Genomic DNA, 67,220 nt, shown 5'->3' on the forward strand with positions numbered 1-67,220 from the left:
GGAGGGCCCTTGTACAGCGGATTCAGGATAACTAGGTGCCCAGCTGTAGTCTCTTCCACAGGGTGGGCTTCTTCAGCTCATGGAGTCCTCACCTGTGGCTGAGCTCCTGTAGCAGCTTGGATGGAAGGAGCCAGACAACTCCTGCTCTTCCTCCCCTTTGGATGCTAGCGCTGGGCAATGACAGGTCCTGACAATTGCACCATTCGCCCCATAGTGACAGCCGTAACATTATCTCACAGATACAGTAAGCTGAACTTGCAAGGTTATGGCCAGGTGAATTTTTCCTCTCTGCTATCTCTGGGGTTTTGGCAGAGACATGTTTTCAATGTTTTCTATGTCTCGAGCTGCATGGAAAGTATCCTGCAGCCTCTTTCCTGTTGCTTAGGACATCCAGTTAGGGGGAATCTGTCTTGGTTGCTGGGTGGATCCAATAGGCTGACAAGTAGGGGTATTCTTCTGTGGCTCTCTTCTGAGCATATACACTTGCCAAAGATGCTGCACACATTTTAAGATGACAAATGCGACATACGAGGGTGGGATGGGGGGAGAAAAGGAGATTGCCAGAATATAAAATGAGCTATTTTAACACAGAGCTGCTCTATGGAGCATAAGATCACCCTAGACTGGTGTGGTGGCAAGCATGTCCTTGAGCATTTTTTATTTATTTTTTGCTTATGTGACAATCCTGTTTCTGATTTTATATAAGAACCTAGCTACACATTACATCCATCCCATCAAAAGCTGCCTGTAGCCACATGTGAGCCAGGCTCTGACCGCTGACCATTCTGAAACTTCCCCAAGGCAGGCAGAGCAGGCTGGAGGGGACTGCAGAGCAGTGGAATGCCTTCTTCCATCTGTTGTTTATCTCTGCTGATCTTCTCTCTCCTTTCGGGGGACAAATGTCCTTGGTCTTCCTCTCGCAGCCCCTAGGAACAATTAGTTGTTAAAGCAGAGATAAGTTCAGCTGAGATAAATGGAGAAAGGCAAACAGAGCTCCTTCTTCCTTGTCTGTTTGTCTATGATCCTCGTCACTTTTCTCTGCTTATCTCTGCTTATCTATTTCTCTGCTTATCTCACTTTTCTCTGCTTATCTTCAGAATTCTCCACCATCCAAGTTTGGTTCGCATATACTTGTGATATGATGAAAGTAACATGTAGCCAGGCCCTAATTCTGGTCTTTTATTCCTTCCAGACGAGAAGCACCATCTGCACCAGGGACTCCCAACCTTGGATTCCCAGATATTGTTGGACTACAACTCCCATCATCTGCAGCCACAGTGGTCAAAGGCCATTGTAGTTGGGGATGATGGGAGTTGTAGTCCAACCATATTTGGGGACCCAAAGTTGGTAGACCCTGATATAGCATAGAAGTCCATGTGGCCTCTCTAGCTGGTTTCTCCTTTGACACTGAATGGGTAAGCCTCTCTCTCTCATTGTTTTCATTAATGACGCCTTTCTCAATTTTAAGTATTGCAGTAATCTAGCGACTATCTTGAACTTAACATTAACACAACACAGGCAAAAGATCCCTTAGTCCTTTGGAGTTATTCCAGGCTAGAGACCTGCTGTTAGGATTTGAAAATCTTTCCAAATAATAGGCTTCCCCCCACTAGTTTGTAAAGGAGTTGAGCAACAATGTAAAGAATTCTCCCGGTGCCATACAAAATCGGCATAAAGGCATGATTATGTTTAAAAGAGTGTAATGTGTACAATGGCTTCTTTCAATACCCTCTAATTCAGTGGGAGTATTTACACTGATTTTAGTATATTTCAGGTTAGCAACATTTAAGTGCCAATTTTGCAAAATAGACAGTGTTGCAGTGAGGTGAATAAAATGACTTGCCAGCTGCTATCTAAATGAGTTGATGCAAGGAAAAACAGAATAGTTTAGAAACCCTCCCTCCTGGCAAGACCATATCAGGACTCGCCAGGCAGAACAAAGTTGATTCCTATTGCTGTAAGTCAGTGTGCACAATAACCTTGGTTTCATGGCCTGAGAACACTAAACAAAACTGTAAGAGCCCTGGCATTCAGCCAATAGTAACAGCTCGCCTCACAAGGCACTTGGGCAAGTGTGGGAGTGCCCCAGCCCTGAACAGGGGCTGAGAATTGGCCAGGTATTTAAGCAAGCCAGAGGTTGCCAGTTCGAATCCCGGCTGGTATGTTTCCCAGACTATGGGGAACACCTATATCGGGCAGGAGTAATATAGGAAGATGCTGAAAGGCATCATCTCATACTGCATGGCAGGAGGAAATGGTAAACCCCTCCTGTATTCTACCAAAGACAACCACAGGGCTCTGTGGTCACCAGGAGTCGACACCGACTCGACGGCACACGTTACCTTTACTGGACTACTCAGTAATATTATTCCATTATTGGAATGGAAAGCAGAGTGTACATTCTTAAAAGTAATACAATTACAAATTGCTTGTAAACCCTTTTATTGGGCTAACTGGACCTCCCACAATGTCATCACGCTAGATCAGTTGATCTCTTCTGAAGGTGTTTTTATATCTGTTGACATTCTGAGTTTGATCTATCTTTAAATGCTAGGTGGCAGTTTATTCAGCTAAAGCATTTACTATCATGGCTCTTTGGTCCTGATGTGATTGCAGCTTCTGAAACTTCATTTCTATTATTAGACCTGGAATATCTGTTGCCTGCACCTAAGCTGGTAATCTTGCTCTATCAGGAGCTTAAATACATTGATAAGATTGATATCGATTATATCCAAGATCTTTGGAACAATGATTGTGAAATACCCTATCTTATTAAATCAATGGTGGGTTGCTTTGAAGGCAGTGAAATGTGCCTCTTTAGATCTCAGAATACGTCTAATAGAGCAGAAATGTTTATTCTGTGTTTATTGGACACCTCCAAGAATGTTCAACAAGGGATGGCTATGGACTTCTAGATGTTGGAAGTGTAATCTGTACAAGGATGCTCTTATGCTTATGGTTTGGTCCTGTCCAGTTACTGCACCATTTTGGCTGGAAATTCATAAGGTTGTTACTCTGCTAACTTGGCAAAGAAGCACCTTTTAACGTGATGATTCTCTTTTATTTAGCAGGGGGAGAGTAACTGGCCATATCCACCCCCAGCACAGTACCTCCAGTGAATGTTGCTGGTGTCTATCTGATACTGCTTTTTAGATTGTGAGCCCTTTGGGGACAGGGATCCATCTTATTTATTTATTATTTCTCTGTGTAAACCACCCTGAGCCATTTTTGGAAGGGCAGTATAGATATTGAATGCATGAATGAATGAACATGACATTGCAGCTATCATTTCTTGTGAAGGACATTAATATTTTGTCGGGGTACATCCCTAGCATAAGGAATCTAGCATTTTATCAAGAATTGTGAATCCTTCTCACTTGGGGGTGGGGGTGGGGTCACCAGTAGGATTTTAAAACAACACTAGAAGGACAAATTTACTCCAGAACTGCAACTTTGGATAATTGACATGGGTTCCTTGTAGGAGTGTGTATGAACAGTTCATGCCGAACCAGTTCACCTCAAACTGGGGCTAGTTCGGAGGTTCGATCATGGACTGAACCGGGGGTGGTTCAGACTGGGATCGAACCAAACCAGGCCCAGTTCAGTCGAACCAGTTCGGCACAGTAAGGGGTGGCCAGGCGTGAGTGGTGAGAGATAATAAGCTGCTTATCTGGCTGGTGCAGCTACCGGCGGCACTGCTTGCCACCGCTTGCCCTCCCTGGTACAGCCTCAAGTGCGCTCCCCGCTCCTTTACCAAGCCACTGCCAAGCCGGTGGCTTGGTCAAGGAGGTGGGAATGCACTTGGGGCTGTGCTGGGAGGTCAAGTGGTAGTGCCAGCATTCACGCTGGCTGGGTAAGCAGCTTTTAATCTCTCTTGCCGCCCCCACCTGGCCGCCCCTTACCATTAGCAGAGTCCCCCACCCCTGCATCCTCACTGGATTCCCCCTTAAAAGTATATTGAACTGCCCAAACCATTTAGATCTAACGGACCTGACCAGCCCGTCGGTTCAACCAAACTGGTTCCGGGCAACGTGGTTCAGTTTGAATTGGTTCAAATTTGAACGGAACCATGTTTTTTTGGTTCATGCATACCCATAGTTCCTTGTCAGCCTTTTAACTCCCCCCCGCCCCCCAATGGCAAGAAGAGGCATTTTCAGCCTTTGGTCAAATTTTAATTAATTGCTTATGCTTTGAAACATAAAACATAGAAGAAGGTGCTCCTCCCCTTCTTTTTCTCTTGTGTTGATTATATTTTCTTTTTCTTTTTCAGTTATACTCACATATATTATTACTCTCCTTGATCATGTTTTATGCATTGTTGTAATCTCATTGCAATAAATGAAACAACAACAACAGCTTCTTTAAGCAGTAAATAGATTGACTGCTGAGGTACTCTTTTTATAAATACAACCAATGGAGCTGAATCTGATCTTAACGTCAAGTGATATTCTCTCACAGCCATAAGCAAGACACTCACTCAGTGGCTCTGTCTGTGCTATTATTATGTTGTCTATAGGACATTGAAAAATATAATAGAAATGTAGTTAGGAAGCACTCTCCGGGCATTAAGATGAATTTCTATTACATTATTCAATGCCCTACAGAAAACATAGCAACATCACAGATATTGGGGAAGTAAGCAAGACTGGTCCTTCTGGGCATGCTCCATAATGATGACCCACCCACTGGCCACACCCCCAGTAGCTGTGCCTTCATCATTTGTGTGTAAGGAACCCTTTGCACATACCTGTGTTGGGCTCCTCCACAGAACCAGAAACCTTGATCACCCAGTGTTCAAGATCATGTAGGGGAGCCAGATGCACACAGTTATATGTGCAAAGTGTTCCTTTCATATTAACACTGAATGCATAGCTACTGGGGAGTGTGACTAGTGAGAGACTTGACCAGAAGGTGCAGTACCACTTCCCCTTCCATGTGTTTGGTGGAAGTATGGAGGGGAAACTTCTGTATGAGTTGTCTGTCTGTCTGTCTATGCCACATCAATGCTCATTATAAGACTAAGAAGTAATAATAGAATAATTGTAGGGCTTTACTTCATGATGGTAGTTCCCTGTAAAAATATTGATCCTATAACTTGCCCTTTTAATTTAAGTGGGATTACTTTGAGTAATTTTCCTCATCATGTCAGCCAATAATAATAAGCCAAATCTAGTATCTGTGCAGTTCTTTTGTAATTGGCATAATCTATTGAAAATACACAGCTGAGGTTCTGATCACAGAATGCAGTTCTTTCTAGCACAGAGTTACAGTCCACTTTGTTATAACTGATTGATTGTCTTACAGACAATAAAAGAAGACTATAAATGTGTGTATCAATGGTACCTGATCAAAGCTGTTTGAGAAAATTATGGCCAGTGGGAGTTCTATTGCTAACCATCAAACATTCATCTGACTTTCTAAAACACTTTGTGGTCAGTGCAATTTTAGTTCAGCCTAGAAGAAGAACCTCAAAGCAAGGACAAGGGATGCATATAACTTTTCCTGGACCTAGAAATTCTAAATTATCTCATCCTATTCGGAGATTATCACCAGTGCATTCATGATCCATAATTCTTCTGGGGTGTTTTGGGGGTTATGTTTTAATTTCCAGACTTTGTTTAGACTAGTGTTCACATGCAGGCTGCAGCAGTTTTCAGTTTGCATCTTTTTTCTTACAATTTTTCAATGTGCAAGAGCACATATGTGCATGGATTAAAACCTCCCCACAAAAAGGAGTCTTGATATGCTTGCTTGAACACATCCAGATTTTTAAAAATGCTGTGCTTATGCGAGGCAAAGACCTTATAAGGGTCTTGATTCATGATCATTTCCATTTAAGGAGCTGGACAAGGAAAACCTGCCAAACTCATCAAAAATGAATTGCCCACAGTCCTGACATATAATGAATAATGAGTATAACTAATGAGTAGTAACAGAAAGGAAAAGCTCATCTCTGCAGGCCTCCTAAATCAAAAGAGAATGGTTGTACATTGTTTCTACTGCAAACAAACTCCCAAAGGCACCAAAACAAAGCAACATATGTGATCAAAAATCTAAGTAGGGAACAAAAGCACCAGGTTGTCATAGCAACTAGAACATTTCATTGGAAATTTAGAACTAGGAAGTTAAGGCAAAAATGAAAAGATACCCTGATTACAGAATATCTCCATGGAGCTATAGAACATCTCCCTCCTTGCTTTTCCCCTGGTCTAAGTGGGGGAAAGCATTCCATCCCACCCCCGCTCCTAATTGCAACTGCCTCCATAGTCCATCCAAATAAACTGAGACTAGATTGGACCACAAGCAGCTTTTGATCTGGTTAATTTTGCTTCTCAGACAGTATGATATCAGGGCATTGCTAAGAGGGAGAGACAGGCTTCTATGTGAGCCCATGTGCATGCACCACACCTCTCTTTAAAAATCTATATTAACACTGATGTCGATATTTAGATAAGCACATCCTTTCATGTATTTGAAATAGTAACAATAACAGTAATAGCTGTAAACAAAATATGACTGTAACTGTTTTTGCCAGGGGAAAGTGGGTTCCTCTTCATAGGCATGATCCAGTAGGCACCCACAACATGTGTCTTTGGGTGTAGTGCTGCTGATGCTGCTGGAGGCTAGTTCCAATTTCCAAAGTTCTGCTTGAAATGTTGCAGAGTAATTACTTAACTTGTATAAGTGATAATAAATGAGAAACAAGTGTTTGATATTTATTACTAACTAAAACTGGCGAAAAGTCTCTTATGCAGAGGGAGGGAGAACCTCTCAGTTTGAAATTCAAGACAGCAAGTGAAGACAAACCAACTGTGACTCCACCCCCAAGCCAGCACAAAGCTACATTCAAGTAGAGACGGGCATGCCCCATATGATGAACTGAGACAATGAGGCTCTTCACGCGAGCAGTGTGGAGAGCCTGCAGGGCTTCTGTGGGGAGAGTGGGTTTGACCAGCTCTCCCTGCAGACGATCATACATCCCTCGCTGGAAGGCAGCCCACACAATAACCAGCTCCATCACTGGTTGGGGCTGCAGGGATTGGGGGCCGCCCAGCCCCCAGAAGTCCCAGAATGCCCCACACAAGTGAATGGGACATTCGGGGGGGGGCTGATGCTGGGAGGCTTGTTTTAGCCTTCTGGTCAGGGGTCTCCTCACGGGTCGCCATGCCATGGAGCCGTGCCGTGGTGACTCACGATCACGAAAATGGGGTTAGCGGAGTGCTCATTCCACTAACCTTGTTTTAGAGGAGGGTTATTTAGGCGGGCTAACCACCAGGCCCACCTACGAGCCTGGTGGTTCCCACAACTTCTGGAAAGCAGGCTGGGCTCCCTTAGCCCTCTAGAGCAGTCGTGAGAATAGCCTCAAAGTCTAAGGAAAAATCCCAACATTCCCCTTCTCACTGTCTTGTTCTTGAATTCTGAGTTCCATGTTTTGTTTTATAATGTGATGCAATCTTTTCCTTGCCCCAGTGTAGCAAGTTATCTGTCTCTGAATCTGGCATGCCTTCAATTTTGTGTCAATCTGTAGGTTCTGGTATTTTCTCCTCTGGCTGCCAGTGACAATCATTTAGTTGGAATCCCTTTATTAACTCTGCTTGAGTGTCTCACTTCTTGTTCCATCTTAATCTCCCCTTCTTGATTGGATCTCTCTGGTTCTGTCTCAATCTCCCCTTCTTGGCTAAATCTCTCTAGTATATTGTAGTCTATGATTACTTGTTCATTTTGTTGCTGTGGTTGCTGTTCAGCCTCTTATTGATAAATCCAGGTCACACTCATACTTCTCATTCACTTTTGCCTCTCATCAAAATATGCAACACTGCACAGTTTAACAGTCTCTGTGATAGGATCAAGTATTCTGCAGCTTTTCCTATTCAGTGCATAATCTATGAATATTCCTTCTTCACTTGTGCAATCTAATTTTCTTCTTAGCTCTTTAGGAATATATGCATATGCTTTGCATCTAAATACTCTAATATGCTTTTAGCTAGGTTTTGTCCCATTCCATCATTTAAAGGATATTACTTCTTTAGTTTTAATTGGAAGTTTATTCTGCAAATAAGTTGCAGTCATTACAACTTCTCCTAAGTATTTGTTTTACAGACCTGAGTCAAGAAGCTTACTTCTAGACATTTCAATCAAAGTTCTGTTCTTTTTCTTTGCCACACCATTTTCCTCTGCAGTATAAGGTATTGTTCTCTCTTATTTAATTCCTTGTTCTTTTAAGTATTGCTCAATATCTTTCCCAATGTATTTGCCACAAAATGTACAAAGTGTGCAAAGTCTTAGTTTTTCTTCCAAAGTTGTTGCTTACTCTAGCCACATATTCTTTATGTTTTGGCAACACCTCATTTTTCTCTTTGAGTAGGTAAGTGTAAGTATAATGAGAAAAACCATCTACGAAAATCAGGAAATGGAGATTATTTCCTGGTGTCCTTACTGGGAAGGGCCCACAAATATCACTGTGAATCAAATCCAAAACCTCACTGGATTGCCTTTCTGTGGTTGATGAATATGTGCCCCTTGTTGTTTTTCCTTTAATACATTCAATGCATTTGACTTCAGTTTTGCATGGTTTAACTTGTAAGTTTGTTGCCAATTGTTCTTTTATTAATTTTGAAATGTGTTCATTGCTTAGATGCCCAAGTCTACAGTGCCAAAGACTTATGCAGTCTTTCTGTGCACACTCACTTGCAACATTATCTTGCTCTCTATTGCAATCTATTTAATACAGTTGATCATCTGTCTTCTGGTAGCAAGCATGACTTGTCCCCTTAAGCTAAGCAGGATCTGCCCTGGTTGCATACAAAAGGGAGACTAGAAGTGTGAGCGCTGTAAGATATTCCCCTTAGGGGGTGGAGCCACTCTGGGAAGAGCATCTAGGCTCCAAGTTCCTTCCCTGGCATCTCCACGATAGGGCTGAGAGAGATTCCTGCCTGCAACCTTGGAGAAGCCACTGCCAGTCTGTGTAGACAATACTGAGCAAGATGGACCTATAGTCTGACTCAGTATATGGCAGCTTCCTATGTCCCTAACATGCCTTTCATCAGATGTTTTCCTTCTTTGAAAATAAATCAGTGGTCCCTACTGAAAAGAACTCTACATCTATGCCTTGTGGCTGTTTTTACACTCATTAAACTTCTTTACAAACTTGGAACATAGTATGCCCCTGGAATACACACTTCATTCACTCTATTTGCACAAAGATTATACTTCAGATAAACTGTCCCTTTTCCTTCTGTAAGAATTTGCTGTCCATTTGTAAGGTATATAGGAGTTTTATGTTCCATGCTTATCTCAGATAAATCTTGCAAATTATTGAAGAAATATGAAGTAGCTCCACTTCATATATATTTTGTTTCTACTTTGACTTGCATCAACCCTGCAGGTGATTTATTTTGCAGTGCAGTTTTTCATCTTCCTCAGCATTATTTTCATTACTTTCACTTTTGCATAAGCAAGTTTGTTAGAAAGTCCATTTTTTCTGGAATTTAGTCTTATTCCCCTTTCTCTGTTGAGAATAATTCCCTTGCTCTCTGCTACTACTATTATTCTTTGTTGAGAATAATCCCCTTGCTCTCTACTACTACTATTATCCTCTGTTGAGAATAATCCCCTTGCTCTCTACTACTACTATTATCCTCTGTTGAGAATAATTCCCTTGTTCTTTACTAGGACAAGCCTTCCTCAAATGCAAGGTGCTTCCACATATACAATATTGCCTACCATCAGCAACTTTGTAGTATTGATTTTTAACTGATCCCTCCCTTTCAGATCAGTTTTTATTAAACTAAACTCTTGCAAAAGTTCCTGCACAAAACTCAAAATCACATTTTCTTTAATTTGCAGAAAATTGACAATATTCTTAGGCAAAGTATTAAGCAAAAGACCAATTTTTGCTAGTTCCTGCAATCCCAACTCTGAATCCCCCAAAATGAGCAAATGTGCTGTTGCAAATGCTCTCCCTTTTTCAGTCTTTTGTTACAAAACTGCAGCATAAAAGAAACTTGACTATTCATGGTTCTTTGTTGAAATACCTCCTTTAATCTTTCCCACTTCTCTTTTGTTGTATTTTTGTCTTCTACACTATAGATTAACTGATCATTTACAGCCAGAGATATGTGTCCTGTGGCTTGCTTGTTTGCAGAATCCCGTTCTTGCTGTTTCTCTTCATTCTCTGTTGGTCTTTGTTCCTCCAGAACCTAAGATAGTCCAAGAGTATTTAGCAACATCTTCACTCTGAATGACCATTTTCTGTAGTTTGTTTCATTGAGCCGTTCAACAGTGAGATGCCTCCCCATGGATGCATTAGTCATCTTGTCCAGCTTTTTTGCCTACAAACCCTTTGTTATCTCACAACTTATTGCTTCGCAACTGAGCCTATAACTCAATGTTGCAGAGTAATTACTTATCCTCTGTAAGTAATTGAACAAGAAGGGAACTTTAACTGAGAAACAAGAGTTTGATATTTATTACTAACTAAAACATAGGATAAGAAAACAACAAACAGGCTAACAGTTCCTTCTGCCAAGGGAGGGAGAATCTCTGAGTTTGAAATTCAAGACAGCAAGTGAACAGAGCAGACAAACCAACTGTGACTCCACCCCCAAGCCAGTACATAGCTACATTCAAGTACAGACAAGCATGCCCCATATAAAGAACTGAGAGACTATCTATGGGAAAATCCCAACATGAAATACTATAGAAATATGCAAAACCAATTTCATGACACCACTGCAAAACCTACAGTTATATATGTTTACCTGAGGCAAAGAGGATGCTGCAGTATAATTGTCAATTAGGGATGTGCATACATTGTGATTTGAAGTGCAATTCACAGCACATCCCTGAACAGAGAGAGAGGTCAGTGTTCCCTCTAACAGGGATTCCCAGATGTTGTTGACTACAGCTCCCCAAATCCCTAGCTGCAGTGGCTTTGCTTGGGGATTATGGGAGTTGTGGTCAACAACATCTGGAAATCCCTGTTAGAGGGAACACTGGAGCAGGTGCATACCTGCTCCTACACTGCTTGCTGGCACTTCCTGTATCTGTGGCATCCCCCCCCCCAGCTATCCTTACGTGCTGCCAGCACTCTCCCCAGCTGCCCTTGTGTGACGCTGGCACGCACATAGCCCCCATGCATATGCAACGGCCATGTGTGTGCCAGCATCACGCAAGGGGAGTTGCAGAAAGCACCACGGGCGCACAATAATAGCTGGGGAGAGCACCGCCGATACAGGAGGTGGTGGCGAGCGGCTGAGGAGCAGGAATGTACCTGCTCCATTTTAAAGATGCTGGGGATGTGCTGCAAATCATGCTTCGAATCACACTTTGTATACATCCCTATCGTCAATCTCTGAAAAACAGTTATCTGTACACAGCCGTATTGATAAGTATCTCAGTCTGTCATGTTACTTTTCACAACTGCAGGGCCAAACTAGATGAAATGGTGGCAGCTGGATGAAACTGTCTTATACCGAGTCAGGCCACTGGTCTATCCAGCTCAGTCAGTAGTGACTACCCTGTCTGGCAGCTGCTTCCTAAGCGTTTCAGGCAGGAGAGGAGTCTTCCCCAGCCATACCTGGAGATGCCAGGCAGGACCTTCTGCATGCAAAGTCAGTGCACTGCCACTGAGGAAGGACTCCTCAAGCCCACCTTATTTCCTTACATTCCTGAAGCCCATTGCTCAAAATCCCTTTTGCCGTAGCCTGTTTCTGAAGTCATTGCTACACCAGGAGAAAAATGCCTGGGCACTGAGAAGATAAGGCTAATTTCCCCTCACCTGCATACCTTCTTCAATGTTAAAATTATACTCCCTGTCCCCGGCTTTGTATGTGCATGGGGCAGATATATTAGCCAAAAAACTAGCTAGTGTTGCTGCCATATCTAGTCTGGCCCTATAATAATTACAGGATTGTTTCCTGTGCATGACTTGGCAGGCTCCTGTTATACCTCTCCTGTGGCCATCTGGCCCATGTATGCCCAGTGATCCCTCTAACAGGGATTTCCTGATGTTGTTGACTACAACTCCCAGAATCCCTAGCTGCAGAGGCTTTGCTTGGGGATTATGGGAGTTGTAGTCAACACCATCTGGGAATCCCTGTTAGAGGGAACATGCCTATGGCTACAAGAGCAGATCACAGTGAGCAAGAGTGACCATGCAGCGGGAGAACAAAACCATCAAGAAAGAGTAGCTCCTACTGGCTAGGAAGTCACCCTCACCTAAATCTCATCTAACGTTAATCATATAGCATCCAAGAAACGAATCTCGGACTCTTAATGTGGCATGTCCTGTGTACCATTGACTTTAGCAGAATTCTTTGTGGTTAAATCGTTTTAGGGCAACAACACAGCTGCACCACTGGAAGGCATCCACGTGAAAGAGACATTCCAGAGTTTGCCCACAAGGTGGAGCCTTGTACAGTGAAACATTATATGCATAAAGCAGTGTATTGTGCTTAGGGTTGAAGAATAGGATGCCATAACAAAAGTGTCCCCTGAATGCCAGAGCAGACTGATAAAATGGAAGGAGATGTGTAATTTGTTAATGTCCATGTCCCTGTTGAACTGTACATTGCTGCACACCATGCAACCTGCATTCACGCATGTCAGTCTCTTGGCCAGTGAGGGGCTGCAGTTAATCTGCAACAGGGGCGTACAACTCAAATGCCCTGGTGGGCCGGGACCAACCATGGCATGGTGTTTGGGGCTAAGGTCAATTTTCAGCACTTTATTACATTGAAATTAATTATTAACAATACTAATGAAAGCAATTATTAGTTATCTGTGGATCTTTCGCCCTTGTCATGGGAGCCACACTTTTAATTAGGAATAGTAGGCAGAAAATAGGCCCTTTCCCTGCTCAGTCAGTGGGACATCTAGAGTGCATGCCAGCCCCAAACAAATGTCAAGTCCTCTCCTCTCCCTAAATTGCTGTTGCTTTCAGGTTGCCATCTTAGGCATGCTTGCTTAGGAGTAAGCCTTACCGGGAACACTCAAGGAATATTTCTGAGTAAATACGTATAGGATGGTGCTGTAAGGCAGTTTCCAAGAAGACAGAGGGCCCCCTTGGAGAAGTGGGAATTGAGTGGCCCTCTTCCTTTCTGGGATGCTGTTGCAGCAGAAGATTCCTACCTGTGGGCCAGCAAAAACATCCCTGTGGGCTGGAACTGGCCTTGGGATGGGTTTTCATGTTATGCAGGCCTGGTAAGAAGAGCTGGTCTTGAGAAGAGGAGAGGGGAGGAGAGGAGAGCTGGTCTTGTGGTAGCAAGCATGACTTGTCCCCTTAGCTAAGCAGGGTCTGCCCTGGTTGCATATGAATGGGAGACTTGATGTGTGAGCATTGAAAGATATTCCCTTCAGGGGATGGAGCCACTCTGGGAAGAACATCTAGGCTCCAAGTTCCCTCCCTGGCATCTCCAAGATAGGGCTGAGAGAGATTCCTGCCTGCAACCTTGGAGATGCCGCTGTCAGTCTGTGTAGACAATACTGAGCTAGAGGGACCAATGGTCTGACTCTGTATATGGCAGCTTCCTATGTTCCTATGTCTACAAATAGTTAAAATACAAGCTCAATTACTTTTCATATAGCCAAACTGGAGTTACGATGACTTTAGGAAAAATTGTTCTAATGCTGTAGTGAAGCCACTGTTGTTGGTAGTTAACTGCTGTAACTTAACGAGTGACAAAAATGGCTTCCATATATTATGAGAGAGAGAGAAAAAAGCTGTCTCACATGCCGTACCATGGAATGGGATCCCCTGGGGCTGCTGTGCAATGTGAAAGGCAGCCCCAACAGCGTTGCGCAACAGGGCAGTTGCGCAATGGCATGAAACAGCATGGGGGCAGTTGCGCAGCTCTATTTCCAGTCTTTGCAGTGGAAGCAGTGCTGCACAACTGTGCATGGGCTGTTTTTAAGTTTCTGAGCAAGGGCACTCTTGCACAGCACTCTGTTGACATTGTATTATCTGTGAAACAATTATACAAGTGTGAAAAGAAGAAATTCCTCCATGACAGTGGCCAATAGTCCAAGCTGCTGGGAGTTATAGTCCAGTATCTGCAGGAGGAGGGCCAAAATTATGCAGCCCTGGTCTAAAGCAATAGACTGATTCCCCTCTTGCAGCAAGGTTACCCTGGTCTGTGTTTTGAATTGGGGCCTATGCTCTGAAGTACTAAAAATAAGACTGGAAGGTTTTCTTCATTGTCTGGAAAGGGCCTCTGAGGGTTGAAATTAACTTCTCCCAGGATTGCAAAAGGATATTTGACAGCCATCCAAAAAGCGCAGTTGCTAAATAATGAATAGCACAATAAGTGGCTAAGTGTGGACACATAAAAAATTGCCTGCCTTCTTGGTGATTTTACTTTCCTTCTGTTTGAAAGACTTATGTTCTGCCCCATCCAATGCTCAAGGCATCTCATGACAATAATTAAAAGCACAACACAGATATAGGTAGGTAGGTAGGTAGGTAGACAACACATTGCAATAACTGATCCAAAAAATTGCAGCACAATTTATATTCATTAATTACATATTGCTTGTCAACAAAAACAGCCCTCAAAGCAGTTTATATATAGCAAAACGAATCAGAAAATGGTTCCCTGCCCCAAAGGAGCTCACAATCAAAAATGAAACATGAGGGGACGCCAGCAATAACCAAGTGGGATGCTATGCTAGAATGAGTTCCTTGTGAAATATTAGCGAGTCATTGTAGAATCCAAGGGAAAGGGTTATGTGTGCGAGGAAAAGGCAGTGGAGTGGAATCAGGAATATTAACAGTTTAATGAGACAGATATTATGTACGGAGAGGCAAGTGCAGTCTGCCTTCAGTGCTCTTGCTGCTAGGTGTTTGTTAGCCTTGCCTCTACTCCCAGACTGGAATACAAGTGACTAAAGCCCCATTCAAAAGCTGGCCTGGATCAAGGAATGGATTAACCAAAGATACCACAATCATCGCCAGTTGAGAAGGTGCCTCTTTGCCCAGCTAGCAGGGCCGATCATTTCACTTCAGCTTCCAGACTCCCTTCTAGGTCTTGCGTCGCCCTGCTCTAAGTCATCAGAGAGGTGCTTCAGTGAATCTCTTCACTGAGATTCTGCTCCACAACCCCAGAGCTATTACCCCAAAAAGGCCATTTCCTTGGTGAGGATGTCCTGCAGTCACACCTCGATAAAACTCAGAGCAGGGCTTCAGACTTTGACTTCAGACTTGTCTATCACAGCAGCATCCAATTTGGACTAAGTGATAGAGTGGCCGTGCATCACCACGCGCAGGACCAAGAATGAGCTCTCAGACTCTCAGTCTTTTCTGAGTCTGAGTTAGGAGAGGTTTCCCATGTTGTCATACCAGCTTGGTATTGGCTGCTAACTTGGCAAAGAGGCACCTTTTAACGTGGTGATTCTCTTTATTTAGCAGGGGGAGAGTAACTGGCCCTATCCACCCCCAGCACAGTACCACTCCAGAGACTGTTGCTGGTGTCTATCTTGTGTTTCTTTTTAGATTGTGAGCCCTTTGGGGACAGGGATCCATCTTATTTATTTGTTATTTCTCTGTGTAAACCGCCCTGAGCCATTTTTGGAAGGGCAGTATAGAAATCGAATTAATAATAATAACAACAGCAACAACAACAACAATCCCAGGTCCTTGGGAAGGACTCGATGTCTGGATAAAACAAACCAGTCAATAACACCTGTCTGACTGTGTAAACAAGAAATAATAATAATAAATAATTTCTCCAATCTTTCTTGTTATGGTATTTTCTTTGTGAAAGATCTCAAGAACCTGTTCCCAAGATAAAAGGCAAGTGGCGAAAACAGCCATTGGTGAAAACATTGTTGGCATTTTATTGGTTTGTTTGTTTATCATATATATACAGGTGAAACTCGAAAAATTAGAATATCATGCAAAAGTTCATTAATTTCAGTAATGCACATTAAAAGGTGAAACTGATATATGAGACAGACGCATTACATGCAAAGCGAGATAAGTCAAGCCTTAATTTGTTATAATTGTGATGATCATGGCGTACAGCTCATGAGAACCCCAAATCCACAATCCCAGAAAATTAGAATATTACATGAAACCAATAAAACAAGGATTGTAAATAGAACAATATCGGACCTCTGAAAAGTATAAGCATGCATATGTATTCAGTACTTGGTTTGGGCCCCTTTTGCAGCAATTACTGCCTCAATGCGGCGTGGCATGGATGCTATCAGCCTGTGGCACTGCTGAGGTGTTATAGAAGACCAGGATGCTTCAATAGCGGCCTTCAGCTCTTCTGCATTGTTTGGTCTCATGTCTCTCATCCTTGTCTTGGCAATGCCCCATAGATTCTCTATGGGGTTCAGGTCAGACAAGTTTGCTGGCCAATCAAGCACAGTAATCCCATGGTCATTGAACCAGGTTTTGGTACTTTTGGCAGTGTGGGCAGGTGCCAAGTCCTGCTGGAAAATGAAGTCAGCATCCCCATACAGCTCGTCTGTGGAAGGAAGCATGAAGTGCTCCAAAATCTCCTGATAGACAGCTGTGTTGACCCTGGACTTAATGAAGCACAGTGGACCAACACCAGCAGATGACATGGCTCCCCAAATCAACACAGACTGTGGAAACTTCACACTGGACTTCAAGCATCTTGCATTGTGTGCCTCTCCATTCTTCCTCCAGACTCTGGGTCCTTGGTTTCCAAATGAGATGCAAAAGTTGCTCTCATCAGAAAAGAGGACTTCGGACCACTGAGCAACAGACCAGTTCTTTTTTTCTTGAGCCCAGGTAAGACGCTTCTGACATTGTTTGTTGTTCAGGAGCGGCTTGACAAGAGGAATACGACATTTGAAGCCCATGTCCAGGATCCGTCTGTGTGTGGTGGCTCTTGATGCACTAACTCCAGCCTCAGTCCACTCCTTGTGAAAGTCCCCAACACTTTTGAATGGCCTTTTCCTGACAATCCTCTCCAGGCTGCGGTCATACCTGCTGCTTGTGCACCTTTTTCTTCCACACTTTTCCCTTCCACATAACTTTCTATTAATGTGCTTTGCTACAGCACTTTGGGAACATCCAACTTCTTTTGCAATTACCTTTTGAGGCTTTCCCTCCTTATGGAGGGTGTCAATGATGGTTTTCTGCACAACTGTCAAGTCAGCAGTCTTTCCCATGATTGTGATTCCTAATGAACCAGACTGAGAGACCATTTAAAGGCTCAGGAACCCTTTGCAGGTGTTATGGATTGATTAGCTGATTGGAGTGGGACACCTGGAGCCTAGACTGTTGAACCTTTTCACAATATTCTAATTTTCTGGGATTGTGGATTTGGGGTTCTCATGAGCTGTACGCCATGATCATCACAATTATAACAAATTAAGGCTTGACATCTCGCTTTGCATGTAATGCGTCTATCTCATATATCAGTTTCACCTTTTAATTTGCATTACTGAAATTAATGAACTTTTGCACGATATTCTAATTTTTTGAGTTTCACCTGTATATACCACCAATAGGTGGTATACAACATACATAAAAACAGAATAAAAAAACAAATCAATTTTACAAAATAAAAACAATTAAACAGTTCATTGTAACAGTTGACATTAATTCTAACTAAAAGTCTGAGAAAACAGGTGTGTCTTGAGGGTATTCCTAAAAGCAGTTGGAGATGCTCTTCTTTGAACAGGGAACATATTCTAAAGCCCTGGGGCAGCCACAGAAAAGGCCTGGTCCCGAGTTGCCACCAAATGAGTCCACTGAGGATGAGCTTAATAGGCGGCAGGGTTCATGACAATGAAGGCAGTCTCTTAAGAAACCTGGACCTATGTCATTAAGGGCATTAATAGCTTTATATTTCATAACCTTAGCCCCTGTTACTAGTGAGGTCCAGAATAATTGTAACAGAGAGACTGTGGACCAGTTTTTAATGAGGTGATCATCTAGTCTGAGGTGTACTGCTTCAAATTGCAGGTGAGATTTCAGCCCACAACATAGTTTTCAAAAATAGTAAGAATTTCAGTTTTAATTTTTATATATATTCCAGACTGGGTGCACTGAGAGGGCGGTGGAATGTATGTGGGGAGGGCGCCGAGTTTTGAGCAGCATGGGTAATTAAGGGTGGATGTTGGGTGCAGAAGCGCCCTGAAGGTGTGGCGCACCGGGAATATGCCCTGTTGCCCTGTGGGACAGTCCAAGCCCGAGGGGATCAGATCTATTGGGTACATCACCTTGTGGCCCCCATTCAGCATTTATCTGCAAAGGATAGAGCATTTTGAAGCCTCAAGAGTCAAAATAATGGAATCTCTTTCTCATAGAAGCCAAACTACTTTGGGGATAAGGGTGGAGAGAGAAGAGGAAGCTGTTATTTAAAAATCATACCAAATATCCATGATCGGTGATAATATTTTCTTCAAAAACCAAAACAAATAAAACCCCTGTTCTTTTACTGTAGTAAAACTGACCAAGAATTGTATTCTGCTCACTGGAACACAGCATAAGAACCTGCCTTGTACAGAGTCAGACCACTGGTCCATCTAGGTCAGTGTTTTCTACACAGAATGGCAGTGGCTGTTCGAAGTTTCATGCAGAAGTCTTTCCCAGCCCTACCAGGAGATGCCAGGGATTGAACCTGGGACCTTCTGCATACAAACAGAGCCTCGCTGAGCTACAACCCCATCCTGAAGATGGATTCACTGGGCAGAGCTATTTCCCTTTGAAAAGTACCAAGGAAACTTGTAAAGACTTGAGGTATTTTTTTTTTAAAGGCTGTGTCTAAGAGACAGCAGTTCCAACAGTGTCTCTCACACATCATACCTGCCTGATGGTGAGGTTATGCTCCAGAGGAAACTTCCATTATCTCTTCCCTTGTACCCTAGATGTCTTCTGTCTACAGTGAAACTGTTCTTCCCTCCAGGAGGAAATTAACTCCCAGAAGGCCTTCCTGGTGTGCTGATTTGAGTCACTGCCAGAAGGAAAACACATTGAGACAATTCTGAGTTATAGTGTGAGAGCTAAAAGGCCATAGTTTTGCTCATCCAAAACTCTCTCTGTGTTGAAAGCTTAATTTTCAATAGCCTTTCAGCAGGCTTTTCTTCACTGCTTCCTTTCATCTTAGATCACTTATCCCTGAAGGTAAAATTTCGACATCTCCTCACATAAACTTGATTTGAAAATTGCATTACAGGCTCACAATGCAATCAGCCGATCATCTTTCCAACCACATCTAACCCATAAACTTTTGTTACTGACCTATGTTTGCAATTTATTGCCATTTATAGTGCTTCCATTCTTGCAACTAGGAAGCAGCGGATCCCATCTCCACATCATTTGTTCCAGCATTTTATTTATGAGCACGATATCTTTAAGCTTAACAATAATGTTTCATTCTGTACAAGTAGAAAGGTGAACAAGGAGAACCTTCGTACAAAATCTACACCAATTTTAATCACTGCTCAATTCAGATCACCCTAAAGTGTCAGAAAATAAGTTACTGCTTATTTATTTACCATCAGCTTCACATTTTAAGCAATGTGGGGTTGTATTACAACAGATTTTTTTTTAAAAAAAGAATGTACTTTGCTTTTCTCACAAATTATGGCCCAAAGTGGCTTACAATCTTAAAAACTCAAACCCACACCCTCTGTAAAATTAGGCCTCCACCTTTCTACTAGAATTTTAATAAAATAATAGAGTAGAATAATATAGCCACTATTATTATTATTATTATTTTACATTTATATCCCACTCTTCCTCCAAGGAGCCCAGAGCGGTGTACTACATACTTGCGTTTCTCCTCACAACAACCCTGTGAAGTAGGTTAGGCTGAGAGAGAAGTGACTGGCCCAGAGTCACCCAGCAAGTCTCATGGCTGAATGGGGATTTGAACTCAGGTCTCCCCGGTCCTAGTCCCGCACTCTAACCACTACACCACGCTGGCACTAGCAGTAGGACTTTTTCTCTGGTGGCTTTTTCTTTCCCCCCACAGTGTGTCACTATCCCTTCTCTTGCCAAAAGCTTCATATAATTATACAGACTGAGGCACAGTAGTGTCTAAGGCTGTTCTCACAAACACCCTGCGCTCAAGCCCGGCTCTTAGCTGAATGTAAGGGCGCAAATACAAATGCGCCCTTAATCTGGCTGCCGAGATTGTGTCAGCTACTTGCAGCTCGTGCGGATGCAGAGATGGGGACCTAGAGTGTCCGTCACCTGGGGGAACACCCCCCCCCGTTCACTCTGCTCTGCGCACGGTGTACTGACAATAAGTCAGCAACAAGTACTGGCCTCAGAATGACCCACCCTGCTCCGTGCTGCATGGAGCAGCAGGGATCATGTGGGAGCCCACTCCCACCACACTCCCACCACGCTCCTACCAAGCAAAGAATTATCGTCTGCGGCGAAGGCAAGGTTTGCGAAGCCTCCACCCCCCCCCCCCCCCGCCCATCCAACCAACCAGTAGGTCTTGTGAGGGTAGGTCTGTATAGCTAAGATGTGGTGTACATTATAAGCCACGAACATTCTATCAGTCATAAAATACAAACCATCTGTTCATTTTTCCTGAAATTTGGTAGGGAGCAACTGTCACAAATTCCACTCTCCGTTTAGATTTGAGAGATGGCAGTTTGACAATGAACCCCTAAGAAGCTGATTTTACTTGTCGGCGACCTATATTTAACCAAGTGTAACCTAACTTTATTTTTTCCCCTTGTCTCTTTTAAATGTATCCAAAAATTCAAGGTCATACTGGAATGCATTATTTTTTCATTTGAAAAATCATCTGTTGAGTATTTCCCTTTCAAATCCCTATTATAACAGCAGCATCACCTTAAGGTGCACATCACAACACATGTCAAATGTCCTGATTGATTCTTTCCAGCAATCTTTTTCTTCAGTAAAGTTGGCTGCCATCTGCTTTTCTCTTTAGCTGTGTGGACCAACTGAAAAGCTGCCCTGTCTCACTAATTTGACCCTCCATTCAGAGCAGAGACTAGGTTAGCTCACTTGAGCTGATTCTGTGTTTGCATCACTGCCTAACAGTGCTATCGTTTGCATGTGTACTCCAGGGTAAAGCTTACTTTTAACAAAGAGAGTAATGGAAATATGCTCTCCTAAAGAGGAGAAGAAAATGTGAGGTGATAATGCCTGTTCAATAATAGATAATAATGCCTGTTCAAAAGGGAAGCAAGGGACCATGGTTAAGTTCCTTTCAGTTCATCACTTCTGCTGCTTCATCTCCACTTCTCCCCCGCCCGCCCACTTCCTGATGTCTTGTCTATCTGCTTTCTTCTCTTCTTTCTCTTTCTCTTCTCCTTTCACTCTCTCACCGAGATTTTCTCTCTGACATTTCCTCGCCTTGCTCATTCCCAACATTCTGCACCCTTCTCTTCACTTGCTCTGCATCCTGCAATGTTATAGAATAAGCATTACATCATTATAGCACTTGGTAATGAATTCAAAATATTAATGGTCTCTTTTGTGAAGAATTACTTTATTCCTGAATCTACTGTCCATCAGTAACATTGACTGAGCCCGAATTCTAGAGTTATGGGGGAAACCTTCTCTTTATCTGATTTCTCTGCATCATTCATAATTGTATTAACTGGGATCATGTCCCCCCTTCATTGTCATTTTTCTAAACTAAAACAACCGTCTTTCTTTGTAGGAAGGGTATTCCAATCCCTTAATCATTTGGGCTCCTCTTTTGTACCATTCTCAATGAGATTCTTTTTGAGATGATGATGATGATGATAAATAAACTTTATTTGTTAGCCTCCCCATAAGAAATTGTTCTCTGGGTGGCTCACAACACAGCATTAAAACATAAAATAAAAACACACAACACATTAAATCATAACAGACCAAAAAGGGGGGGGGAGAGAAAATACAAAATATAATACAAAACAATTTTAAAACTCTTTTTAAAGTACTTTAAACATCAAATTTTAAAATCAAAATTTAAATCTAAATGGCCCGAGTGAACAAAAAGTTCTTTATCTGGCATCTAAAAAAACAAAGTGAGAAAGCCAAGTGGACCTCACTGGGGAGGCTATTCCATAAGTGGGCAAAATCACTGAAAAGGCCATCTCCCTAGTAGCCTCCTGCCTCACGTCATTGGGCAGGGGCACCCAGAGGAGGGTGTCTGAAAAAGATCTTATGGTCTGGGTTGGGATATATAGGGCAAGGTGCTCCCTCAGGTAGCCCGGTCTCAAGCCATTTAGGGCTTTAAAGGTTAAACCAGCACCTTGAACTGGGCTGGGAAATGGACTGGGAGCCAGTGCAGCTGACAAAGCACTGGCATAATATGCTCAGAATGTCCAGTCCCAATTAATAATTTTGCAGCCCTATTTTGTACCAGCTGCAGTTTCTGGTAGTGTTCCCAACAGTCCTGTATTATATGGGAAGTCCTGTATCTGAGGCAAATTCTCTTGTCCCAAAAGGGATGCTGTTTCCCCCATATTATTGGCAGAGCCTGGGGCTCTCCCTCATCCCTCAACGCATTTGTATTGAGCCCTTTGAAGTCTGGGTAAAGTCCATATTATAATGTAAAAGAAACAACAAAGTTCACCAAAGAAGCCCCAGTTGCTCTGCAGACTTGCAGGAGCAATTGCCTGGTTTTATTTGCATCTTGCAAGTTGCTAATTGTTTACTTATCAAATGTAAATAGACCTACAGGCCCCTGTTAACCAACTCACACCACTTCTAGCAGATAAAAAAGCCTTTCAGTGAGACTTTCATTGGGGAAGGTGTGGGGATGTAGTGTGTGTGTGTGTGTGTGTGTGTGTGTGTAAACCTGGGGGATTATCTTAATTTTTCACCTGACGCTTGCTCTATGTCTATGTGGGATAGTCTGTGTGAACAAGAAACTTTGTGAAACCATGGGGCTTGTTTTGTTGTTGTTACAAATGCATTGCTACTCAGGCTTCTAGGATGACCCCACCCACAGATGACCTAGCCCCCAAGAACACCCCTCCCAATTTGTTTCCCATATTCAGGCAATGGAATGTTGGCATCCCTGGTTTCTGAACCCTTTTAAAAGTATATCTAGAACTGTGCACAGTTTTCCAAATCCAGCTGTCCTGTAATACATTATGTTCAGCACTCATACAAAAGTGTACAGTGTACACAGGGACATATCCATACACAGGTACAATCATTCACATGTTATGCTGAATGCAGATACAGAAGTACACTTCCTGTCTGTACCATATATCTGAAGGGCCTGTATCTTGGTTCACTTTTTAAATGGACACAGGTACAGTCATTCACACAAAGACATGTACGAGTGTAAAGACATCTGTACACTCGTACAGCATAATGTCTGAACTGGCCTATAGTTTTATATAAAGATGATTATGATACTAGGTGTTTCGTTTTCCCTAACAATCTCTAGCATGAAATTTACCTTATTCATTGCGACCACATGCTGAGTTGACATTTACTTGGAGCTGTCCTCTCTGACTCCAAGCTCTTTCTTTATTGGTCACCACCACATCATTGTGGCGTATATGTGATGCTGGGATTTTTTTGCCCCTATATGCGAACTCTAACATTCACATTGAATTTCATTTGGCCCATTCACCCAGTTTGGAGAGAACCTTTCCAGAGCTCTTCACAGTCTACAATCCATGCTCATGCCCTTTGTTCACGCCATTAGAACAGCTCATACAGTCACCGATTTTCATGCCGCCGCTCCCTTTTCAAGAAACACTTTAGAAAAAAGGGATTATTTTCTTATGAAGGCAGCCATGTCTCCATATTAGGCACCTGTCAGAGACATACATTTCCTATGGATTTAATTTAGGAGAGGTCCTGAAATGGTTCAACACAGCTCCAAACTTCTAGACATTCAAAATTTTGACCAGGATGTTCTGGCTGTGGTTGACATTTTTACAGAAATTATTGCTTTGGCTTAATGAGCTCCGTAATGAGAGGGTATTGGATGTGTACAAGCTGACTCACCTGTAAGTCTTGATATTTAAACAGAGCTGTCTGCAGAGGGGTAAGCAGCTGGCGACCTCTCTTCTTCAGACAAAGGCACACAGTCTTTGTTGGAACACAGAGGAGGGCAATCAGGAAAGCTGCAAATAGGAAAATCACGCTTGTGCTCAAACTGTGCCTAGACCATCTCTCTTAGTAACATTCCACACTTCATTTCAGCCTTGCCACTCATTGTCCTGGAAACATCTGGACCAGATGTTTCCAGGAAGCCCATAAGCAGGGCCATAGCCCTCTCCTGCTGCTGCTCTCCAGTAACTGATATTCAATGTTATACTGCTTCTCAACATGGAGGCTCCACAAAGCCATCATAACATAGCCACTGATCAATCTATCCTCAAAAATTGTGCATAATTCCCCTTTTAAAGCCATCTAAGCTAGTGGCTATCGCCACTAGTGGAAATTTTCACGTGTTAATTTTGCATTATGTGAAGAACCACTTTTTGTGTTTGTGCCGCTGATCTATTATTATTATTATTATTATTATTATTATTATTATTATTATTATTATTTTGAATAGTTAAAAGAATTCTTAAAGTCATTTACCTAGCAAAAGAATGAGAAGATGGTTCCAAAGGGGCTCACACACACACACAAAAAGACACAATGGAGACACAAGGGAAAGCCCCTGGGAGAAAGGCTGCACCTGGATGAAAAGAGACAGTTGCTCTCTCCTTGTTAACTATAGGAGCCATCACTTCAAAAGATGCCTCTTGGACCAGTTAGCTATTAATTGGATGATCCCAAAGTATTATGAGATATGGTGAAAAGCTTAGCTTCAGCAAGGTGATTGCATCGTGTGTTCTCAGACCATGCCCGGGGACCGATTTCATGCACTCCTTCTCAGTGATACACCTCAGTGTCCAACTGTGAATGCAGAAAGCTGTGGATGCAAAAAAAGTGTAGTCATTCTGCTAAACAGAAACTTGCCACCAAACAGGGCTTGCAATGAATTACTGAGGCATGTAATTGCTTTATCAAATGCAACATCATGCATTGGGTTTGCAATCCAGGCCATCAGCTTGTGATATGCCAAAGTTCTTGCATGCACTGTTTCTGAATTAAGACTCCAGCCATTAATAATCAAGTCCATTCCATCCAGTTGCCAGCTTCAAATGCTCCATACCATTGGTGGAACCTCCCAAAGTCCTGAAGTTGTCTTAATCAGATGACACATGCAACATTTGTATCAATAGACTACCTTTAATTGCTAACAGGATATGCAATGTCAGAGAAATGTAACACTCTCCTGAGGATGCTCTGGAGTCAGAGGGCAGCCCCAATGCTGTTAAGGATGGGAGAAACCAGGAAAGTGCTGCAGACACAATCACACGTTCCTTAACAGCATCAGGGCTGTTTTCCAGCTCATCAGCAGCCCCAGGGCACAAAGCTACATCTCTGTAATGCTGTGGGCTTCATATTAGTCACTATACTAAAGTTACAATCCTATGCACACTTACTTGGAAGCAAGCAACATTGACCTCATCATGCCTTGCATCTGCATCAGCTTACAACAAACTGGGATGTAAATATTCTTCACAGAGATTCCCCAAGTCCCATATTTCACTCATCATTCATGTAGCTCCCCCTCTAAGCCTCTGTTGCAGTCTGCTGGCAAGTGACTGACTGATTGTGGGAGGGAATTAATTCTGGATGGTGATGATGGTGGAATACGGAAGTAGTTGCTCTGCCCAGAGATGAATCCATTCAGGCGGCAGCTGAAGGCAGAAATCAGGCCAAACCATGAAATGAGTTGTCACATATTATGGCTACTATGTAGACTACAGAAATGCTATTTAGGGCATAATGTTTGAATCCGTTCCAAGGGAAAATAGATGGAATTACAATGGAGAGAGAAAGCTGCAGAAAAGAATAGAAACAACACAGTAAAGATGTAGGATGGGAGAGACACCAGACTGAATGGAACAATTTCCTTCAGAAGAACCTAGTTACAGGTGTGCTTCCTAAAGGAATTTGTAACACTTGTGGATTAAACACACACACACACACGAACCCAACTGATTGGCACTCTAAAGTTGCAGTCCTAATGCATACTAATAGGCCTTACTTTAAAAAACCCAAACAAGTAGTTCTGTGTAGAATGATTGGAGCTTTCTTTCCACTTCTTTTAACATGATGACTTTTACCTAGGATCCCCTCCCATGTGCTAAAAAGTTGGTTTGTTTTCAACTGTCAACACATGGGTTACAAAGGAATGTTGCCTATACTTTGAATGGCTGCCACAACATGGCGGATCAGCAAAAAATGCCCCCATCTGGGTCCCCTAGGACTCTCTCCCATGTGCTGTGAATTTAGTTTATAGCAGCACACAGTGCCGGATTAACCTAGTAGCAAATGTAGCATGTGCTATGGGCCTCGTGTTTTCGACGGCCCTGCACGCCCGGCTTCCAGCTGCCCCTGCTGCTCTCTTCTTGGTGCCGCTTGGCTGCCGCCGCCCGATTCCAACTGGCTGCCTTGCCCTCTTCACCCATGTACTTCTTGTGGGGGCTGATACTATAGGTGTGGGCAGCCCACCCCGCACGCACTCCCTCCGTCCTCATGCCTACGGTGCGCAACCTCCTTTATTCAACAAGTGACGCATGCACAATTGCAATCGCCTGTAAATAGCCACTCCATGGGCGCTTCTCTCTCTCTCTCTCTCTCTCTCTCTCTCTCTCTCTCTCTCTCTCTCCACCTGACTCCTCTTTCCACCCGTGCTTGGGCTGGCTGGCTTTATGCTCATGAAAAGTGTGTCTACCCACCACTGCGCACCGCCATTCCTGCCATTCCCGCAGGGTGCTTCTGAATCCAACTAACGAGCCCACCCTCCAAAAAACAATTCTGAAGAGCCGGGCCTGCCAGGTGGGCACCAGGTATGTGTGGGGAAGAGCGTGCTGAGAAGTGGGCTCAGCCCTCCTGCTTGTCTCCACCGCTATTGGGCTTCTTTGCAAAAGCAGCTCCTCCCCCGCCGGGGAGAGTTGGTTTTAACTAGGGAGGGAGACATTTTCTCGAGGAATCCTTGTATGGGGCTGGTTGCTCTATGGGGCAGCCTTTGGTGAGCACCCTTGTCATGCTGCTGGCTGCAGGGGGCGGCAGCGGTTCTGGGGGTGCTGAGGGCGAGCTGTGCTGTGGCTGGATGGACTGGGTACCGGTTGAAGCCTTCTGATGTCCCCTGGATGCCAAGTTCTGTTGTGCGACCTGCAGCACCCCCCACTGCTGCTCATCGGAGGCTGCCCGACTAGACCAGGTGCAGTGCCCCACTGTGGGCCTGGAGGAGCAGGGCCTCCCTGGGGCTTTGGAGCCAGGAGCCCCCACTGAGGACCCATCTTCAAATTTCCCAAGTAAGATGGCTCTTGGCAACACCTACTCTTGGCTAATTTCGGAGTGGCCAGTGATCGATTTTAAATAATGCATGGAATTCTGAAAATTTCTAAAGGGTTTACTCTGTGTGTGTGTGTGTGTGTGTGTGTGTGTGTGTGTGTGTGTGTGTGTGTGGACACCAACTTTAGTTACTGGAGTGGTGCAGTGCTGGGGGTGGATAGGGCACATTGCTCTCCCTTGCTAACCATTAAGAGGAATGCAAAGTTCTGGTTAGTTTGTGATTGGTCAAGAAGCTATGAATCTACTGGGACTTGTGTAGTCTTTTTCTTTTGGCAAATACACTCCAGCCCAGATATATTCATATTCTCTCTCTCTCACTCACACACACACACACACACACACACACACACACACTCTCACTCACTCACTCTCTCTCTCTCTCTCACACACACACACACTGCTTATTTTGCAGGCGGCACCATAAGCTCATTAGGTCCAGTGTCCAGAATTACCTAGCTGTACAACTGCATTTGGTGTGACTGTTTTACCATGCTTCCTCAGATAAGATATTTTTACTGCCTTCTGCTTAACTTTATTGACCTCCAGAATGTTGTTTTATTGTTTTTAAATTGTGGCCTGAGCTACCTTGCAAGTTTTTTGTAAAAATTAAGAAGTCAAGATACATTCTAAAACAAACAAACAAATAAATGAAATAATAGCACATTTAATGCGAGAGCCAATTCAAAATATTGTATAATATACAATACAAAACATGCAGCGTAGTCTGGAGCCTGATAATAAGAGATACAAAAATAATATACTTGATATACGTAATTTATGTTTTAATATTTATGTGCATTTTTAAAATTTAAGGCCCCTTTATAACATATGCTACAGGCCCCACACTAGCTTAATCCATCCCTGTCAGCACATGGTTTACAAAGGGGTGTTACCTATACTTTGAGTGGCCATCTTGGTTCAAGATGGTGGACAGGGGAGAAATACCTCTATTGAGGTCTCCTTGGACACTTCCCAAATTCTGTGAATTTTATCAGACTAATAAAACAATAACAAAAGTCATTAGAGGGGTGGGCATGCGTACACACACACATATCTCATAACCCTTCTTTCCTTGGGAAAGTAGGCTAAAAATGTATGGAACTGGGTTGTAAATGTTTAGATGACCAGAATGTCAACTAAAATGAGGCCTGGATGCTTCAATGCTTGTGTTGTGTAGGGATTTCCAATATTTTCAATAGTTGTCCATTATAAGACTGAACATCCTTTCCATTTACTCCTACCAGGAGTCACGCAGCACTTCTTCTGTTTAGGAGTCACTTTTCTTTCACATATTTTTTGTGTTTCTGCCTCTTCATCCCATATCATTATTGAAGGCTTCTTCATCTCTCCAGACAGTCCTGCCAAATTGAAAATGTTACTAATTATGTGAAATTTCTATAACATTACATTAGTTATTGCATCTAGACACATAGTTCAAACTTGTCCTTGGAAACAGAACTTATTCACCTCGTACTGCAAAACTTTTTGCTTTACCCACTTGTTTGGCCTGCCATTTTTATGTAAATTTGTTTGTTCATAATGTGATAACACAGCTGAGCATTGAAAGATTGGAATGGAATTTGGTACACACCTTCAGAGCACTATTCTGTTTCATGTTTGAATAACAGCTCAAACCCACACATGTTCTCATGGGTGGAGTGCAGAATGTAAAATATATTGTAATGCAATATCTGCCTTAAAGATTGAGATGTTGAAATGAAGGTGGGTGGTGTGCACATCCAGGACACCATTCTATGTTTTATGGTCATAACTCAGCTTGACCCACACACCAATTTTCAGTGGAGCCATGGAAAATGTTAAAAATACCCCAATACAACATCTGAACTGAAGACTGAGAGATCACAGTGAAATACAGTATGTATGTTTGTGATACAATTCTCAGTCAAATTTGTAATGTCTATTTGTGATATAATTCTCTGTGTCAAGTGAACATCTGCTAGACCACAACATCCACTTTCAAAAAGGAAAGGAAAAATGCATATTATATTGTAATGCAATTGCTGCCAGGAAGACTATGATCATTCATCGGAATGAAAGGTGGTGTTCATGTTCAGGGCACAAATCGACACTTCACATCCAGACTCAAACTCATCACTACTGCTGTTTCCAAGAGGACCAGGAAGATGTTAAATATACCATACTATGGTATTTCCCTTGAGCACTGAGATATCGCAGTGAAACTTGGCACATACATTTACAATTAATTTCCCCATGTGAAGTTTGTAGACACAATCATTTTATTTACGAGGAAGAGACAAAAAATGCAAGGCAAATACACTGCAATATTTGAAGTAAAGTCTCTCAGACATTGTATCTACTGATGAAGACATTTCTGGCAAGTCTCTCAGCCTGGGCCCATTAGTAGGACTGCAGAAAAGCTCTGAAGAATATGTGAGGGGAGGTTTCCAGCTTGAGCAAACCACCAAGAAAAGGGTCTGCAGGCAGCCAGATCTCCCTTCCAGCAGACAAAACTGAAGAAGAGCTTTGTCGCTAGGAAGAGAGTAGCAAAGGTCCGAAAGCCCATCCCAAGCAAGTCCTTTCATGAGGCAAGGTGAAGCAGTAGCCTCAGGCAGCAAATTATTGGAGCACTGACAGATCAGTGAGATGCCCCCCACACACACACACACACTTCTGCCATCAGAGCAACTCTTTGGGACTGTTCTGACCCTTACAAGCTTTGCAAGGAGAGTCTCTCCTCACAACCCTTGCAAAGTGTGAAAAAAGCACAAGGAAAAAAGAGGAGGCTGCTGGCAACCTTCCCTCCCTGCTCCCCCCTGAGCCACTCAAAGCTTGCAGTTTTGAAAGGGGGTCGCCCCCCACCAGGGACGTGGGGCAAGGCAGTATTTGGTGTTTTGCCTCAGGTGCCATAGCTTGGGCCAGCCCTGGCCCATCCCCTCTCCGTGCTTGCCCCCCATCCATTTTTCTTCTTTACTCTTCACTTTGAAGGATACCTTGTCCCCAGGTGAGTCCTTACTCCAGTTTGCATCATGGTCTGAATTTAGTTACCCAGCTCCCTAAGTGTAGTGCTGAACATACCGCAGTTGCACACACTCACTCGCAGAGTGCACACATACAAACTAGTTTATTCCCCGAACTGTCTGAGGATGTACTGGGCCTGTGTGTGAATTCCATCACGTCTGGTTTTACACACAGATCGGCAACGCCTTACCAAAACAAGATGACATATGGAATGGCAAGCAACAGTACCATGAAACAAAGTTAAAACATCTGATCTCTTGTTTCCCAGATGAAAGGAACACTCCAAGGCCACAGTAGTAAATTTCCTACTTCTCTTTGAATGTTTAGTCATAATATTTGCCCACGAAAGAAGCACAGCTGTTGCAAAGGGCTACATATGTTTGCTTTTCATTATTTATTGTGTTTGTCATATGGGTGGTTATTCACTTTGCTACCGTTTCTTTTAACCCCAGCCTTAGGAGTTCCTTTATCAACCTGGCATGCGGCAAACTGTTCAGAGGTTGCCAAGCTGTTGAGTGAACAGTTTAACACTCTCTTAAAGAAGTCATATATTGAACCACTCAGGAGCAGAAAGGAAACGTATGAAGCAAGCTTAAGATGACTGGTATTTGTTAATGAAAAATGGTTCTGCTAACTGCACCTGGAGCTAAAATCTACAGACTGTCTCTTATAAGACATTGCATATGCCACTACTGAATCTCGTCCAAAATCGACACATATTGCATAAGCTATGAAAAGTGCATGCACGCATAAATGGCAGCTTTCCTCTTTAAAATACAAGCTACAAGGCAGAAAGAATCAGCTTCACCTATTCATGTTTAGGAAAAACGAATGTGATGATTTCTAATCACTGTAAAAGTAAAGGTAAAGTGTGCCGTCAAGTCAATTTAGACTCTTGGCGCCCACAGAGCCCTGTGGTTTCCTTTGGTAGAATACAGGAGGGGTTTACCATTGCCTCTTCCAATGCAGTTTAAGATGATGCCTTTCAGCATCTTCCTATATCGCTGCTGCCTGGTATAGTACCAACAGGGATTTGAACCAGCAACCTTCTGCTTGTTAGTCAAGCATTTCCCTGCTGCACCACTTAAGGTGGTATAACCAGTGTACCCTTTGTAATTAACATATCTTTACATGTTGTAAGGATATCTGAACCTCAGTATAGTCCTAAGAGGATAATTAGTTGTAATATTAATATATTGCAAATAATTATCATCCTAGGATTATACTAAGGTTTTACAGTTGATAAATTGCACTTTGGAAAAAGGCATATGTGTCTTAAGGGGCAGATTTATATACATAACTGTTTCTAATCTCTCTTTCTGTCTGGGGTGTGGTGGGGAGCAGGAGTGAGGGACAGGCACTTACTTATTCATCAAGCTGTGGGGAAGAATCTCCAGCAGATGCTGCTAATGCATGATCTTAGAAGATCCATTTATAGGGCCTGTCACCAGCTTTTAAAGCAGGAGCAGCTTCACAGTGGCAAAACCTGCCTGAAATGATGCTTCAGCACATATCCCACAGCAGTGGACCAGTTTGGATGACACTTCACTCACTGGCCTAACCACATGTATGCTGTGTGTGTAAGGGCATGCACAATCATGGTGCACACACACATCCTTGATAGTCACACAGTGAGATGACACATCAGCCCAATGGCCCACTGTCATGGAATAGATGGTAAGCCAGTTGAAATGCTTCATTTCAGGCAAGGTTTGCTACTGTGAAGCTCAGCGTTCTGCTGTAAAAGCTGGTGACAGGGCCTTGACTCGGCCATGTATCACTGCTGAAGATGCCTCCCCCACACTTGAAGCATATGTGAGTGCCATTCCGGCCTCACTCCTGTCATCTCCAAGCCCCATATGGACATAGCTAAATGAATGCACATGACTGTATACTAGAATGTCTGTCTACTATTGCAGACTTGGTGGAACACCCTCCTATTAGAGATTTGTGTGACCCCCCCCCCCGCCCTGCCCTGCCCTGCCCCATGCGGTGCTCTAATGTGTGAGTTGAGTTCTAATGTAGCCTTTGTTTTGTGCCTTTGTAGGGACACTATGGTGTGGTTGCTGTTGGGTTTTTGAGATGTGCTACTGGCGCTGCTGTCTTTTGGTGAGGTTGCTCTTTGGATGCTTCTGTATTGTTTATTATGTCTTATTAATTAGTGTTGTTTATTCTTATTGTTAGCTGTCTTCAGTTGCCAGTGGAAAGAAAGGCAGAACAAGGATGCTTTAAAGTGAATAAAAGAGTATATGAAAAAAAAGGTTCCGCACAAAGAGATGTGAATGCTAGGAGTTCTACAGAAGTAGCAGTTCTAAAACTTATTTTCCAGGAGATACCAACATTAATATGCCACTCCACATTTCGTAAGTCTGAGCCCTGCAATTAAAAACAGGCTCTGGGATCAGAGATTTATAATTAAATGCCAGGTTGGCACATCAGGCTGCAATTAAAAATCCACACTATCTAGTTAGCATTTGTAAATGTCTTCAACTGTAAGGAGATAAAACAGTAACATCTCTGTTCTTATGCCCTGGATTGTTTTTCCTGACTTCTCTTTGTATGCAGATGGTGTGATAATAACTGTAGGCCTCTTCCTTGATTTTGAATGTGTAGAACAATTCTCCACACCTCTTCGAAGGGCACTGTTGTTGTCTGCTTATATCTGGCAGAGGGACAGAGTGTAAACCATGAAAGGTTAGGTTATAGAAGTCAGTCATAGTCAGGGCACTTGTAACAATAACCCTATTCACACATTGGCTGAAATGAGGAAAATTACTCAAAGTAGCCCCATTGAAATCAAAAGGACTTGTCTTTTTAATTTCAACAGGGCTACTTCGAGTAGCTTTCCATACCATGGGAGCAATTTTCTCACAATGTGAGTAGCCCCATTGAAATTAAAAGGACAAGTTCAACCTTGTCCTTTTAATTTCAACGGGGCTACTCTGAGTAACTTTCCTTATCATGTGAGCACTTTTTCTCATCACATCAGTCATCATGTTCATCACACATACACTCTGTGTACTTTGTACTCGTGTACAGATCTGTTTGCACATACAAGCCCTATTCGCAAGTTATTTCAACAGACGTACCATCTGTGTACTGGGTACCCACATTCTGATCTGTACACATGTACAGTCATCCACACAAAAACATGCACCTGTGTACAGACACCTATTCAGACATCATACAATGTAATGTCTGAATAGGGTTAATGGGAGGACACATTCTGCATGAAGGAGTGCAAGTAGAGGACCTAAGGGAAGACATCTCTGGCTGAATGGGGCATTTTGGCTGAATTCTTTTTCTATGCATATAGGTCAAGAACATTAACAAAAGGGATAAGTGGAGAAAGGCAGTTTTGGAAGAGGCTGTAGCTCAGTGGCAGAGCTCCTGCTTTGCATGTAAAAGGTCTTCTGCCTGGAACCCTGGGTTGCGGTTGCCGCCAGGTGCCAGTCATGTGCCAATGGTATGATTCAGTATAAGGCAACTTCTTATGTTCCAGAGATACAAGTAGAACTGCACTCTTCCCTCTACAATAGAACTGACCAACTTCACACACAAAGGGGAGGATGTAAGTTGGAAACCCTAGTAGTGGGTAGCTGGGGTGGCACTGGGGAAAATAATAGGCTGTGCATTGCACTAAAGCAACAATTGGTTGCAAAGTGATGTAAACCCTACTGGGGCACTTTTCACTGGAAGTGATTCTGATGAAAAAAATCACCGGATATTGGTAGATGATTCGATGCGATGCTGCATCGTATTTGGCAATGAATCGGATATTATTAGAGGGTTGGGGAGCTAAGCTTTAAGGGAGATCCATTTGTCAACAAAGAAATAGGCTCCCCTTTGTGGCAGCAATTCAAATCACCGCCTTTTCTTATATTGTCTTACCTAGAATGTACCTGGGCATGAAGCAATGTCATGACCCTGTAATCATAGGGTGCAGCAGCCATTTTTCTTCCCAGTAATGCACCAGGTAAGGGACGCAAAATCACGACATTATTTCCAGCTTTGGTGTATTCTAGGGCAAGGCAATATAAGGAAAGGTGACCATATGAATCACTGCCACTGCCTTCCGGGCAGCTGATTTCTTCAGGGACTGATGGATTTTCATTCTCACCCCAATGCATACTGAAGTATCGGCTCAATATGATCCAGGGCACTCCTAATTCTTCGTGCACAATTCACTCACTACCAAGATCAGGTAAATTCTATATCCAGTCCCAATAATGACAGTTGTACACAACCCTAGAAACTAGGTAGGGTTGTCAAAGTCAACATAGGACACGGCATCCACATATTTATCATTTGCTACTGCTGCAGTAAGGAAAGTTGTATTTGGTAAAGTCCTCCCTTTCATACAGAGATTAAAGACATATTTGTCTCATCCCACATGGATCCCGCATTCCTATACTGCTCTAGTACTCCTCAACTTTGACATGGGACTTTCATCTTCCGTCTCTGACCATGACTGCCAGTGCTTGTGGAGATTTGTCTGAAGTCTGTTTTTTGTTTAGCTTTTCAACTAGTGGATGACAGCATTAGGATTTCACTTCTTGATGCCAAAGATATTCATTCCATCTTTTGTAAACCAACTCTAGGTTTTCCCACCCAAAGTGTCAACCAGATGATCAGAGAGTATCAGTGAAAATGCATTTTCCCCCTGAATTAAGGCTTTGATTTGCTATGTAATTGGGTCAATGCATAGGAAATATGGTTTACGGCCTGCGGTGCGAATGTCATACTGAAAAAGCGCTCTCTGAGCAAAGAAAAAATTGAGGGGAAACATGCTTAAGTGGTTTGTAAAAGAAGGGAAATTAAATGTTTACAAGGTGGCCAGAAGTGGTCAGTTGAAATTATCCTTTCCCACTATTGAACTCAAAATGAGAAAAGTCTGATTTGTATTAGGAAATCTAGCCTTAAATTACAAACAGCTAGAGAAGTTTTATTTCTCCAGTTGTGTACAGAAACTAATTTATGTAGAGCAATGGGAATTACTTCCCCTTTAGAAGTACTGTGGCACTAGCCATGATCCGGCATTAATTGCCCTACAAAGGAAATGGAGTAGAGGGGAAAACAGTAGGAGATGGTGGTGGGGAGCTTAGTCTCACCGTAGCAGATAACATTTCCCTTTTCTTCTTTTCTTTAAAGGGTTGTGCAAGTCCTTTACTGCCTTTCCCACACTCTCCCTGTTCCTTCCCCTTTAACCACATCTGTTCCTCGTTTGGCCCCTAGCCTTGGTCAGCTAAAGGGCAGATATGATAAAAGTTTGTAAAACTATGCATAGTGGGGGGAAGTTAGAAGAGAGGGAAATATCTCTCTCTCTCTCTCTCTCTCTCTCTCTCTCTCATAATACCAGAACACTCAATTAAATTGACTGATGACAGATTCAGGACAGAAAAAAAATATATATATGAAAGCACTTATTCACAAAATGCATTAATTTATGGAATGTTCTGCCATGAGATGCAGTGCTAGCTTACATGGCTTTACAAAGGAATTAGACAGCTTCATGGAGGAGAATAGGTCTGTCACTGTCTATTATCCATAATGGCCATGTGGAAGAACCTCCATGTTAAGAGGCAGCAAAGCTGTCACAAAGATATTCTGCAGGTGTTGACTTCTATGCATGGACCCATGTGTATGGATCTGTCTTGGACTTTGTGAAGATGCAGGGTATAAATCTTTTTAACAAACATATAAACAAACAAACAAACAACATCTCTTCAAGGGTTAAGAAGAGGGCTTGGTAAACTCCTTTACTCATCCCACACCTACTTCAAAGACTGCAAAGGCTGGATTGGGAGTTACCAGTTTCAGTCAGACTTTTACAGCTTTTGAAAAGTGAGTGGGTGGGTGGTGAGTGAATTACTTTGAAAGTAACAGGAAAATCTGGTTCTCAGAGACTGGGTTGCTGGGAGCTGGGAGGGTAACTGGTGGAATTGCTGCACCTGGCTAACCCCTGTTGATACCTATGATGGTGAGGACTCAACAGTGCTCCTCATGAACTGTGTGCACCAAGAATATGCCCCCGACCTGCCGAACACCACTGTATATCAACTAGACCTGAGCAAATTCAGATTTGAAAATTCGGATTTTATCCAAAATTGCACAAAACTGGTAAAAATTGGTAAAATCCAAGTCTGGCTTCCCCCACAATGAATTGGATTGCTAAATAGCAAAATTAATTTTGGAAATACATTGGAATTTTGGAATTTGCAAAATGGCACCCATGAAGCATTTTGGTGGGTGTGTACACTGCCCTGTGCCATTCTTGGAAGGGCAGTATAGAAATGAAATCCATCCATCCAGGGGATATAAAAGGGGAGAAGGGGCATGCTGTTACTCCTATTTATTTATTTATTTATTCAATTTTTATACCATTCTTCCAAAATTGGCTCAGGGCTGTTTACAAATAAAACAAAGACAGTTATAATCAATCAACAATTAAAATATAAAATATCATAAAACAATTAACCAATACAACAGTTTAAAAACCCATAAGATAAAAATTAGATTAAAAACATGTTAAAAACACATTAAAATTTAAAAATCGAATCTTAGTTGAAGGCCTGGGGAAACAAGTACATCTTCAGGGTCCTCCTAAAAGCAAACAGAGAAGGAGATGCTCTTATTTCAGCAGGGAACGCATTCCAAAGCCCTGGGGCAGCCACAGAAAAGGCCCGGTCCTGAGTTACTACCAAACGGGTTTGCGGCACTCATTGTCGGACCTCTCCAGATGATCTTAATAGGCAACAGGGTTCATGACAGAGAAGGCGCTCTCTTAAATATCCTGGACCTAAGCCATTAAGGGCCTTATAGGTAATAACTAGCTCTTTGTATTTCTTTCAGAAACCTATCGGCAGCCAGTGCAGTTCTTTTAGAATTGGTGTTATATGGTCCCTTAAAGTGAACCCAGAGACAAGTCTGGCTACTGTATTTTTGTACCAATTGTATTTTCCAAACTACGTACAAAGGCAGCCCCACACAGAGGGCATTACAGTAGTCAAGCCTAGAAGCCGTTTTAAGGTCACTACTCTCCAAGAACGGATGTATCTGGCGTATCAGCCGAAGCTGATAAAAAGCATTCTTGGCCACAGCCTCAACCTGAGAAACCAGGGAGAGTTTAGGATCCAGGAGCACTCCCAGACTACGAACCTGATCTCTTAGGGGGAGTGTAACCCCATCCAGAACAGGCAGATCTATACCATCTCTCAGATCCTGACCCCCTACAGACAGTACCTCTGTCTTGTTTGGATTCAACTTCAGTCTGTTATCCCTCATCCAGCCCAATATTGCCTCCAGGCAGGCACTTAGGGGGGTCATGCCATTTCCTGATGAAGTTGGTATAGAGAAATCATGAAAGTAAAGGGCAGATTCTTCCACTTGCTGGTGGGATAATGGCTAAGGCAAGTCTTCAGTTTCAGAAGTTTTTGTAATGGTCTGCCAGATTTCACCATTATTAGCCAATTAAAAATAAATAAATCAAAAATTCACGAAAAGTCAGGATTTACCAATTATCTTCAAATCCATTACAGGGAGGCCCTGAAACATGTGTGGCAAGTTTCAAGGTTCTAGTGCCAACTGGTTATTTTTGGTTATTTTTTTCAATTTCCCTATTGACCAGTATGGGGGAAAATCCAAATTTAAGATAGAATTTGGATTCGGATTCTGAATCTGATTCTATATCCAACATTGAGAGAGCCTGTAGAATCCAACTGCAACATTGTCGAAGTTGGATCGGGTCGGATCCAAATCTGTATCCTAATTTTCTGAACACACACAGGCCTAATATCAACTATCAAACACTGTCAAGTTCTTAAAAATACTGAAATAAAATATCCATGGGGTACCAAATACTGATCTCAAATATTCTGATAATATTTGGGGATTGGAGATTATCCACAGAATATTTGCAAAGATCTGCAACAGAGAATAAAAAGAATGTTTGGCAACCTTCTTGTTATTCAAGAATGTTGAGCTGATTTCAGCTGTAAGACACTCTAAGATGTGCACACATCTATTGTAAGCAGCACTGGTCACATGACAGGAGATCAATGACAGCTTTTCTGGGGTAGATTTGGAAATGTTATGAGAAATTCTGCAAAACCAGTTGCAAAAGAGTTGGTGGAAGAGAAACAATGAAAATAAGGAAGGTTTGGAAGTGAAACCTAGCATGTGCTACTGTATAGATTTATAAAACTGCCTGCAGCTCTCTGAAAAACAATTGCCTGTACACAGCTTCCATCTCTTCAAATTTTGTTTCTGTGGATGGACAGAGATAATGTGATATGTCACTCTTCTAAAGCAAAATATAACATTTTGTTGTGAATGCTTAGTCAGAAATTCAGAGTGGATTTGTTTCTAGATTTTATCTGGTAACCAGTAAACTTCTTCCTTATTCTGCAAATAATATTTGGAGAGAGGAAGGAAGATCAACCATCTTCTGTCAGGTTTTAATTCAGTGGTGCTGAGACTCACCCTAACTAAAAAAACCCTGCCCTGAATACCATTTGAACCTCACTGAAATAAGAAAGATTAAGGGCAGATTCACAACTATTTTCAGGACTGTTATTCAACTGGAGGTGTTTTTTTTGTTTTTGTTTTAATTAAAAATTCTGCTTTGTTTGGATATACAATTATTATCTTGGTCTTATGAATACATTGCCAAATTATACACTACCAGGGGTTATCAATGCCTCAAAAATGGATACTTAAAATATTAAACCATTGGACCAGACACTTATGTTAATACCATTCCTTTTCACAAGCCCATGAAGACTGCTGTCTTGAGACCCATATATGTATCATATGCTGTCTATGGCGCCCATGTGTGTGGGCCTGCATCCTTGGATTGCAGTCACAGCCCAGGCTGAGGTGGGTCATGGAGATTTCAAGCAACCTGCTGACTAGCACTAGATCAGGGTGGTTTCAAGGACACCAGCTAACATTTTCCAAGAAGAGAAGTACAGGCAAGTAGAACCCGATTAAATGTTAGGAACACATTTTTCCATAGGCACAAAAGTAGTTCAGCTGTTGAACTACTGTTGGACTACCCTGAGGCTGAACAGACACTGTTAGTGGTACTTTGAGTATAAGAGATTCTGTATTTGGACAGAGGGTGATCTAGGAGACACCATAGTAGTAATCTTTCAAAGTATGGATTTAATAATTTGTTTACAATAGTTTGGCATGCTTCTGTCCAGAGAAATTAATGGGCTCAGCCACAACTAAACCTGAGTTGAATTGTGGCCTTAGTGAATGACAATACATTTCCACAGGCTACAGCATTTCCTTACAAGTTTCCCTTATATTAGTCTGCACTTGCCTCTCTGTAAAGTACAGTAAAGTTAAGTTGTGCCCTCGAGTCGGTGTCAACTCCAGGTGACCACAGAGCCCTGTGGTTGTCTTTGGTAGAATACAGGAGGGGTTTACCATTGGCCTCTACAGCACAGTATGAGATGATGCCTTTCAACGCCTTCCTATATCACTGCTGCCCAATATAGTAGTTTGGGAAACACACCAGCAGGGATTCGAACTAACAGCCTCCTGCCCTCTAGGCAGGTTACTTCCTCGCTTCGCCATTAGGTGGCTCTTGCCTCTCTGTACATAATTGTCTGATACTACCAGTGCTGGCTCCTCCTGCCAAGGCCCATTCCTCAGCATGGGATCTACCCTGAAGCGCACACAACCTGAGTTCTCTTTCTCCTTTTTTGTGGTCACTACTTTGTTTATCTACCCTTGCTGAGTGAATGAGCAATAAGTGAGAAGGAGCAGCAACCTCTGCCCACCTTGCCCGCCCCCTGCTTTGGACAGCCAGGCAGACTAGGCCCAGAAAAAGAGGGCAAACCAACTGACAGTGACAACAAGAAACAAGTGACAACAAGAATGGGGTCTACTGAATGCATCTTCCTCAAAGCGCCCCCACCCCCACAAATCTGGAGTGGGCACTGGTTACTATGGAGAGCATGTAAAATTCTGGATCCTTTCAATGTGAAGGCCTACAATAGCCATCTGTGTGTGTTTCTTTTCATGTGCTGGTCTATGGCCATAATAAACCTATTACTACTACTACTATTCTGGATCTCTCATTGTGAGGGCAATATCGTCTGCCTAACTGTTATTGCGAACTATTTGGAAAACTGCTATAATAACAACTACAGCTTGATTTGTTGGCAGCCCCATAACAATTCTTCTCTGGTTGGCTTACAAAGTAAAGCAATAAAACAACTGAATAAAACATACAATTGAAATGCATTAAAACAAAACAAAATGATTACAATAAAATACAAAAACATTTTAAAAACCTAAAAAAGAAACTTTTTAAAAGGCCTGAGTGAACAGAAAGTTCTTCACCTGGTATTTAAAGAAACAAACCAATGCAGCCAGGCAAGCGTCACTGGGGAGACTATGCCATAGATGGGGTGCCACCACTGAAAAGGCCCTCTTCCTACTAGCTACCCACATCACATCATTTGGCAGGTGTTCTCAGAGTAGGGCCTCTGAAGAAAAGGTTGAAAACTACTGTTCTTAAATTAAATTAAATTAAATTAAATATCACTCCAAAAAATAAGGACTGAAGGGGTCCAGGTCCCATCGGTTCTAGAGCAGTCCTAGGACAGTTAGTAGGGAAAGATAGGCCATGGACTATGGCCATCTTAAGCCCGAGTCCTGCCCCTAAGAAATACCTTTCAGACACAGGTCGTTCTCGATCAGAGTCTTCATGGCCTTCTGATATGTCTCCTCTGCCACTGGGAGTTGTGTCACCGTGACATTTGACGAGCAATCCTTCTTCACAACAGGTGCCCATTCTCCCTCAGGGAACCGGCATACTGCCAACACTCCGAAACCCGCTTTGTCTAGCGTTTTTACAAACATCTGTCCCACAGAACTGTTGGAAACCACAATCATGATTGCTCTCCCCTTTTGGTCTATTTTCCTCTTCATTTTCTTTGCCTCCCCAAAGGCGGAGAGGAAGATCACAAAGCCAGTGAGACTAGCAAGACAAAAGCAGGCCAGCCCATAAAGAAAACAGGAGAACGCTGAAGCCAGTGTTAAGTCCGCAGCTAGGAGGATGAGTTCATGGAAGCCAATCATGGTTCTAAGAGGAGTTTTCCTGCTCCTTTGTGCACAAGTTTGCTGAAAAACCTTCTGGGAGGCACATGGTATGCAATTATATCATTACAAAGCCAGCCCGCATTGTGAAACATGCAAAGGCAAGTCACAGCCCTGCTGGGAGGATGAATCATCACTCTAGCTATAGCAGCAAACGATAACTCTAGACCACAGGCGCTGCAGAGAGCATTTGAAGGGCTCATAATATCTGAAATGGTTACATTATGCCCGGCAGTTATGACCTGCCAGGTTGCAGACCAAGAGTTTCCTCACAAAGGCAAGTCTGTGACCTGTCTGCATCACTGTAGCTGTTTGTTTGTTTCCAAAGTATGTTGCATTCTGATTTTAGAAAGAAAATGCTGCTTTATTAGAACAGACCTGAAATGTGAATCTTTGAACATCTTTTGTGTATTTTGGTAAGGGAAAAACAACAACCAGTCCTCTCTGGATTTGGACAGAGCTTCTTGTAGAGATTATTGCCAGCCACTTCAGAGAGTTTGAAGAGATTTTTCCCCTCTCCCTCTCTTAATAATATTAAAGTTCAAGGTCAAACAAGGAAATTATTTATTTCTACATTTATATCCTGCTCTTCCTCCAAGGAGCCCAGAGCAGTATACATGGTTGTGTTTATCCTCGCAACAACCCTGTGAGGTAGATTAGGCTGAGAAAGAAGTGACTAACCTAGTCACCTAATGAGTTTCATGGCTGAACAGGGATTTGAACTCAGATCTTCCCAGTCCTAGCCAACACTCTAACCATTACACCACACTGATTTTTGTATGTTTGGGACAGATGAACATGGAATTCACTGCTATACAATGTGGGGATGGCTACTAGCCTTGGTGGCTTTTAAAAAAGCGTTAGCCGAAAGCCACAGACAATAGGCCTATTAGCAGCTATTAGCCACATTACTTAAATAGAACCTCCATGTGCAGAAGCAATCTACCTTTTGAAAAACAGTGTGTGGGGGGGGCAAACAGCAGGAGAAGGCTACTGCCTTCATGCCCTGATTGTGGACTTTTCAGAAGCACTTGGCTGGCTGTTGTTGGAAACGGGATGCTAGATTGGACAGGCCTTTAATCTGATCCAGCAGGGCTCTTCTTGTCTTCTTAATTTCAAAGTCAACCCATGAAATCAGTGTGCCAAGGCGGTGTCAGGAAATATTATTTTTCTGCAGGTCAGTAGCATAGACCGCCTTCGCATATAACGCCAAACTGGAGGTGAGCAAGGCAGAGGTTTGATTTTGTGGTCATTTGAATGTGTGAAACTGCGGTTTCATCACAAAAGCGACCTGAGGTTTCACTCCCCAAACTGCCTCTGATTTGTAGTGAGTTTTGCTGCTTGTACCTCAGGTTTGGAGGCGCCATAGTGTCATCTGAATTCTGCTGCCACCATAACCTGGTTTTGTGTTGCACCTGCTCCCCAAACCATAGAGAGGGTGGCTCAGACCAACCCAGAAATGTGTCAGCTCCATGCCTGCCATGCTTCTCACTGGCCGCCTCTTGGAGCCCTCGCCTGCCCCTGCTGACTTCTCCTTTCTCATCCCACAGCTGCCTGGCAACAGGGCCTCCGTGTCCCTTCAGACTCCGCATTTAAAGGGACCGAAGCACATTCGCATGCGGCATGCTTCGGGTGCTCTGTGGCTTGAAAGGAATGCCAGTCAGGGATGATGATGACACGAGGAGAGGTTCTCCTGTGACCCACTAAACGTGGTGCCTTGTGGGAAATGGAGATGAGGCCATTGTTGAAGAAGTCATGGAGTGCACCCCATGTCAATCAAGTCTCTTTCGTCCCCCGCTCCACCATCCCACTCAGGGGCGTAGCAAGGTTGGAGTGGGCCCAGAAACAAGATTTTAAAATGCCTCCCCCCACCCCGAAGCTCAGCTCATGCAGTAAAGAAATCTTAAATGTGGCTGAATAGTGGTAACAAAAAGCAGAGAGAGAGAGAGAGAGAGAGAGAGAGACACACACACACACATATACATATATATACATACACACACACACACACATATATATATATATATACACATATAAACCTATGTGCTACAATAGAACATCATCCTAAATTATTTTTTTAAGTTTTTGTAAATTGTGGACGATGCAAGTCATTTAATGGGACTAGAGAAAGACATGCTGTTCTGGCAGCTCCGGGTCTTAACACTCACATCAATTTTGGAGGATGAATACAACTGAAGGAAGCCCAGGCAGGTGCGCGGCTGGGGGAGTCAGTCATGTGACTTGCCTCTGGGGGCCCCCCAAGGCAGTGGGCCCCCAGACAGCTGTCTCCCCTTGCCCTATTATAGTTATGCCCCTGGTCCCACTACTTTATTGCGGAGTCATGCTAGATGATCTCAAATCTGTCTCCTGCTATACCCACGTCCCGTGTGCCACACACAGTGCTCCTGTTGTGCACTTGGAGATAACTGCATGGCAGACATGACAAATGGGCCACCTGGTCACTGTGCAGCTGGCGCATGGCCTTCATATATGACATTGCAGTAGGGGATCGGTATTATGTGTCTGTGTGCCCAGGGGCAACAAAATTCCAATTGGCGGCCCAGCATCACCTTTCTCCTGCCCTGCAGCTGCCTGAGAAAACCAAACCTTCAAGGTGGCTTTCCTGGGCAGAGTACAGTTGATACTTCTAGAAAGGCCACAAGGGCAGGCCTCTGCACCAGGCCTGCTGTGCATGCATGAGGTGCCTGACCAAATATGCACACTACATACGCCCACACCCATCCACCCTCTCCCTCCCATGAAGACAGCAGGTTGCAGTCCAATGCCTTTCTCCTCCAACACCCTTTTTTGGAAATTGGCACGAGCAATGCACTCCCAGCGCGCTACAACTACTTCGCCACCCACTAGTGGTATGGGCACCGCAAGCGCTGCTGAGAGCAGCCATGCTGGGGAAGGAGGCAAGGGGGTTCATGCCAAGCTGTGGTCCAGTGTTTGTGGTCCAGTGTACCTGCTGGTTCCATGCTGCTCTGGCGTAGCAGGCCCATCACACAGGCCTCAGCCTGCATTGCACCACACAGGTGTGCCAGCTGCTGCTGAAGGCAGGTAGAAGGGTGCACCTGTGCAGTTTGTGAATGCTGCAGGACAGCCCCTCCAGTCCTTTACTCCATGGACTTGGGGGCTGACAACAAGAAGACATCAACAGAGTCCCTGCAGCACTGCATGCCCTCCCACTACTTGAATGAGGCTTGGGTGGGGGGACCTTGGCATTGGATGGGGAAGAGGTAGTCTGCTTTGTGGAGCATAGAGGGAAGGAAGGTAGGGGGCGTGGAAGGGGTGGTTTTGAACTGAGGGGCTATTGGCTTTCACTGGGCACACAGGCAAGCAATGTCCTTGCTCTGACTTCTGGAGCAGGAAGAATCAGGAGCACAGGTGGAAGCAGGTGTGGTGGAAGCTGTTGCATTCTGTCAACACACGGTTTTTGCAAGGGGCAAGTGATGCAGTCACCCCGATATTCTCCCCCCTTGCCAAGAGACCATTTCCCCCTTTGTCAAGCTTCAGCAGGACGTATGATTTTCCAGGGACAAAAGGCGCCAGCAGGCGTGGATTTGCTCACAAGATGCATTCAGTCTATCTTTGAACAGTAAAGGTGGGAAGAGAGGGGCCCAATCCTCTTTTCCTTCTGAGGGGGGAGAAAGGGAATCCCAAGTCCCTTCCTTCCCAATTGTGGAAGACAGTTAGTCTTTCTCCAGGGGGATTAAAAGAAGACCCCCGCAAGGGGATGCAGGCATCCTCATAGTAACAAATAAATAACACCTTTTTCCTGGCTATTTATTGATAATCATGGCTGGGCAGCTGGCAAGCTGATTCCCCCTAGAGAGAGTCCACTTACTGCTCTCAGGCTGTCGTCAAATGGCAGAGTATGCTTTGACACAGGGATTGCAGTGGGATGGTATCCCCACAACAGCCCTTCCCAATGCTGCAATTGCTAGGAAGGAGTGGGGACAGCCCCCCCCTTCTCTAAACTCTAGATGCATTGAACATGGGCCAATCCTCCCAAGCAAAGATGGCGAGGCACATGCCTTCATTGGGCACCGCCTTTCCAGGCAGATACCATCTCCCCCAAAGACCATCGCCAATTAATTTGCAATTGCTCCTCCCTGGGATGCAGTCACGGGATAACTCTCACTGTTGCTCTGAACCTTGCAACCCCACCCCCACCAGAGACCCACCCCTGCTGCTCATCCAAATGTATCGGCTGCCATCCTGAGTGTGCACCCCAGAGCCCAGTACTATCTGGAAAAGCCCCTGGCCATTCTTGGGTGGGAATGATTGTGGTTCTGCATGACTGTGTGACTTTGAAGTTACTGCAAGGGCATTGCTGCCAGTGCCATGAGGAAGGGGTTAAAATGTCTTTGCCCTGCCAAAGGCAGCCATCAAGGCCAGAAAGGAATGATCCTGCTGGTCAAGCCCCCTTGGAGATTGTGCCTAATGGCAGACGCCCGAACGACACCCTGCCTGCAGTTTGGTGATGCAAGTGGCCTCCCGCTCCTGCTATTCTGGCTCGTCAGACCAGGGTTGGAGGGGCTCCTCTGCCCAGAAACCAGAGGTTACCAGACCACATCCGTGGTCTCTGATCATCTGTGGTGTAATTCTCAGTTTGGGTAGTTAACCTCGGGTTTATCAGCCCTCAGTTTCACACTCTATGGAAAGGCGGCCATAGAGTTGCTATGATAATTGTGAGTCCAGGAAAGAACCTGAAGCCTCTGGACACCAGGCAGTTGCCAAACTAGTTAAGAGACTGAAGTCTGCCTGTCTTTATTATTCTTTCTGTATATCCATGAACCTTGGGGTTCCAGACCATCAAGGCAGACTGGCTCTGTACTGTCAAAAATGTCATAAAAACCTGCTCGCTCATACTACTTTCATGGTACCTTGATCTGACCAGTTTGATGACAGCTTGAAAATGGTATGACGTGACTGGAGGAACCAGTTGCAGAAGGAAACTCCTTTCTTTTCCTAACTGCAGTTGCTGCTTCACTCGGCGCCATAAAAGTCGATAGAAGCCAGGGCTGGATTTAAAGAGACTTCTGAGATAGACAGTTGTAATCTTAAAGGGTGGGAAAGATAGTAGTCTTGTTCACACAACTGTTTGGAGGTGGATAGCAGCCCAGGTGAGCTGCTATCCCACCCGTAACACATGACCAACACCTAAAGGTTGTTCTCACAACCAGAGGTTCCTGCATAGGAGAGGGTAAACTCAGGAGTCTCTGGTCATCTGGGGCATCGGGAGTCCTCCTGACTCAACAGCTCCAAGTTTGGGTAGCCCAGGTCCACTACCCAAGCTAAAAATGAGGTAGGGGGAAAACAGAACCTGCCCTATCTCTTGTTCTAGTCATCTGTGCCACTGCTGCTTTTAAACTGCTCCCAGGTAGCCAGGAGCCATGTTTATCATCAAGCTGTGAGACTGGAGAGGCCAGAGAGAGGAGCATTGTTGCTGTACTGAGGGCTGTCTCTTTGATGATTGCATAGTGCATTGAGGGTATTGGAGAACCCAGCTTGGGTTCCCCCCCTCCTGTTTTCAGCTATGGAGATAGCTTGTGCCATTCGTGTGGGCGCATGAATGGAAGAGCAATGAACAGGCTGTTGTTGTTGTTGTTGTTGTTGTTGAAAAGGATCCTTCCTTTCCTCCAGCTCCATCCACCCCGTTTGGTCGTGTGAACGAGGCCCTTGTTGACTGGGCTCTGCTAACCCAGCAGTATATAATGATAGCTGGCAAGGACTCTGGTACTGCATTCATTTGCTTCAAGTCCCATCCCTCCATGGAAGGTCTTCCAAGGGCTCATATGCCTTCCCAGCATGCTTTGCACTACCAGCAGACTGGAAAAGCCTAACAACATCAGCAGTTGCCCTCCCATTGACCACAAAGGAGCAGGAGGTAGATGCAGCCTTGCCAAAGCTACTCCAGTTTGAGGTCATAGAGTGAGCTTTGCCAGCTAGCAAGTCCATTGCTGGCCATTGTTGGCAGTCACTGTAGGCACAGCTCTCTAGAGTTGCCATCCAGGTGTGGGCATGCTGGGTGCCAGTGACTGGTCAGAAGCAGCACACAGGTTCTCACAGTCAGAAGATCTGGGGAGGAGGCATATCCTCTCCTCCACCCTCGGTTATGACCTGGGTACAAAAGCTGAGTAGCCCTGCTGGGAGCAACCCGGGATGGAGGGAAATGTGTGAGTTGCGACAATCATTCACATCTGGGTCACCCGCCTTCTACCCCTATTTTAACAGTCATGAGAACCAGCCTAGTGTCTTGGAAGGTGCTTTGCTGAGAGTCAAAGACTCTCTTGTACTGCTTTTCTTCTTTTTTTAACGACTATGTCCAACATGTGGAAACTGCTCATCCTTTCATGAACTGAAAAAAAACCCCGAAAATTGTTCTAAATCCAGATGTGGGAGAGCACACAGAGCAGGGAGTGTGCTCCTCATCATGGGCACTGTCCAACAGGTGCCCTTATCAGCTATTGTAGCACTGCTGTTCACACTGTTGGAATGGCAGACCAAATGAATGTGTGTACGCTGAACAAGGTCAACTGGACGATTCTGCCTCCAGCTTGCTCAAAATATTGCCTATGAATGGCATTGTTTCCCCAAGAGCTCATCACCTCATTTAAAATGTGTTTTAAAGTCAAATTTCTCATTTAAATATATCCCACATCCCATCCCACCCTGAAACACTTCAATATAACAATAGCACCATCTATTGGCCTCTGCTGTCTACTGCTACATGAGCAAAGTGAAAATGACAGCATAGATAAAGATATATTTTGCACAAAAAATAGGTCACAATTTAACATGGAGGTGAAGTCCACATAGATCAATGGACTCAGCTGCAACTAAGCTTGCTTGCTGGGCAAAAAGGCACTTTAAAGTGGTAGCTCTCTTATGCTCAGCTGCGGGGAGAGCACTGCTGGTGCCTCCCTTGGGTTTCTTTTGGGTTTCATCCAGCCAAAGTAAGGCTCCAGGTTGAGCAGAAATTCAGGGTTCACAATACCGCTGCTAACCAGACTAAGAGGTACATGTTAAAGTCGTGGCTCTCTTATATTAGGCGAGGTTTGTGGAGCTACTGTCCCAATTCAGTCCAGCTATAGCATCTCTCCAGTAGCTGTTGTTGGTGTCTTCTTTGTGTCTTGACTACGAGCCCCTTTGGCTTTGGAGCCATTTCCTTCTTTCCTTTGCTATGCAAACTGCTTTGAAAACTTCTTGTGGGAAAACAGCATATACGTATTGTAAATAACCACAGCAAGGAAAGCAAGGCTCTAATGGAGGGTTCCCCCCTCAATCTGTTTTTGCACAATATTGTAGGTATGAACAAGCACCAGATTCATGCCTGAAATGTAGGGGAGAATTTGAGTCAACCCCTTACTTAGCAGAGAAAGCCAGTTTGATGAGAACAGAGCTCACAGAAGAGATCTGGAGACAATAGCTTAAGGTCTAAAATATGTAAAGATGTATTTGAAGAAATTATAAACTTGGATAGAAAGCTTGCACCTTGTACTAGCTATCTTGTAGTGGAAGGAAGAAGAAAGAACAGAGAGAAGAAAGAAGGGACTATCCTCCCAAGAAGATACCAATCACAAGATACTTAGAGCAGAGATACAATAAATAAGAGAAAACAAGGGGCCAGTCCTATACTCTTACTCTCTACCTTAACTTCTAATGTCCCTAGTGGTCAGTAGGAGTCATTGGAGTTGAGAATCAATGCCTATGGAGTCACATCTCCAACATGGAACCCAATTTCTTCCTCCTTAGAGCCAGAATATTCTGCCCCACTTCCTTCTCTTCTTAAAAGGTGTGCTACAAATATGCCTCAACATTAAAAATGTTATAACTGGGCATACACTGATTTGGCGGGGCGGTGGGTGGGGGGAATCACTGTAAAAATGTGAGTGTTGCTTTGCAAATTGCCCCCAACAAATGCACAGCTTCTCATTCAACATGTATTAATTCCGAGGGTTGAGGAAAACTACATAACAAACCAGACCATTCTTTCATAAATGTAGATATTTTCAAGAAAACATACCTGTCCCCATATTGAAAAGATCAAGTGTATATTTTTAAAAAATCCTCTATTCACAATTTGTGGTCTTAAGCTATTGTTTCTATAACATCCCTGAGAAGAGGGCTAACAGCAGGATGGCAGATGTTTTCTGCATTCTGCATTCAGGCTGCTTATCCAATGGAGGCATTCTATCATCCTGCACTGCCTCATTACCCTAGTTAAAGGACACTTCAAAAGTCAATGAGTACTAGACTAGAAATGAATTTTGCTTTCAAAATCTGCCACAAATCCGTTTAGACAGCTTTAGCAACAACAAACATATTCCTGAGATTCTATCTTCGATCTGCTGGCTCTCTGCACAGGCTCTTTTGGAAAGTTCAGGGAGATCCCTGCCATATATTTGATAGGGAAAGAGACATACTAAGGGCTCAGTGGCATCCTCCCACTTCACCGACTCTCTCTTTCACCATACATCTCAATTCCCTCCTGCAATCATTGCATTATCCAACTGGATCACGTATCTCACAAACTGTCCATTACATCTGCTTGAAGGCTACGATTTTTTAGTATTATGTTGCTTAATTCTAATTCATATTTATTCATTTATGTACATGATTTTTGTCTCTCATTTCAACCTGAGTTCCCAAAATGGCTCACAATATTGATATTCACATGACCAAAATCCCTGGTGGCTAGGGAGGGCCAGGCAGGAAGTCAGAGTATACCTATCTTCCCCCACACAAGTAAGGGCTTGCCCCTGCTTTGGTATACTGTGCACCCAATCGATGCAACAGAGCTGCCTGTGATAAGGATCTGCAGAAGGAAGTCTCCAGTATTCCACAATGCATTGTGCGGGCAATGGAGAGGCTGTCCATATCAATGCAGTTCTATAGGCGGTACTCTATGATGCAGAGCCAGTTGGGCTGCCTGGAGCTGCTGCAAATAGCCCAAATCGCAGACATGATTGAGACTGTTAAGGTAAGAGGGGCCTTTGCCCCTCTTACCTTGGTTAAATGTAAGGTAGAAGAACAGGGCAGCCTGCTCTGAAGCTTCAGGGTAGGAGCAGATCCCGTGGCTCCACATGAGCCTCTCTACCTGGGTTTTCCCCACTTCTACCCTACTGTGAGTCATCTTAAGTGGTGCAGCGGGGAAATGCTTGACTAACCAGCAGAAGGTTGCCGGTTCGAATCCCCGCTGGTACTATATCGGGCAGCAGCGATATAGGAAGATGCTGAAAGGCATCATCTCAAACTGTGCGGGAGGAGGTAATGGTAAACCCCTCCTGTATTCCACCAAAGAAAAACACAGGGCTCTGTGGGTGCCAGGAGTCTAAATCAACTTGATGGCACACTTTACCTTACTTTACCCTACTGTGGCTGGTCGTGAGAATCACCTTAGTAAATATTGTTACACTGCCTCCAGTTGCCCCAGTTCTCCTGAGGGATGAGAAGTTCCAGGGTTTTGTGACACATCTTGTATTCTCCTGGAAGGAGAGCCACCTCTTTGTAATATCTGATATATTATTCAAGTTGAGCATTGGATAGAGATAGAAGATAATATTTTTTTGAAGTCAAAACAGGTTATATCAGAGAGGCCAAAGCCTGAATTCTGAGATGCTAGAACTTTCTGCCTTGGCTGTTCCATTCTAGGCTCTCTCTAAAATTCTTCACAATCTAAAATAGAGTAATTGCTACCAACTTAAGAGTAACAATGCAGTAAGCAGTGAGTTTTTGAGTTTTCCAGAACTCTTCAATCAGGCTAGGCGTTAATAAAAGAATGAGCAAGAGGCTGAAGTAGGAACTGGTATCTAATATTTTTTGCTGCCTCTTTCCATCTATTGCTGTAATTAATCTGACACCATTTATCCAAGCCTCTTAATATCCAAGCCTCTTAATATCCCTATATTTCAACAGGGATATGAAATATTGATGCAAAGCAGCAAAACTTTGCAAGGACATTACATTCAGACATTACATTGTATGCGTGTACAGGTATCCATACACATATACATTTTGTGTGTGAATGGTTGTACATGTATTCATTTTTTAAGTGAGCCTGGGTACAGGCTCCTCAAATACATGGTACAGATAGGAAATGTACTGTTGTATATGTGTTCAACATGTGTGAATAACTGTACATGCATACAGATCTGGACACATCTACACAGACTGTAGGCTGGTTCTCATGATCATTCTTGCTACCAAATGTCAGGTGGCAAAGGCATATGCTCCCAATTCCAGTTGTTTGCCTGGGCAACCACCACCAGCCACCCTACTTCAAATTTAAGACCACCATGTCAGTAGCCCATGCCAAGCAGATGGATCCCACGCACACAATCACTTCCAGGTCCTTTCCACTGTGCAGACAATCTGGAATTGGGGCTGGGCACACCCCCGCCTCCTTGTATTGCCTGATGTTTGGCAGCTTGACTATGTTCACCAGATCGTGAGAACCACCCCTGCATGCACATTGAATATAATGTGTGAATAGGGCTATTCTATCACGTCAGTCAGGAGAGATTTATTCTGTTCAGATTTGCACAGATTGGTGGGGATATAAAAATGGAAAGTTAAAAGTCATTCCTGAGATTGGACTATGGACTAAATACATAGAGCATGTCAGTGCCTGTGATGGCTCAAGCTTCAGTAGGAGTTTATGTTGGGGATTGTGATTATTTAGCAAAGTGACAAAGAAAGCTACCACTCCAGAAACAGTGTGTGGAGTTTAGTTGTTGCAGCTATCGAAAGAACATTCATGGAGATCACTGTAGAGTCTAAATTAACTTGATTTATTGGTGAAATCTATTGAGATAAGAAAGACCTAATTCTGTCTGAAGGCTACAGAATGAATAGATAAGGTGGGGGGAGAGATGTCTCCATCTTCTCTCTAGGAGGAAAGGAAGAGGACTGACTCACTACAGGAAGTACCTGAGGAGTCAAGGCAGGGGACATAGAGCAGAGGCAAGCAGGGACAGGTAAGGAGACACTCACTAACTACCTCTACTCCCAGTGCCCCTAGTGGTCATTCGGATAGTCAGTGTAATAGGTCGATGCACTGGAACTCCATGTCCAACAGTTTATTCTCAAGGTTGCTTTGAAATAGTGTCAGCATTATATTTGCATAAAGGCATAGTGGTGGATTCTGAAATGTGGATGGGGTCATGCACTGCGTTATAGATATCTGCCCCTGCCATCCATTCGGATCAGATCCCTGACTATCCAGGATCAAATCTGAAAAGGATCTAGATCTCTGAGACATAAATGTGGCCTCCTGTGTTGATCCTCGGCTCTTTTTACTAGAGGCCGTAGGAATAGCGGAGGGGGAGAGCACATATGTGACCTAGGAACTGCTGCAGGGTCTTGGCCTCCATGAAAATTGCCACAGATCAGGGCCTAGGGGCCTATGTGGACTGAATCCAAGGCTTGGAATGATGTTGGCAGGATTTTACCCCAGTTACTCTGGGTTATTTCCAGAGTGAATTGGTGGGTGGGTGGGGGAGCAAGGTAAGGATGAGTAGTGGGGGAAGGATATTTGAAGCTAAATAACCAAGGATCAAGAAGAGTATGAGAGGAAAATGAGATCCACTGAACAGTAATAGAGAGATGGGGAGTATGATAAACAACATAGATTAAGAGGAGAATCAAGATAGATGCAAGCAGACAAAAAAAAAGAATGATACAATAATCAGAGCAAGAGATTTGATGAAGAGTTCAACAGCATTAAGAAGAAAAGGTGTGTGTGTGTGTGTGTGCGCGCGCGCATGCACGTTAGTAAATGAATGATCATATTCCATGAATCTATTTCATCTCAACAAAACAGTACAATTGTGCAGATTTTTTTTGTTTAATCCCATGAGGTCTGCTTGAATTGTCTGCTATAGAATTGACTTAAAGTTCTCCAGAAACCACATTTCAGCCTAACCCTGAAAATCTCTAACCCAAAGCTGATTAAGAGGGCAGCAAAAATGGATATTGCTAATTTTCAAAATGGACATTTCCTTTTCACTTGCCCTTTGTTTCATGTGAAGACAGATGTGCTTTCTAATCCAAACAATAGGGAAGAAATTCTCTAAGCTCAGGCAGTCAAAGTTAAAGAGAACAAAAACAAAATCAGATGGAAATTAAATTGCTTTGCCCATCAATATATTCTGTAGCTATAAATACATGTCAGAAAGATTGGGTAGCTTCAGCCTAAAAGCTGGGCACGCAGAAAAGAAAATGAAAGCGGAATCGAGTAAAACAAAGGTAAAACAAAGAGGTTTTTGATATTAGAGATTATTCTTCCAGGCATTATTGCTAGCTGGTGGGCATGCCTATGCTTTTCACTGATCATTTGGTGCCAGTTTTGACATTTCTGATTACTTTTGGGGGGTGCTTTGCAGAGTTTATGCCATTTTTGTCACCTACTCTCAATACTGAATCTTCATGGAAATGGCTTGATGTTCTTGTGGCAGGGACACAGGGGCTTCTTATTAACAAAACAAGCCTGTTATTAACATATTGACTTTATTTGTCATCAGTGAACTGAGACATATCCAGGTAAAAAGACTATTGGATAGGACAAGTGTGTTGCTTACAGAGGGATATGGAGTAGACAGATGGGGTTGGATGAGGGTGAATTTAAATAGAAAGAAACTTTGATCACTGACACTCTAATGCGGGCGGTACTACTACTATAAACGAAGAATTCTGAATAAATTGTGTGGGGCGTTTCATCATTCGAAGAAGCATGGAAAGCAGAGATGCGAGCAATTTTTCTTTCCTGATATCTGTCTACAGCCACATGCAGTGGGGAGGCTCAGGGAATGTACTCACAACAGTAAAGGTAAAGTGTGCCGTTGAGTTGGTGTTGACTCCTGGTGCCCACAGAGCCCTGTGGTTGTCTTTTGTAGAATATGGGGTGGGGGGTACCATTGCCATCTCCCACACAGTATAAGATGATGCCTTTCAGTATCTTCCTATATCGCTGCTGCTCGATATAGCTGTTTCCCATAGTCTGCTAAACATACCAACAGGCAACCTCCGGTATGCTAGTCAAGTCATGTCCTGCTGTGCCATTTGCAGCTGGTATTACCCCTGCTGGCTGGCCAAGCTGAGGCTTTCCAGCTGTTGTTGGACCTCAACCAGGGGTGCAGACCGAGGGAAAGCTTGAGGAGCAACTCCTCACTTAAAGGGAGGAAAGGGAATTTTTCAGGGGGTAGATATGGGCTACTAGGCTTGGCAGGGGGAAAGATATTTTAGTGGGGGGAAGCTATGGGCTTGGTGTGGGGACTTCAGTAAAATCGGGATGGGCTCATCAAAAACTTGAGGGGATCTGCACTGACAACATCCACCATTCTCAGCCACACTGAACTGGTAGATTGTATGGAGGGAAAGTGTGGTTGCTATCGACCAAACCTCCCAACCCCAATACATCTACCCAGTAATAAGGTCTTCCACACAATCATCTAGGGGGTGATTTGGCAGAAAGGAAGAGCTCCTACTCTGATCCCTACAGATGAGCAGACCCTCTGTTTAGTGCTGTAAACTCACCACACAGACAATCACTGCAGCCATGGGCTCTATCCTTGAAAAAGAAAGCTGGGTCCTCCAAGGATTGAGGGAGGTATCCTAGAATGAATTGTGCTCACAGAAAAGAGGTAGTCCCCAGTGCACTAACAGCTCTCTTCTGATTGGCCCTTCCAGCTGCATCATTCTCTGACAAACATGACTACTGGCTGCCAGGGACTCACGATCAAAGATCGAGGTAGGACAGTTGCTGTTTTCATTCTACCTTGGTAAAAAGCAAAGTTAAAAAGGTTGGGCTACTCAGATTTGTATGGGCTGAGTAGGCAGGAGTCCTGTGTGTTCTCACGAAGGTAACTTTTCCTTCTGCCTTGCTTCCACACAATCACTTCTACCCAGGTTTTCCTCTAAACTTGCTTCCACACAAGCAAAAATTGGGAGCACACACAGCTCCCAAACCCGGGTAGAACACAGTTGTTGATTGTGTGAATGACCTGAGAAAATCTTGTGTGAATTGTGTGAGTGAAAGTTGTGTGAATGACCTGAGAAAATTAACTGAGAAAATCTGGCTTGTTGTTTGAACACACCTGCACAGCAACACTAGTAGACTACTGTTAGTGCTACTGTTCTTTTTTCCTTTTTCTTTTGAGAAGCTCATGGCCAGATACAGCAGTACACAACAGACACAGGAGCAGTAGAAGGAGTAGGATCAGCTGTCTGTGTCCCCAAAACACACAGTATTATCTGCTGCACTGCGGGAGGAGCAATGCAATTCAGCTTGCAACGCCTAGCAGAAAAGCAGCGACAGGGTGGTGCTAGAAGGAGCATGTCTGAGAATGCCCCTGTAGGGATGTGCATAAAACCGGTTCTCCCGGTTCGGTTCGGGTCCGAATCGGGTCCGGACCGGACCGGGGAGGTTCGGTTTTGGTTTTGCCGGACCACCCCCCGGTCCGGTTCGGTTTCAAACCGGTTCGGATCCAAACCGAACTGGTTCGGATCACAAAAAGTGGCTGGTTTTGAAGGGGGCATTGTGTTCTACCTGCCACCCAAATTTCAAGTCGATTGGACCTTCCTCTGATTTTTTACAATTTTTTTTTAAAAAAATTAATTCTTGCCCATAACTCACAATGTGGAGCCCTTAGGGGCAAAAAAGCTGGGGTGGGTGGTAGCCACCCATGGGTGTCCTCCACCCCAAAAATCCCAAGGCAATTGGTTGCTCCTAGTATTATTGGTGAATTTTTGAAGAAATTTTTTTTCCATTGGCTAGAATGGGGGTTTGGGGCTGCCCCAGACCCGCCTCTGTGGGGTGGCAGCACCCCCAAAGTGGGTCCGGGGCCATGGCAAAAATGCCCTCAGTCCCTCCCTGCAATCCCCGTAGAGATAGGAGTGATGGTTCTGTTGTTTTTATGAGGTGTTCTGAGTGTAGATTCTATGATAGCTAATGAGATTTCCAATGAGACACCATGAATCCACTCTCATTTGCTATCACAGAATCCACACTCACTCAGAACACCTCAGAAAAACAACAGAACCATCACTCCTATCTCTACGGGGATTGCTGGGAGGGACTGAGGGCATTTCTGCCATGGCCCCGGACCCACTTTGGCGGTGCTGCCACCCCACAGAGGCGGGTCTGGGGCAGCCCCAAACCCCCATTCTAGCCAATGGAAAAAAAATTTTCTTCAAAAATTCACCAGTAATACTAGGAGCAACCCAACAATTGCCACCCCATCTTTTTGGCCCCTCTCTCTGGGCGCCCTAACACGTAACACCTAGTCAGTCCATCTTAATGCCTACCTACTACCGCCACTCCTATCCAAGCAAGTAAGAGGAGGACACTCAGAGAGACAACACCCACTCTCTGATCTAACAAAAAGGCCACTGCTGTGCTGCCTGCCAGCACAGCAGCAGCAGCAGCAGCAGCGGAGCAGCACACTAAGCACAAGAGCAGCACACACAGAGAAGAAGCAGGAGGCGGAGCAGCAGAGCAGCAGACCTGCCGCTCTGCATGATGGGTGATGTGACGCCCAAAGAAACCACCGCCTCACTCAGTGCCTGCCACTGACTAGGCCCGACAGACAGAAGCCAGCCAACCTGCTCTGCTCTGCTCTGCTGCTCCCCATGGATGATGCACACACACCCTACATCTGCATCCAAATTACCAGACCAGACCAAGTGCGCAGAGTCAGCACAGGCCAGCAGCCACCAGCCCAGCAACAACAACAGCTACTACTGCTACCACCACAACCAGTGTTGCCGCTACAATAACATTCCCAGTCCAGTCACGCGTGCCACAGCCTGAGCCTAGCACACAGCCAACAGCTGCTGCCAGCCAGTGCCTGGCAAGCCCAGCCAACATGAGGAGGAGAGAGCTAACAAGTAGACGGCGCACGCACATCACCAACCCATCACGACGGCGCAACTGCAAGGGGAGAGGGCACAATTACAGGCAGGAGGAGGAGGAGGAGGAGGAGGCGGGCGAGGCAATCCTAGCACAGATTTGAAAGTTTAAAATCCACCAGGACATCTTCTAGAATCTAGACTTCTGTTTTTTCTACCACCAGCTGTAGTGTCTAGTTAGTCAGTGTGCTGTGCAGCTGAGCTGAGCTGAGCTGCGTGTGAGGAAGGGTGATTGTAGCTAGTTCTTTAGTTTCAGCAGACTGAGCATTGAGCATGGGCAGTGGCCTTGGGAAGCAACACAATTACACGACACTCACCTGCTGCTGCTGGTTCTAGAAGTTGCCTCTTCTCGTCTTTTCACCTCTTCGTGTGTGTGTGTGTGTGTGTGTGTGCAGTGAGTGCATGCCTTTTGCCTTGCTGGAAAGAAATGCTTCTCTGGTCCACCACCACATATCTGCTCAAGGACACAGAGGCCCAAGGCAGAGGTGGTGGCACCAGTGTGAGTGCATGTGTGCTGGTGGTGTTTGCCACCACAGGTGTTTTGTGTGTGTATGTGTGCGCTGCTAGCTAGGAGGGGGGAGGGAGGCAGGGAGGCAGGGAGGCAGGGGGGAGGAAAGGGGAGGGGGAGAGGGATGTAGAGGGGATTGAAGGGGGGAGGGTCCGGCTCAGAGTTGGTCAGCCACATATTTGTGCACACACGTGCTCACGTGTGTGCTTCGGTGGGAGAGACCAGACTCTCATCATCTGCCAGACCGGGGTTGGGGGCAGGTGAGGCGGTGGTGGGCTGGAAGGGAGGGAGGATGGAAGGTGGTGAAGAGGAAGGGGAGAGGATGAGAGGGGAAGGATAGAGGGAGGCATGGGGGGGAGGGAAAAAAACATGTAGACAGACACACACCACACTACACACAGAAAGCATCCACATACAGAGACAGTGCTAGGCATCCATTCACACCGACAGACAGACAGACAGACAGACACACAACAGGAAGAGACAGACTGCGCCTGCACCACACACACACACACACACACACACAGACCCAATTCCCCCCCTGCACAGTTATCAATCAATATGTTGTGTTGGCAGCCAGTTCATTGCTATTCTGATGGTTTTGGGTTTTTTGCCATCAGCCAACATCAACAGTGACCACAATCAAGATGAACATAAGATGATAATAATTCATTCGTTTCATTTGAAAAAATCACCCAATCATTTTCTCCATGTAAACCAAGCCCCCCACACATGATTTCTGGTAACATTTTCAATAAAATCAATTCATTTGGCATTCATCATTTTGTTCTCCCTCTGTCACCTTTTTTTCTTTCTTTTGCATAATTTTGAGGCTTGATTTTGACATGGGGTTTTTAAAGAAAAAATTATTTGCATGTTTATTTACATACAGTATTTACATATCTACACTGCATTTTAGAACGTATACCCACCGCTGCCGCTAAGTCTAGTACTCCGTGGGCTGTGCTACTTTGGGGGGGTGTGCCGTGCCCACGCCAGGTCCCCAAATGCTGACAGGTGGATAGATAAAGGGCCTGTGCTGGTCAGCATTGGGTTTCTTTTTAGGTGGGCGTGGGCATTGTAAACATCTGGCCAGTCACAGCACTACAACTACTACTACAACTGCATCTCTGTGTGGGCACACTACACGCTGCGACTGGCTGGCACGGCTCAGCATCTGTCACGTCAGCTCAGCTAGAGGTGGAAGGGGGGAGGGTAGGGATAAGCACAGAGGTCGAGCCAGGCAGGTGACCAACCATGGGGCAACCCACGGTAATCACTCGCCCGGCTCAAACTCCAGCTTGGGGTAGCCCAACAGGGGGAGGTTCACCTTAAGGAAGACCAGCTGCTCCACCAGACCAGGGTCCAAGCGGGAGCGAGAGGGTGTCACCACGTCCCCGGCACGTGAAAACACCCGCTCGCTCTGGACACTGGTTGGGGGGCAGGAGAGGAGGCGCACAGCCACCACCGCCAGGTCCGGCCAGACTTGGCGGCGGCTCGCCCAGAACTGTGCGCAGTCCACGCCGTCTCCCTCCACAGGCTCCTCCAAGTACTGCGCAACGCATTGCTCAGCACTGGAGGGGGGCCTGGCAGGTCGAGCCTCCCGCATACCAGGCATGGCGCCATAGCAGAACCGCTGAAACCACTGGGCGGATCTCGAGTTGGTAGCAAATGGCTGCTGCGATGGCGCCGCCTGGGATGCCGCGCTGCTGGACTGGGAAGAGGGAGGGGAAGGGGAAGCTGACGCCGGCTGGCCGCCCATGCTGCTGCTGGGTGCGGGTTGGGCCGCGAGGGCTGCCCCCGCACCACTACCAACACCCTGGTCTCTGCGGGCCCTAGCGGCCTCCTCCTCCCTAACCTTCTCGACCAGGATGCCCTTCCACCTGGGCAAGTCATCGGCACTCACGGCATTGCCCTTGAGGGCTGGGTGACAGAGACAAGCGAGGGACAGAGACAAGCGAGGACATACTCCTCCCTGTCTCCCAGCACATCAACGAGCCGCTTGTCAACCCCAGACCTCAGCCTCCCAGCCAGAGCACGACCCTCTGGCGTGGTCAGAGAGATATGGAGTACACCCATCAGCTTCTCCAGACCAACAGCTGTGGGCAGCGCCTGGCTCAAGGGAGTGGTGTCGCCACACAAGCCCTTCGTGGCAAGCTGGAAGGGCTCGAGTGCCGACACCGCCTCGGACATCTGCTTCCACTCTGCGTTCGAGAAGTCGCAGACATCCAAGGACTCGTCCCTCGCCAGGGCGACAAGGGCTCTCTCCTGCTCCAACAGGCGCTGGAACAGGAGGAAGGTGGAGTTCCACCGCGTCTCCACATCCGTAGGGATGAGATGGCGAGGAAGGCCAAGGTCACCCTGCTTCTGGCGAAGCAGTCTCCTGGACTTCTCGCTGCGGTGGAAGTGGGCGGCCAGCTTGCGGGACTTATCCACAAGCGTGGCCGTGGCAGCAACAGCAGCTGGGATGGGGCGGGCCCCCTTCTCCTGGGACGCCTTCAGCTCCTTAAGGCCAAGGGCGTCCCTGACGGTCAGATGGAGCGTGTGTGCCATACACCGTATGTTCACACAGTCCATGACTGTCTCGACAGCGGCGGTAACGTTGGCTCCATTGTCGGTGACAATGAAGCCGCGGGAGAGGTGTGGACACCCGCCAATCCACTCCTCTATCTGGCGGTCGAGTACGGCCGCCACCTCCTCCGCGGTGTGCCTCGTGTCCATCGTCTCCACGTGCAGGACGGCCCACCTGTGCCGTAGTGCAGCGGGAGCCGCGCCGGACCCAGAAGCATTGCCCGCGGAGGTCCCCTCACTCTCCGGTCCCCACCAGTGGGCAGTGAGGGCCAGGAAAGAAGCGTGCATCCCACTGACACTGGTCCAGAGGTCAGTCGTGAAATGCACGCTTGTCCCGGCCGGAGCTGCACGCAGCTCGGCCGACACGAGCTCCCTGCACCGGCGGTACAGGGAGGGGACCACGTTCCGGCTGAACGTGGTCCTTGAGGGGATGACGTATTCGGGAGCCAGGTATTGGAGAATCCGGCGGAAGCCGTTGTTCTCGACCACCTTAAACGGCTGGTCATCGGTGGAAATCATCTCCCCTATGAGGCGGGTGAGGTGATGATGGTCCACGCGAACAATACGCTGGCTGCCCGAGGACTGCGTCCACCGCTGGACGGGCAGTGTAGCCTGCCTGCTGGCTGGCACACTGCCGCTGCCCGCCCTAGTGGCAGATGCACAAGGCGCACTAGCGCTGCCAGCCTGTCCCCTGAGACCTGGGTGGTGACGCTCTAGGTGTCTCCACATAGGCATCGTACCCAGGTGCGCAGGGTCCCTTCCACGGCTGACAAGCATCCTGCAGTGGACACAGCGGGCGTGGAATGGGTCATCTTGAGGGACCTCAAAATGCACCCATGCACCACTGCCCTTGGCCTCCTGCGCCCTGGGCGCCGTCCTAGGCCGTTTCTCGCAGGGTGGCTGCAGTCCTGGGGGGGGCGGCCGCCGCTGCCTGCCCACTGCTGCCACCCAACCCGCCCCTTCCGCCCTCCACAGCGGAGGAAGGGCCCGGCTGAACTGGCATCGGAGAGGCAGGCCTCTCCTCCACCACCTCGCCAGACCGCTCCCCACCAGAGTGTCGGGCTTCACGAGGGGGGGGCCCACTGAGCGGCGAAAGGATAGGGGGAAGGGGCCCCAGAGTGAGGGAGAACCTGGCTGCATCGCTGCCAGCCGCACGGTCCTCACCGCCCTCTACCTGCTCTTCCAACTCCACAGTCTCCTCCACCTCAACAACTGGCGGTAGCTCAGCAGCACCTGGTGCCGCCGGCGAGGAGGGACCCGCCACAGCCCTAACGGTGCCTCTGCCTCTGCCGCGATTGGCGGCAGCAGGCGTGGGGAACTGAATCCTGCGCACCAAAGATGGGGCCGGAGCAAAGAATTCTCCAATGGGGAGAACTGGGGTGTCCTCAGGCTCCCCGCGTCCTCTCCCTCCCCGTGCCGCAGGCGCACCCCACACCTGGCCTCTCCCACCTCTGCCTGCCAGCCTTGAGCGAGCCCTGCCCGCCACACGGCGCTCAGACATGCTGCTAGGTCAGAAGGAGGGAGACTTTAGGAGGAAGGCCAGACAGGGTCAAAAAAATAATTTGGAGGGGCTTAGGGGCCCAAAAAAAGGCAGCTGATTTGGAGGCGGCGGGGGGAAGTTTGTTTTCAAAAAAGGAAGCCAATTGGGGGGAAAGGAAGACTTTTTGATGGGGGGGGAAGCCAATCGAAGTGAGGGGGAGGGTGTCCTTTTGGGAGTCAACCACCAAGCCAATTGGGGAGATGGGTCTGGGAGGGTTTTTTTTAGAAAAATAGGGGGTTAAAGGGTGGAACCCCGGTGTGGGAGGGTGGCACGGGCAGTTGGGTGGAGTAGTTGTGGTGTGGGTGGCAAGTTTTTAACTTTTTGGGGGGGGGAGAATGGATGGGGGGAGGGCACAGCACCTACCGGGGGTGGGGGAGGGATGCAGTCAACGCTTGGGAACCTGCAGATCAAAGGAGGAAACCCTTATTTAGTGAACTTGAACACAAAGTGTGGGTTCTGGGGGGTGGTTCTCAAGTAATGCTCCTGTGGGGGGAGCATCAAACTCAATGCAGCCTATTTAGTGACTCTAAATTGCACACAACCAAAACCAGAACCCAGTCACACCAACACAGAGGTTGAACCCACCCACTCTGTGACTATGCCTGCCCAATGCCATGGCAAGCAAGCAGCAGCAAACACTTGATGGCAGCCTCATGGATTGAACATCATGATCATCATCATACGTGTGTATTGGCCCAGCATGTAGTGGCAGCATCAGAGCCCAGCCAGGACCCCACTCAGACTGCCCCAGAGGCAAGGAAGCACTCTGGCATGGCATGGGCCCAGCATGTAGTGGCAGCATCGCATCAGAACCCTGGACCCCACTCAGACTGCCCCAGAGGCAAGGAAGCACTCTGGAAGGCACCTGTTCAAAAACCACCTGCAAGACGCATGCAATGCAACGCAACACACAGCAGCAATTTCTTTATTGGGCATGGGCATGAAGACACAAGTTTTACAACAGTACATCTCCTCTCCAAGGTTCCCTCCCTCCTCCCCACACCCAAATGCATTTCAGAATAGGGGTGTCCCTATTTAAAACTGCCAGCTAGGGAGAGAAAGGGGCAACAAAAGGTGCACAATCGCACACGCACTAACCCCTCTTCTTCCGGTCCTTCTCCTGCCGCTCACTGCTGGTCACGGATTCGCCGCCGCCAGCCAGCCACCCTGGGCTGAGACACAGCAGGGCGGCCGCACGAGGCACACAGGCAACCGGGGTAGTTCAACAACGATGGAGGGGCAGAAGTGAGGAGACAACACTATTTGTGTCGCTCAACTCACCCCCAAGCAGAGACAAAATCAACCAAAAACTATAAAAAGAAAAAAAAACCGATGGCAGCCGCCAGGTGGGTAGGCTACTGTGTGCGGCTGCAGCTGTGGGAAAGGAGGTGGAAAGTGAAGGGGAGCAGAGAGAGAAAAGACTAAGAGAGAGAGAAAAGAGAGGGGGGCAGGGACAAAGAGAAAGAGAGGAGAGAGAGAGAAAAGAAAGAGAGAGAGAGGAGAAATAGAGAGGATAGAGAGAAAGAGGAGAGAGGAGAAGCGCAGCGCAGCAGGGAGGGGGGATTCAGGTGTGGGGGGAGGACACAGCAGTAGCAGCGGTCCAAAGAGGTGGGGGGAGCAGAGAGGGTGTGTGTGGTTGGGGGCTAGTGTGTGGCAGGGGGCCTGGGGTAAGTGGAGAGAGTCAGGGGCAAGGAGAAAAAGAGGTGGGGTGGGGGGAGCAGAGAGGGTGTGTGTGGTTGGGGGCTAGTGTGTGGCAGGGGGCCTGGGAAAGTGGAGAGAGTCAGGGGCAAGGAGAAAAAGAGGTGGGGTGGGGGGAGCAGAGAGGGTGTGTGTGGTTGGGGGCTAGTGTGTGGCAGGGGCCTGGGGTAAGTGGAGAGAGTCAGGGGCAAGGAGAAAAAGAGGTGGGGTGGGGGGAGCAGAGAGGGTGTGTGTGGTTGGGGGCTAGTGTGTGGCAGGGGGCCTGGGGTAAGTGGAGAGAGTCAGGGGCAAGGAGAAAAAGAGGTGGGGTGGGGGGAGCAGAGAGGGTGTGTGTGGTTGGGGGCTAGTGTGTGGCAGGGGGCCTGGGGTAAGTGGAGAGAGTCAGGGGCAAGGAGAAAAAGAGGTGGGGTGGGGGGAGCAGAGAGGGTGTGTGTGGTTGGGGGCTAGTGTGTGGCAGGGGGCCTGGGGTAAGTGGAGAGAGTCAGGGGCAAGGAGAAAAAGAGGTGGGGAGGGGGGAGCAGAGAGGGTGTGTGTGGTTGGGGGCTAGTGTGTGGCAGGGGGCCTGGGGTAAGTGGAGAGAGTCAGGGGCAAGGAGAAAAAGAGGTGGGGTGGGGGGAGCAGAGAGGGTGTGTGTGGTTGGGGGCTAGTGTGTGGCAGAGGGGTGTTGGGGGGAAGGGGAGGGGGGCAACAACAAACAGCAAAGGAGAAACTGGAACAACTCAGGCAGCAGCAGCGATTAGGCTGGATGGGGTGGTTGGGGGAGGAGCTGGGCCTGGGCTAGGGTCTGGGAGGAGGGAGGGTGGGGGGGCAGGCAGGGGGGGAGGAGGAGGAGGAGGGTAGCAAAATATATAAAGCAATATATATCAAGAGAACACAAGCCAGAAGTTTAAAAAAAAAATGAAAAGAAAGACTATAACCAGCAGAAAAAACTTGGGGGTGTGGGTGTGGGGAGGGGGAACCAAACACAGACTCTGAGGGGGGCCACTAAGTGAACAGAGACAATGAAACCACAATTGCTGCAAATTAATAATAGCAAATGAATAAGTGGAACCAAGCAAAGAAAACTGGACTCTGTTTGGCAGCAGCAAACTTGGGAGAAGGCTGGATGGGGTGGGGTTGGGGTGGGGTGTGGTTGGACTTGGAGGGGCAAGTTGGGAGCAGGGAACCAAAACTGATTATATGGGACAACAAGAAACAACAACAGAATCCTCTGGGGGTGGGGGGGAGGGATTCAGGGAACCAACTCGCAGGGCAGCAGCAGTCAGCAGAAACAAACAAAATGGTACAATTTAAGCAAAACCAGCAAGCAATATATAAATGAAACCAATGCAATGCAATGTGAAAATCAAAAAGTTGGACAAAAACAAGGCAGGACAAAGAGCAATAATTAATGGAAGAAGTTTTAAAGCAATGAGGATGCAGTGGGTGGGAGTGGGGGAGGGGGAGGGGAGGCCCAAAGGATGAGAAGGGAAAGGGGGGGAGGGGGGAGAAAAGCAGACAGACAAGGAACAGGGAAAATTGGGGGAAATTAAGAAGAAAGTAAAGTGAAGTAACACACAGTATACAGACAAGAGACAGACAGAGAGAGGAGACACACAGAGAGTCACAAAGGGCAGGTGGACAAAGGATTAGACAGAGCACACACAGAGAGACACAGGACACAGTCAGGACTCACAGAGACACCAGAGCAGCCAGCAAAGGGCAAGCAGGTCTCAGAGATGATCCCACAACTGCAGCCAAGAGAAGTTTCCAGAGAAGAGGCTTGGGTTTATATAGGTTTGAAATTCCCTCCTTTGGGAGGCCCCACCTTTGCACTCCCCCCACGGCCAACAGGGTGCCAGCTCTCAACAGTGCAACAGCCAAGCAGCCTACCAGACCAAAGGACTCATTCTGGCCAATCAAAGATCAATAGCGCAGCCAATACAATGCCTGGAAATAGCATCACAAAATGGATGCAAGGAGGAGCAAAAGTTTCGGGAAGGAGACACAAAATGGAGGACACACTTGGAACTTTAAAGAGACACTCCAGAGACTCAATTTCATTCCCGAACCGGCTCGAATTCGGTCCGGCTCGGTCCCGGAAGGGCTCGATTCGGTCCGGGATCGAGCCGCCAGATCCGGACCGGTTCAGGATGAACCGGTCCGGATCCGGACCGAACCGCACATCCCTATGCCCCTGGACGGGGCTGGGCTTTTGGCCTCTTTGTGTTCTTGATCAGACTCATGGAGACCACCTCAGAATGCACATAGGGATTGCTTGCATGAGTACAGCACCATCTGAAAATTCTACTGCAGGCTTCCTTCCATGAGCATCCCAATGCTAATTAGCTTTTGCACTTCATGGGGGAAATACCAAAGGAGCATGCCTTTGTTTTCTTTGAAATGAATACATTTATCCACACTGTTGTTTTCCCCCAGCTCCACACTTCAACTATTCTTGAACAGCAAGACATTTGAACTTGACATAGGCAGGGGGTTGAGCTCCTCAGTTCATAGAACAGTTTCTATTACACCTCTGTTGAACTGAGTATCTTGACTTCCTTCTTATGTCTCTTACATAATGCTCACTCAGAGATAAGTGTCATATTCTGAGACCAGTGTGGTGTGGTGGTTAGAGTGCTGGACTAGGACTGAGGAGACCTGAGTTCAAATCCCCCTTCAGCCATGAAATTCACTGGGTGACCTTAGGCCAGTTAATTATGTTTCAGCCTAACTTTATCTTGTAGGGTTGTTGTAAGGAAAAACATAACCATGTACACCACTCTGGCCTCCTGGGAGGAAAAGCGATATGGAAATGTAGTAAATAATATCCAGAGGTACCACGTGTCCTTATGTAGAAAAATGCAAGGTATCATGCTTAAGTGGTTAACAGAGAGCCTCAACCAAGCACTGAAACGTGAGACCCAAGAGTATGCCTAGACTCATACATGCTCTTAATGCACATTTACCCCTCTACTAGTGCTTGTTACATTATCCCCTGTGTCACGAGGGGGACTGTAGCTGATCAATTTACAACATGTTCAAGTTTTCTAATGGCAAGATGGTATGAAACACCAATATGGCTTGTTGACTTGAATCCATCTATTTTGAATTTATGCTGGAGGCCATGTGGGTAAGTTGGCTCTTATTTGCGTATGTGATGATCTTGCTGAAAGAGTTGTCCATTTTTGCATAGAGGACTCCAAACCCGAAGTCATTTTATTAAATAGTTTTAAAAGGAACCTATTTCCAAAGATTGTTAGAACTTATTGTTATTGATTGCAGCTAAGTACTCCAGCATTATAACATGCAATTGGGGTGGGGAAGAATATCAAATATTAAAACATGGTTTGATGTTATCTGGGAAATATTTGTACAAGATAAATTGCCTTCTCAGAGTTAAGCTTCAGTTCATCCACAATACAAATGCTATTTCTTAGGAAGATGGATACAGTCCCTTAATTTTAATGTTAGGTTAAAATGTCATATACAAGACCAGAAAAGCTGAAAATGATTTTTATTTCCTAAAAGAGCAGTTAATAAAA

The 67,220-nt window shown here is 45.4% G+C and overlaps 1 protein-coding gene across 3 annotated transcripts; it reads right to left on the reverse strand.

Annotated features, from left to right (window-relative positions):
• Positions 1-366: 366 nt before the first annotated feature.
• Positions 367-41,585, reverse strand: LOC128344345 (estradiol 17-beta-dehydrogenase 2-like). Of its 3 annotated transcripts, none has more exons than XM_053294301.1 (4): positions 41,035-41,585; positions 28,588-28,704; positions 23,930-24,048; positions 367-495 (listed from the first exon to the last, which is right to left on the reverse strand). In XM_053294301.1, exons 1-4 carry the CDS (start codon positions 41,441-41,443, stop codon positions 382-384), a joined length of 759 nt encoding a protein of 252 aa, XP_053150276.1. In that variant the 5' UTR covers positions 41,444-41,585; the 3' UTR covers positions 367-381. The 3 variants fall into 3 exon arrangements, with proteins under 3 accessions (XP_053150276.1, XP_053150293.1, XP_053150283.1); XM_053294318.1 differs by lacking the exon at positions 367-495 and adding an exon at positions 701-926 and having other exon boundaries at positions 41,035-41,522; XM_053294308.1 differs by lacking the exon at positions 367-495 and adding an exon at positions 21,244-21,371.
• Positions 41,586-67,220: the final 25,635 nt, after the last annotated feature.

Source organism: Hemicordylus capensis, chromosome 1 (assembly GCF_027244095.1).
Source record: "Hemicordylus capensis ecotype Gifberg chromosome 1, rHemCap1.1.pri, whole genome shotgun sequence".
NCBI classification, from domain to species: domain Eukaryota; kingdom Metazoa; phylum Chordata; class Lepidosauria; order Squamata; family Cordylidae; genus Hemicordylus; species Hemicordylus capensis.

Coding starts and splice junctions, on each gene's coding strand:
- LOC128344345 (XM_053294318.1), bottom strand. CDS start 41,443: ATGATTGGCTTCCATGAACTCATCCTCCTAGCTGCGGACTTAACACTG. Junction 28,705..41,034: donor GAACGACCTGTGTCTGAAAG/GTATTTCTTAGG, acceptor TCAATTTGGCAG/GACTGTCTGGAGAGATGAAG. Junction 927..23,929: donor TTAAATATCAAGACTTACAG/GTGAGTCAGCTT, acceptor AATTGTTCCTAG/GGGCTGCGAGAGGAAGACCA.